This window comes from Python bivittatus, unplaced genomic scaffold, assembly GCF_059951505.1.
Source record: "Python bivittatus isolate LINGU-HERP-01145 unplaced genomic scaffold, Pbiv_v1 ctg000070_np1212, whole genome shotgun sequence".
Lineage (NCBI taxonomy): Eukaryota > Metazoa > Chordata > Lepidosauria > Squamata > Pythonidae > Python > Python bivittatus.
In genome coordinates this window covers 55,155,960-55,227,452 of record NW_028277034.1, presented here as the reverse complement: position 1 = coordinate 55,227,452, position 71,493 = coordinate 55,155,960, and the positions used below count along the sequence as shown (strand labels likewise).

At 45.2% G+C, this 71,493-nt stretch overlaps 1 protein-coding gene across 1 annotated transcript; it reads left to right on the top strand.

The window, feature by feature from the left end:
- The first annotated feature begins 17,028 nt into the window (after positions 1-17,028).
- Positions 17,029-69,813, top strand: LZTS3 (leucine zipper tumor suppressor family member 3). Its single transcript, XM_088133204.1, has 5 exons — positions 17,029-17,302; positions 43,296-43,384; positions 61,244-61,720; positions 62,806-63,636; positions 64,738-69,813. Exons 3-5 carry the CDS (start codon positions 61,268-61,270, stop codon positions 65,452-65,454), a joined length of 2,001 nt encoding a protein of 666 aa, XP_087989330.1. The 5' UTR covers positions 17,029-17,302; positions 43,296-43,384; positions 61,244-61,267; the 3' UTR covers positions 65,455-69,813.
- Positions 69,814-71,493: the final 1,680 nt, after the last annotated feature.

Here is a 71,493-nt window from a genome sequence, read left to right as displayed (position 1 = left end):
TTGCAAACTAAGCACCAAAATGCAAACTAGAATTTATTTCTAGTGCCAAGCCAAAAATTGTTCCTTCATTTTTCCCCCCTCCTGCATCGTCATTCTGTTTGATGAAAGAGGAATTGCTTTTGGAATTCCTTTCAATGGGAAGAATGTTTTGGAAAAATTTTCATGAGAGGAACATGGTATTCTTGGATATACTCAGGAACAAGTGGGCCAAGGGATTTGCACATGTGATGACTGGGGATCAGAGCTGTCAATCAAACCATGGTGTAATGGCCAGTAGGAATAAACTTGAGGGAGAGGAGGAAGAGCTGTAACCAAGACAATGGTCAAATAAAGGAAACCTGAGTCTGGGTCAGAATTGTAACCTGAGAAAGTGTCGCGGACAAGACCCTCCCTAGTTCTCTTGAAGATAAAGGGTGGGAAGGGGGAGGTGCAGTGAGACTTGCAAGGTTCTGTTACTGTAACCTTAAAATAAAAGTAGTATTAGCATTCATAATTTTGGTTTCCTAATCTGGTCCACCTTGAAAGGCTGACCATGGTAAGGCAGAACATTCTTCCCCAATTTATATATCCTGGAAGGAGGGAGGAACTGAAGATAAAGGGATTTGGGGAGGGGGGCAGTGGAGGTGAAAGAATGGGTCTCAGAGAAGCTTGAGAAATACTCTGTTAGAGAGACATCTAAGTATATATTCTAAATATATGTTTTAAGAAGTTAACTTTTGCAATCTTAAGGGAACCTGTTCACACTTTTTATTATGCACTCTAAAAGGTGTGAACCTAATTTGATACTGTCTTCAAACATTTTTTTAAAAATAGGGTCTGTTGTTCAACATCCTCCCCATATTCCACAAGGCACATTTCATTATGAAGACACAAGCAGTTCTCAACACACAGATTGGTTCCCATGTGAACAGGATGAGGTTGTGTTGAATGGAGAAGTACCAAAAGGTGTGAGAAGACCACAAGCTGACACTGCCCAAGCCTTGCTGGAATTAGGATAATAGTTGTGAATGGTGGTTGATTCCTGTAGAACAGTGTTTCTCAACCTTGGCAACTTTAAGAAGGGTGGACTTCAACTCCCAGAATTCCCCAGCCAGCCATGCTAGCTGGGGAATTCTGGGAGTTGAACTCCACCCCTCTTAAAGTTGTCAAGGTTGAGAAACACTCTGTTAAAGAGACAGGTTTATGAATATATATTTAGTGTGAGGGAAGGCAAGGGTTAGTAGTCTTTAAATACTTTACACTATGTAAGTTACTAATACTCTTCTTGCTGTGTGAGCTAGGAGTATATTCTAAGAAGTTAACTTTTGCAATCTTAAGGGAACCTGTTCACATGTTTTATTATGCAGCTCTGAAAGGTGTGAACCTAATTTGATACTGTCTTCAAACATTTTAAAAAATAGGGTCTGTTGTTCAACATCTCCTCCATATTCCTCAAGGCACATTTCATTGTGTGTGTGTGTAAATATAGGAGAGAAGAACCAAAGAATTTCCAAATCGGGGAAAACTTCAGTGATGGGAGCAAAGCCTATAGATCTTTCTAGATGATTATGAATATGCTTTAATTCTAAAGGACAAAATATCTTGTTTTTCACTGTACAATCATATTACCAGTGGCCTATAACTTCCTTAACTTCTCATTTATCTACTAGCCTGCAGCCTCCCTGGCTTCTTGTCACTACACTTTTAACTTTTAGCAACCACAAAAATTGACCTTCTCCAGGATGATCTGCCCCCAACGTGCTGCTTCAGTTACATCTCAACCGAAGGCAGAAAGAGCATTTCACCAGCCTTTTGCAGATTGCAAACGTGTAAGCGTTAAACCCCAGAAAGATGTATTCCAGCAAACAGCACCAACAGGTATCACTGCTCCTCACTCCCAGCTATAAAGTCAGCTCAAAAACACCACGAGAGAAAGATGAAAGCAAATCTCCTGCCTCTTAAAATAAGGTGGAAAAAAGAGAAGTCTCTTTTTAGGGTAAGAAAACATTTCAGAAATTGCAAAGCATATTTTAGCACAGCGGTACAAGAACATTTGATGTCAGCTCTCTGTAAGTGGCAGCCTCAGCTTCTGAGGGAGATGATACTGTTAGCTCCATCTCCATCTATTTATAGAGCCTGGAATTACTTATTTTGAAATCGTCATGCATAGGATCGCACAGGCGGCCCTACGGTCAGGCTAAGTAAGGTGACCGTGACAGATGGCAGATGCTGGCAGTTGAGAACAATGATGAAATGTTGGAGAAGGTCAGAAGGGGGTTCCCATGACCTATGTGGGTCTCAGTTTCATCTGCCACCAGTCTGGCCAAATACGGTGTATAGAGGAGAAGGGTGTGTACACAGCATTCTCATCAGTCGTGTCAAATTCTCTCCAGCAGTTGCTGAGAAGAACGGGTCCAACCAAGGCAGATGTTTCGTGAGGGTCATGGCTCTGAGTCCTTAGTTTCGCCTGGTCTCCATCTTGCTCCTTAATGTTGGGAGTTAGCTGGGGCATTCGCAACAGGGCTCTCAGGGTGGGCAGGATCGGTCACAAAATACCCATTTACCAGAAGGAAAAACTGCTTTCCTTGCTTCTTAACATCTTCTCTAGCCCAGGAATTTCCTACCACACCACCAAACCTTGCTCTTTTTCATTTGAATCTGCAGGCGAGTACTCTCCTATGAAGCCCGCCAGCTTCCCTTAAAATGAAAAGACTCTTAAAGAAACTGAAAATTCAGACAAGGCCAGAAACCTTGTGGGCCTGAAGACATATTGGTCGTTTGAAGGATGCATCTTCCTTTGTTCATCCACCCCCTGTAGCTCACAAACGTCCTTGAACGACCTCCATTCCTGTGCAGATCTGTGCATCTGTTCAGTTCCTGATCTGTGCTATTATTTGCTCCAAGGTCATCGAAGGAGTTTCATGGCTATTTGGAGAACGAAATGTAGGTCACTTGATATATATTCTTAGTCTTCTGTCCCCAGAACGGTTACCATTCCCTCAAAGAGTTCATGGCAAGCAGCTTCTTCCCAGATGAGCATAAACTTCTGCCTCCTTGAGAAGTCTTTTTCTCCTTTGGTGCGATTTCCCCTGGGGTTGGGAATCTCCTTATATCACGTGGTGAAATGAATATCTGGTGAGAATCAGATCAAATGGATACAGGTACTAAACAAACCAGGGTTGAAATATCTGCTAATGCTTGCAAGTGGCTGGTTTGAACTTGCACCGCTTCCTGTGGCTTGCAGATTGCTGAATGCATGAAAGCTGGAAGGTTACCACAGACCATACATTCAATAACTTGCAAGCCCACAGCCCGTCCCATGACTTCAGTCAAGAGCCACCAACTGGAAGAGAAAAATCAGCTATTTTTGTTTAATCTTTCAAGCCAATTTCCAGAAAAGTTAAAATGGACATTTCCCCCACCAGCTAGACGTCTCAGGCAACTAGGTACATATGTTGTTTGGTGGGAGAATTTCACTGCGTATCTTCAGCCCCAAAGGTGTTCCAGAATAACACCTTTGGGGCAAAGGGTTTGTTTATCATAACTGATTTTTAAGGGATTAATTAATTTTAATTATTTATGGGGTATTTTTAATTGTTGTCGGGGTTTTGATTTTAACTGTGAGCCGCCCAGAGTCACCCGTTGGGGGAGATGGGCGGCATACAAATTTAATAATAAATAAATAAATAAATAAATAAATCAGACAAAATGTGTGAAAACTTCAGATCAGACTAGTCTTTGATGTGCCACATGATCCATCCTTCCTTCCTTCCTTCCTTCCTTCCTTCCTTCCTTCCTTCCTTCCTTCCTTCCTTCCTTCCTTCCTTCCTTCCTTCCTTCCTTCCTTCCTTCCTCCCTCCCTCCCTCCCTCCCTCCCTTCCTTCCTTCCTTCCTGAATGTCTATGACCCTTTTAAAATTAAGCTAGTTGAGAAACACAAAGTGGACACAAATTCCCTTCCAACATTTTCCTTCAAATTTGTAGACAGTGTGAGGGATGATTTTTTTCCAGATTTCTCCAGCAGAAGAAGAAATCCTCCAACAGTTTCTCAAAGGCAGCGCTGACAGTCTCAGTGTTGACTATAACTTTGCTCCTAAAAGCTTCAAAGGAGAAGGTCACTCCTGGGGTCATCCCTTGATGTAGCAGGGTAGTTTGGAGAGCCAAGATCATCCAGTGGTGAAGGTGTGGGATTAGGAGTAATGGGAGCAAACAATACCGTATACTAGGGTTGCTCAACCTTGGCGACTTGAAGATGTGTGGACTTCAACTCCCAGAATTCCCCAGCCAGCATGGCTGGCTGGGGAATTCTGGGAGTTGAAGTCCACACATCTTCAAGCCGCCAAGGTTGAGCAACCCTGCCATATACGCTGCTTTGAGCTCGTGATGGAAAGATATGATATAAACCTAACAAATATGAGAAACCAACATGCTGCGGGCTGAAAGAGAAAGAACAGATGGGACATTCATGTATACCCTTGAGCACCTTAAGCGCAAGAACAGTATGCACCACCAATGAGAATTTATCTGCAATTCTCTTCTCCTTTTAAAGAATTTCCAAAGCAAATTCTCTTTTTAGCAGATTGAATGAGAACTGGCAGGAGCGCTTCTCTGCTTGGAATTAAGATGAATGTTTTTCTTCCTTACCGGTCTTAGGTTAGAAGTGTGTTGGTCAGGTACATGAATGTGTATGTATTTGGTAGGTCAACCATAATGGGTTGTTGGCTGAGAACCCCGTTGATTTGCAGCAAATGCTGGATAAATTATACGATGCAACGAGGATGATCTGAACATTTATTACTGAAGCATAAGATAGTTGTGTTTGACAGGGGAAATGAACGTTTATAAATTATACATGAATGGTGAACAACCAGTGTAAGCAGAAGGATTGTGTATCTTTATACAATGTTTTTCTGGAATGTTTCTTTGCCTTCCCTACCCAGCCTACAGCTCATACTTTGCTGATAGTCCCCCCTCCCAAGACCTAGCCAAGCTTGGTCCTTCTTAGCTTCTGAGATCAGCCAAGGTCAGTTCAAGGAAAGCTGTTGGAACCTCAAAATGATTAATATCTTCATCCTCATAGTTTAGGATGAGTTTTAGCCATCCCTGCCTAAACCCCGCTGCTAGGGACCTTCTGAAAAAAGGTCACAGCATTTCAAAAGCTGAGATTGAGCAAAGGGCCTGAGCTTTCCAAAGCGGTGGCATTTGGAGAAAGACATCTGGAGGGTGTCGGAATGGAGTAAAAAAGGTGCTTGTGTGAATACAACTTGGGAGAAGGTTCAGACTCCATCTGAGAGATGGTGGAAGTTTTCACATTTCCTTGTCTCCATGTTAGCTTCTTCAGGCCCCCATCATAATAATGGAACGGACCTATCCCCCCCCCCCCCCACACACACACCTCTTTTATAAGAAAAAGAAAAGGGAAACAACAGAAATGGAGTTACAAAAGATCCTTCTTGTAATAATAACTGAAAGATTGCAGGGAATGGAAAGAACATCCCAGAATTAATAACTGTCAGCGATTATAACTTAGTTCAAAGTGGGCGCTATTTAAAGATAATATGTTAAAAGCGCCTTTGGTAGAAATGGCTTGTTTGCGCAACCGAGAGGCCCTGGGGAGTCTGCTTTCTCTTACTGTTTGCACACCTTGCTTTGGTGCAGTGCGACGTTTTTGACAGGGAATGGTTTGCTCCCGTTATCAACAGGTTTGGGTTGTTCTTTATCCTTTACTCCTTGCACCCGTTTCCCCCAGCAGGAGCACCTTCTTTTTCTGAGTTAAAAAGTGGATAAATGCCATTCTGGCTTCACGAACAGATGGATGATTGGAGAGAAAAGTGTGAATCATGTGGAGGGACCTCTCCCTAATGCAGTGTTTCTCAACCTCAGCAACTTTAAGATGGGTGGACTTCAACTCCCAGGATTCCCCAGCCAGCCATGCTGGCTGGGGAATCCTGGGAGTTGAAGTCTACCCATCTTAAAGTTGCTGAGGTTGAGAAACACTGCCCTAATGTTTCTTCCAAAGAATCCACAGTCCCCTAGGATTACTAACCACAAGGCAGTAAAGGAGGAAGAACAGCACATCCAAAAATGTGAGTGAGCCACCATCTGATTTCTCTGGTCAAACCTTCGCACTCATGGGATTTTCATTATTCTTAATTGAATCAAAGGGTTACTTTATCTTCCAGGTATGAACAGGCAAGCACCAGGAACATTGACTGGAAACCATGGATATTGATCTCCAATCCAGCAGTGGGAGAATCAATTTGGGACATTTTTACCACTGGACCTTGGAAATCTATCTGCAGTAGAGTAGGAAGACTGGTTCTGAACTCCCCACGTTTATAACTGCAGCCTGGAGTTGATTCCTCTTTATTCTTGTTCACTTAATACCAGCTCAGTTTAAAATTACGTTTTGCCTGGAATCCGGCCTTCCAGATGTCTTGTATGGAGCACCTCTGGATGTCCTGGGACTTTAACTCTTTTTAGGGAAGAGAGATGAACTCCTTGCTTTGTCTGCAAGAAGAATTTGAGGAACAATTCCACGGTGGGCCTGGAGGATGCCTTTAGAAATCTTGCCAAAATGTTACCTGTCAGGGTAGAAAACGGGAGGCGTTTGTGTGTGTGAGAGACAAATAATTATATTTGTTCTAACTCAACTTCCTATGCTCTAAGTCAGGGTTCCTCAACCTTGGCCACTTGAAGATGTGTGGACTGCAACTCCCAGAATTCCCCAGCCAGCCCTGAATTCATAGTGGAAATGTGTGTGTGTGTGTGTGCGTGCATCTGTTTACTACAGAGTTTCCAAAGAGAGGGACAAATCTCACTTTCCTTCACAGTGCAAAACGGAGTGACTCATCACCCAATTAAATTTAAAACTTATGTAATTTTTTTTCCTTTTTCTTTTTTACAGAAAACGTTAGCCCCTGAAATGAATCGTGCAAGCCGTGGTATTCCCTGAGACGCTCTATGGAAGAGAAGGTTGGACTCGGAAGAAGCAGGAGAGGAAGAGTATTGACGCTTTTGAACTTCGGTGTTGGAGAAGACTCCTGAGAATGCCGTGGACTGCCAAGAAAACAAACCAAATGGTCATTGAGCGAATCAACCCAGAGTTCTCACTCGATGACCAGGCTCAAGTTATCCTCCTTCAGACACCTTATGTGAAGGCCCAGCTCTCTGGAGAAGGCTCTGATGCTGGGAAAGGTGGAAGAAAAGAGAAGGAGAGGATGACCAGCAACAAGGGGGATGGACTCAGTTGCAGTAGCAATGGGGGCACCTTTGGAAGAACTGCAGGATGGGTTGGGGACAGACTGTCCTGGAGGAAATCTATCTATGTGGTTGCTAAAAGTCAGCAATGACTTGCGGTTACATAATCAATCAAGAAAGCAAGCAGGAAGGGAGCCACTTGGGGTTTGGATGGGAGACCACCAGAAAACCTTAGAGGTATAGACCAGAGAGGGAAATCAAAAAGACATCCAAGTTCTATCACTTGGCCATGGAACCATCCATTACACAAAGGAGACTTTATATTTATTCAAATTGCACTTTACCGTTTTTAGGACAGGTCTTCTCCAGTATGAAAAGTGATAACAGGGGACAATATCTACATTTATTGGTGACTGGAAACCCCTTATGGACTTTTTGCATAACAGTGAAAAAAAAATGAACTTGTGATTTATGCTTTTGATGATTAGACAGGATAGATTATAGAAAGAAGAGAGTCATGATGTAACTTTAGAAAGAGAGGTTAAAATATAATTGTACTTATAACTGCTGTGAAGAATATCAGAAGCTACTTCTTTATATCTTTATATCTTTCTTTATATCTTTCTCTCTTTTTTCTATTTTTTTCTACTTTCTTCTACTTTCTTTTCTTATTGCACTTTTAGATTTTTCTGTTATTTCTCTTTCTTTTTTGTTTTCACTGTTCCAATTTAGATTGTGTTAGTTCTTATTATTGCTCTTAAAACTTTTAATAAAAAATTATATATATAAAAAAATAGGATGAGAGGGAGGGAGCGTCTTCTCTTGTTGACCACCCCCAGGGATGAAAACCCTTCCTAGAGACACATACCTGTTGCTGATATTATATCTGAACAAATATGATTTGTTTGCTCAGCAGTTTTAAGCTGACTTTAGCCCAAGTGCTGTGAACTGTTCCGTGGCTGCACGGTTGGTTATTGAGAACGCTTTTTCTTCTGCTGGCTAGGATTGTTAATTCGCTTTAACCATCTTGTTGCCATCGGGGAAGGGCAGCCTAAAAATATTTCTTCTCAAACAACCAGTGAGAGGAAGAGGGGAGTTAGAAAGGATGGAAGGAGGAAGACATTTCCTTTGGCTGTGCTCCGCGGGGCTGCCTTTGAGTGTGGACGTGGCTCAGGGGGGGGTGCGAATGTCCGACCAGCCTCCCTGGCTTCCACCTCTCCAATGGCCCGGAGCCTCCCTGGCTTCTTGCAAATCCACAACAGAAATGGCAGGAGGGAATTTCTGCTGGGGGGCCTTATTCAGTACTGGAGCTTTTGTCAGTTCTAAAGCAGAGCCCTTGAGAAATTATTGGAGATGCTTTATTTATTTATTTTTATTTATTTTTATTTATTTTTATTTATTTAATTTTTTTATTTAATTGTTTAATTAATATTTTTAATTTATTTATTTATTTATTTATTTGTTTAGCCAATTTATATAGCTGCCTACCTCACCACAGGCAACTCTGGGCAGCATACAACAAAGCTTAAAAACAGTCAATCGATGCATTAAAAATATAAAAAGCAAAATAAAACAGAGAATCAAAGGATGTTTAAAATGAGGGAGCTACCTCACTAATCCCCCTGTGCCCTGGGGTCCCCAGGCCTGCTGGCATGGCCAAGTCTTCAGGGGCCTCCGGAAGCTCAAGGATGGCGAGGCCAACCTCGCCTCGGGGGGGGGGGAGAAGATTCCACAGCACAGGTGCCACAGCAGAAAAGGCCGCCGCCCGGGGCCCGCCAGATGTAGCTCCCTGGGCGACGGAACCCGTACTGTGCCCTCTCTGCTGGATCTGGCAGGACGGGCAGAGGAAATCGGGGAGAGGCGGTCCCTCAGATGGCCCAGCCCATGCCGTGAAGGGCGTTACAGGTCAACAGCAGCGCCTTGAATTGGAGAATTGAAGAAGAAATTCAAAGAGAAAAATCGCCCAGGCCCTCCGCCCACAGATATGCCAGAGGAATCACCCCTCTCTGTGAGATCTTGGCAAAAGTAATCACTCCTCAGCTAAACGAAAAAGAAGATGAGGAGAAATGGCATTTTCTCATTTAAAATGGAGTGAGGCGTAGGAAGGAAGACAATAAGCCAGCGTGGCCCAGGTGTGCACTGTGGCTGCTTGGTTACTCCGGCGTTTGGGTGTTGAAGTCCAGAACATCTGGCAGGACCCATGTTAGGGCATTTGCAGGAGGGAAGAAGGAAGGGAAGAAGGGAGGGAGGGAGGGGTGAAGCACCCTCGCCACACCCATAAATTCTCCATTGCTCATCCCAGTCTGAAATTTTCCTCCGGTTTGACTTACTTTGTGATCGTGGATTCCAGCTAAAGGAAAAGATCCACAAAATAGCTACAGAGACAGTTTGCAGAAACAAACTGAAGGAGAGTGAGAAAACACTCTGAATCATCCCATGGTTAATACTTGGATGGGAGACCACCAGTAAATCCCAAGGTTGAGGGTAGAACACCTGCCATAAATCAGTGGGGTTGTGCGCACTTTCATCTACCTACAATAGGGCCCGGGTGAGCCTTCCTCCGTGGCTTTAATGCACCGTGCAAGATTGGGGTGGGGGGCTGGGGTAGAAAATGGATGGCAAATAAGATGGCGCTACATATGCAGCACGTTATTCAACCCTCTACCATGGCTCAGTGCACTGCGTGAACACAGGTCTGCAGTTCTGCGTGCGGGACCTGTCGGCAGCCTTCTCGTCAACTTGCGCTTCAGCAAGGTTGCCCATCAAAGGCTGTGTGCCAGAGCCTCCTTAACGCCTACAAATGTTCTTGTGCTGGATGATAACAGATCAGATTCCAAAGGCACGGTTGGCAAAATTGCACCAACAAGCAGATTCTCTGTCAAGGGAATGTTCCAAACGGGGAGGTTTGCAAGGATGCCCTCCCCTGGGGTCATATGTCAAATCTGGAGCCTCTTCACTCCAATCTGATGGATGGAGCAGGATAACCTCACCTAGGAGTCCCACACATCTGTCGTTCCAGATTCAGGGGGGTGACGAGATGACGGATTTTTGTGGCTAGGCCGTGTAGGGGGAGAGTTACATTAGTCTATAGTAGCAGAAAATCAGGAGGAGTCTGGTAGAGCCAGCCAATTTCATTCCAGGTAGTCCTTCTTTAGCGACTACCTTGTTTAGCAACCGTTCACAGTTATGACAGTGATGAAAAAGTCACGTTGCAACCGGTCCTTGCACTGACGACCTTTGCAGGTCTGCAGAGCAAAGGAAAGATGAAGTCAGATCAGAAGCACGGCTGTGGTTTCACTTAGCGACCGCTTCACCTAACGACCAAGTTGCTGGTCCCAGTTGTGGTCGCTCAGCGAGGACAACCTATAAAAAGCATCAGCTTTCGTGGGCTGTGAAATGGGTAAAGGGGCATTTTCCAGAGGCGATTTCCACCTCATCTGAGGCTCAATCTTTCTGATTGTTCATTGCTAGCCCATAAGTGTGGGATAAGCAGTGGGGAACAGCAGGGATGGAAAGCCGGATTGAGAGGATGTTAAAAGAGCCGGGTCGCTAAGAGAATGGCTGCATCCAAGTCCAGCGGAGGAATCCATCCAGAATGGGAGCTGATGGAAGGACGATGCTGAGTGAGATCTTGCACCCAGGCAGGCAAATTGGCTGAGGCTGTGGATGATGGTTTGGAGTGGGATTGGAGGGGGAGAGGAGGTTTTGCTTATTGATCTGCTCTCAGTGTTTCTCGAACTTGGCCACTTTAAGCCATGTGGACTTCAACTCCCAGAATTCCCCAGCCAGCCATGCTGGCTGGGGAATTCTGGGAGTTGAAGTCCACATGGCTTAAAGTGGCCAAGTTCGAGAAACACTGTGCTAGATTTTGGAGTTGCTTCCCAATGAATCCCTCTCGAGTGCCGTGCAATAATAAAAGTAAAACCTTCTGCAAGGCAATAATAAAACTACAATTGGTCTATAAAACCTTGGGATGAAAAGGGATGGTGGGGGGACAAAACCTTCTCTTTGTTGCGCAGGTACAGAACAGGGTAATGAAGTAAGTCTCAGTGATGTGACTTGGAATCGAGGAAGAAAAGTAGGGAAGGAAGAGGGAAGGAGAAGAGTAAGTTGCAGTAAATCACTGCCACGGATTAACTACTTGTCCAACAAGCCATAATGGCTTGGTTCACACATATTCCGAAGCCGTAAAACATGGTTTCCAAGCCACTCTAGTATTTATTATATGACATAGATTAGATATATTGATATGTCTTCTAATTAAGTTTTAGTTGTATATCTATTACGCATTTATGTATCCCATCTTTCCTCCGGGAGCTCAAGGCTGCATACATTACAATCTGTCCTCCATTTTTTCCCCAAACAACAACCCTGTGAGGTAGGTCACGCCAAGAGAGAAGGACAGGACCGAAGTCACGCCGGGAGCTTCTGTGGCTATGAACCTGAGACTCCTTTCATCATTACAATTGACAGTAAATTCGGTCTTGCAGAAGTGTTATTTTTTAAAAAATTATACCCTGCCCAGCAGATTTTCAAGAATAAACTCAGTTCCTTCCACGATATATTTGTTAGAATGACTTACAAAATGTAAACATTGTGGAAAGGAAAACTTCCTTTCTTTCTGCCTTCTTCAGCCGCTCTGATCTAAATAAAATTCACCCAGAGATATTTATTAGCGTTTCAATCCCCCACCTTTTAGGACACATCCTAATGTAACCGAGCAAGGGGGAAATCAAATATTTAGCCGTAACAAATTCTTTTTACTATAAAGGCTTGGTGAGAAGACTGGAGTTTTGAATTGCAAGAATGTGCAGATTGTGGTTATTTAACATTAAGGAGTGTTCTTGGCTATGTTGCATTTGCACCATAAATGTTTATTTGTTTATTTATTTATTAAATTTATCCCCGCCTATCTCCCCCTAATGGGGGACTCTGGGCGGCTTACAACTCATTAAAACAATACATAAAAATAACAATAAATAACAATAAATAAAAAAATTTCATGGCATCATGCAAGAAATGCTTGAGTAGATACGATGGGTAATAGTAGTGGTAGTAATAACAACAACAATCTCCAAGTCCTTCCAGTTTGCTAGATTTCAGTAATAAATGCAACTCTGTGGTTGCACTGGGTGGCTATATTAAATCTCAGTGTTTTCTGAGTCTCAGGACTGGGGAGACAATTCTTCTGTGGTTTCATCGGTGCCCAGCATGTTGCAAACGGCCATGCCAAATATCCTGCGAAGAGCAAGGTGAATATTTCATTTGCTTATTTGACTGATCCATGGATGCAGCCGCCCATCTCACATAAGTGCAGTGACCCTATTTTCTTGGAAAAAATAAAAGGACCAAAGGGGCCAATCTGAAAGAGCTTCATCAGGATTAAAAAAAAAAAAAAGAAGTAATTACTTAGGTTTAGAACTTTGCTTGACCAAGGAAAATTCAAGAGCAAAACCAAGAAAATGAATAATTAAATGAAATAAATCTAAAGGACCACTTTCTGAAATAAAGGACAGTTGTTTATCATAAAGGGCGTATGGTCACCATACACATAAGGGACTCCGGGCGGTTTACCATAAAATAGGTAAAAGCAATATAATACATTGTATAAAATAATAATAATAATAATAATAATAATAATAATAATAATAATAATAATAATAGAAACATAGCAGCCAAGCTTCATAAATAACCATCAGCAAAGCCAAGAGACAGGCTCTTTCACACTCCTGGGGCCTGGGGCCTAAACCTGGTTTTTAGGGCCTTACAAAAAGCCAGTTGGGTTTGGTGGAGTCTCAGGTGGAATGATGTAAAGGAGGGCCAGGAGAAACATTTGAAGCAGACGCGTTTGCAGGATCTAGTCAAAAAAGGAGTTAGTGGAAAATCAGTGGAATTTTGACTGTATGAACTTGGTTATCATTTTTTTTTTTTGACTATAGGCTACTGATACCCTGGCATTGAAAAAGGGTTTCCAACAGGTTCAGGACCGTCAAGACTGGATCTCATTCCCCACTAGATGCTCGCTTTAAACCTGAGCTTCACCAGGACATGTGGGATGAACAGGCTGATCCTGGTAAACTAAGATCACTGTGCATTTGGTTTTATTGTCGTGAATGTGGATGTGGTACGTTGTGGCATTTCATAACTTGTATTTTAAATGTTTCGTCTTGGTGCAGCAGTATCCGAGCGAAAGATGCAATAGAGTTCGCTGATTTATTTATTATTTGCTAGATTCACCACCTCCCTCAAGGTAGCATACAGTGTTCCCGTCTCTCATTTCTCCCATAACAACAACCATGTGAGGTAGGCTGGCTGCGGAGAGAATGACTGGCCCAAAGTCACCCTCGGGAGCTTCCATGGCTGATGACAGACTACAATTTGGGTCCCCTGCTCCTTGGCCCACACCTACATCGCTGTGCCACACTGGTTCTTTAGATAATTTCTAGATGGGAGAATTTTCAACCAGTTAATTGAGATAGTTTTAAATGAGGGACTGGGCAAAATGTACACTGGATTTGGAGAATCAATGACTGCTGCTTTTTTCAACTATTTAATGCCTCCTTTGAATCACGATTAGTTTGTTGTTGTTGTTCAGTCGTTAAGTCGTGTCCGACTCTTCGTGACCCCATGAACCATATTGCGCCAGGCCTTCCTCTCCTTCACTGCCTCCCTGAGTTTGCTCAGTTTCATGCTCATTGCTTCAGTGATGCTATCTAACCATCTCATCCTCTGCCGTCCTCTTCTCCTTTTGCCTTCAATCTTTCCCAGCATCAGGGTCTTCTCTAAAGAGTCCTCTCTTCGCATTAGGTGACCAAAATATCTGAGCTTGAGCTTCATTATCGATCCTTCCAATGAGCAATCAGGGTTGATTTCCTTTAAGATTGACTGGTTTGACCTCCTAGCAGTCCAGGGGACTCTCAAGAGTCTTCTCCAGCACCACAGTTCAAAGGCATCCATTCTTCAGCGCTCAGCCTTCTTTATGGTCCAGCTCTCACAGCCATACATTACTACTGGAAAAACCATAGCTTTGACTATGCGGATCTTTGTCGGCAAGGTGACGTCTCTGCTTTTTAATATGCTGTCTAGGTTTGCCATAGCTTTCCTCCCAAGGAGCAAGCGTCTTTTAATTTCATGGCTGCAATCTCCGTCTGCGGTGATCTTGGAGCCCAAATAAATGAAGTCTGTTACTGCTTCCATTTCTACCCCTTCTATTTGCCAGGACATGGTTAGTTTACTTTGATGCCAATTTCTGGGAAGCACCCTTTGTTTCAAAGTTTTGCAAAATAAGGTTACAAAGGAGGAGGAGGAGGAGGAGGAGAAGTAGTTTCCATCCAGTTTCTCATTTATTCTTTTCTGTTTTTGTTGTTTCCAGGTTTTTAAATGTTTTTAACAATTTGTAAACCACCCAGAGTTGCTGGGAGGCATATAAATTTAATTCCTCCTCCTCCTCTTTGCCCACAAATTCCACATGGCAGCCCCTTCTCTGCAGTAGAGAGATAATAATGTTGATCTACCATACAGGACTGCTGTAGGCCAGAATATTTGCGCCCACTCATTGTTCCTCCAATTTGGCCTCACCGAACAGGGACATTCATGTAGGAATTGTACCCAGAACCAACACTCAGAACCTGTTGATTTGATTTTGGATAAACAAATAAACATCTTAAATGTGCAGAAAAATATTTGATTGGCCCAACGTGTTTCGAAATGCACCTCTTCCTCCGAAGAAAGGCACACTCCTGCATTCTGGAATCTGGGAAAAGTGGTAACAGGAGAAACACCGCTGAGCATAGACAGAGTGCATCTTTCGAGGGGTCCATTTTCTTCCTTTCTGTTCCCCTCTGGATTTATTTTCTTTATCATGGTTGTTCTTTTATCTGGTGTTGCTTTTGTGCTTTTTGTATTGCTCTTTGCTTTTAGACGTTTTAACAATTGTAAACCACCCAGAGTCACTGGGAGTTGATACATTTAATAAATTATCACTATTATTATGGTTGGTTGCACAGCCAGACAGATGTTTAGACTGGATCTGGCATTTTTCTCCACCTCTCGAATCCTTCCCAAGGACCTGGGATAGGCAGATGTTGTTTGATGGTGTTAAAGGTATTTGTCGCAGGATGGAAGCTGTTCCAAGTCAAGCTGCCTTTTGCAGTTGACTGATGTTGTCAATGCTGAAGATCAAGTGGTGTTCCAGATGTTTTGGGACTGCATCTAAGGTGCTGCTGCTGCTGCTGCTTCTTCCTCCTCCTCCTTCTCATAACGTGATCGCAGCTGCCATTTCCTTAGCTGGTGTCGGCCTTCATTTGCATCGAGTTCTTCCCCAAAACTTAGGATGTCGCAATGCATCAGTGTGGTATATATGGGGATCCAAGCAGGGTGGCCTTTCGTAATTGACAGATGGAAATTTGGTCAATGCGATGATGATGATGATGATTTCCAATCCTGTATCTTCAGGAACGTGACTCCACGTACCTCTTACCTTACTAAATGAGAATTGTTGCAACTGTCCCCACCCCAGTGAGAAAAGACTGATGTACTGTTAGAATGCAGTTGTATAATTACGTTCACTAGGCGTGCTTAACAAGTTGGAGTTTATTTAAGCCCTGTCTCTATAGCAGCATAATATTCGTGGGAGATGGAAAAAGCTGGTGAAGGCGTGGCAACCAAGGGGGTGCAAGGATGAGAATGGGGGCCTCGCCCCACGCATCGTCCCGCAAGCTTGTGACATTCGGAACCCTGTCGGCAGGAAGGGGACCCCCAGCTCCCCCCCGGACCTGACGGGAGACGGGGCAAGAATCATGACCTGGTGCCTGGAGGCTGGCAGGGCTGGGACGGGGCACAACAGGCCCAAACGCAACCCAGGCAAGACGGAGGGGCTGCGGATTCCCAGGCCAGCCGATTCCAGGATGGCACCATCTTTGGCCATTGATGGCGTTAGCCAAGGTTGGCTCGGAGCCGCCCAGCAGGCGGAAGACGGCAGCCCGGAGGACTTTTGCACAGCTTTGGACCAGCCACGCCTTTGCCTGGGGCAGGAGGCACTGAAGGCTGGTTCCAGCCCTTGTCCGTCTTGATTGCTGCAATTCACTCTACGTGGGGCTGCCCTTGAAGACTAGGTGGAAACTTCGGCTGGTCCGGGCACTGCCCCGCCCACCTCTGCTGCGGGAGCTGCGCCGGTGCAATTCGAGGGCCTGGTTGTAATCTGTAAAGCCCGGCAGGCTTTCAGTTAGAAGGGGGCCAGCCGGACAACAGCCCTGCGAGGTCAAGACCAAACCTTATCCCAGCCAAGCCCTGAAGGAGGCGGCTCCGGCCCGTTCCGCTGCATTTGCACTCGACGAGCCTCTGTGTCTAAGTATAGGTGGGTGAGAGTGTGTGTGTGTGTATGCAAACACACAGGCACACGTGCAGCTATCCCTACTTGCACACGTGCAGGGCCGGCTGCGCTTGCCCGCCCCGCTCAGCCAAGCCGAGGCACATGCAAGCGGGAACGGAGGCGCCTTCACACGACCCGCCGCCTCTCGGTCCAGGCACGGCGAGATCGCCCGACTGCCGGGGTTCGCACAGCGCACTGCGCCACCCACCAGCCAACCACGTTATAGCTGCTCCTCCGCATTCCCGCGCTACGCCCCCTCCCGGCCCCCCGCGCCCCGTGCACGTGGGAACGGGCCGGCCCCGCTCGCTCGCTCGCTCGCTCGCTCGCCCGCCCGCCGCCCCGGGGCAGAGCTCTGCGGGGAGAGAAGAGTTACAAGGCCGGCGATCCACCCTCCTCCTGCATCCCGCCCGCCGATAGGCTGGGGTTGCGGCCGTGGCCGGGGGGCGTGGCCGCCGTTTGCCGCAAGAAAAGGGAGCAAGATGCGTGTCGGCGAGCGCGCGCGTGTGGACGGCTGACTCGGGCTGCGATGCGAGCTCGCCCGCCGCGCGGCTCGCCCTCCTACTGCCGAAGCCCGGCGCGGCGCTGCCCGCCCGCAGCGCTCCGATTCCCGGGCCGGGGGCGCCGTCGCCTGCCCTGCCCTGCCCTGCCCCGCCTGGCGCTGGCGCTGGCGCTGGCTCGGGGCGACCCCTGCGCAGCCCGCGCCTGCCGCCCCTCCCCGGGAGCGCGGCCGGACCCGGGCAGCCGCCCGCGGAGGGTAAGGGCAGCGCGCGGGGCGGGGGCTCCTCGGGCCGCGGGGGGGGCGTGTGGCGGCGGCGGCCCGGATTCCTGCGCCAGGGGTCCGCGGCTGGGCTGTGAGTGCGCGTGTGTGGACGTGCGTGTAAAGCACACCCACCGGGGAGAATATGCCGCACGGCGGAGGATGCTCGTCGGGGCGGGGGGCGAAGCGAATGCCCGGCGTGCCATCTTCGCCTCGCGGTTCCCTTTGCCCGGTCGGGTCGGAGGGGCGAGTTGCGGGGCGCTTTTCGGACTGAATCGCACACGGTGCCTGACCTGCTCCACACGCACGCATCCTTGTGCAGCGTTACATCTGGTGTGTGTGTGTGTGTGTGTACGCGTCTACACGAACCCAGCTCCCACTGATAAGGCGTTGGGTATGTGTGTCGGGTGTTGTGGGTGCATGGGGTGGGGGGGAAGAGGTTCGGTAGTTTGGACTTCTTTAAAAAAAATTGGTAATGATGTCATAAGGAGGGTGCCATCCAGGGCCCCAGGGGAGATTTTGGAGGGGGCGGGGGGGGCGCCTGCCGATTATGTCATCGGCTTCCGTGGGGAGCTGGCTGATCACGCCACCCGCTCTCCTTTTGGGGCTGAGTAATGATGCAGAAGGGGGGCGCAGGGAGAGCAGGAGAATTTTCATCATAATTCCTGCAAATCTGTATTAGGACGAAAAGCGTATTAGGACGGAAAGTGAAGCGAGGCGCGCGGTCGGTCGTTGTGGCAAAGAGGGACTCGAGTTTATTTTTCAAGAGGCTATTTAAAAAGTATCCCTTTTTTGCAAGTCTTTGACTTCCCTGCCTGCCCCGGATCCTGTCCCCCTGCAAACACCTGATACATACCCCGATCTCCTTTTGCTGCAGATTGGTCTCTCCTGCTCATCAGATATCTGGGTTTTAATTTTATTTTTTTTATGGGAGAACGTTTTAAAAGGCAGCTCTTGTTCCCCTCTGGCTTCTCTGGGAAATTGGCCCTGTTTCTTAGACCTGGCGGATGCCGGGGGTGGGTGTGAAAATCTGGTCTGCATAACCCTAACCTTCCCCTTTTGGCTACTGCCCATATTTCTTAAAATTTTGTGTGTGTGTGTGTGTGAGAGAGAGAGAGAGAGAGAGAGATACTATATCTCTTCCAGATCATCCTTCCTGAATTCTTGCTGGAGCAGTTACATTTGCTTGCACTAATGTCAGGAGAGGCATAAATTTTTCTGACTGTCCAGGAGGAGGAGGGGGGAGATAAAGGGATCATCCTGCTGAATCTCCCCCCACCCCCGTCATCTTGTGGGGTGGCCTCAGGGATCCACTTGGGGGCCTGGGACTCCAGACAGGCATATTTCCTGCAGCTTGGCATCTTAATCCAGCTGTTTTGGTGTGTGTCTGCGTGTGCGAGTGCCAGCTTTTTCTAGAAGAGTGAGAGGAACCAATATCTGCAGTGCTGCATCAGGAAAAAGCGAGGGAACGATCTGGGTACTGGGCACTTGGGTTTATTTTCACGGGCACTTGTGTTTATTTTCACGCTGGCTGGGCATGATGTAAACACATGGGCAGGGGCACATACCAAGCACACACTCACACAGAGCTGGGTGAATGCACCCGCGACTAAATTGCACCGGGCCATTCCAGGAACGGCTTCGACTTTTCAGGCATTGCGAGGGAGGGCAAATCTCTCTTACAGCCAAGCTGCTCCCAGAAATTCCCGCGTGGTGCATCTGGAGCGCAGCGGCAGCGGATCCACAGGACAGCTGTGGAGTGAAAGGGCCACGTTGTCCCTGCAAGCAGGACCCGTGTGGTTTGTTTTAGCAAAGACTCTGAGCATGCACGGAATGCTTTCTCGTGCACGGAATAGCGCCGGGTCTATCCGTGTCTGGAGAAGGCCTTGGATTCTGTTTCTTTCTCTCCTGGATACTGATCTCGGGGAGGTGGGGAGGGAGCCAGGACGGGAAGGGGCTGTCTTTATTTAGCTCCTGTCCAAATGACCATGGTCAGTTTGAATAGCGGTCGGTCTGGGTGGTTGGTCGGATGGCTGCTTCCGGAGTGGCCTCTTTTGGGACCTGGAGGCGGCAAAGATGCTTGTGGTCAGTCCCTGGCGTGCGCTGGACGAAAACGTTGGGCCCTCAATTTTTCTGAGTTTATTTTCCCTGCCATTTCTCATGCAATTGAATGGGGGGGGGAAGCGTAATTTTCAACTTCTTTCCAAAGGAGAAGAGAATATTGAAATGGTATTTGTGGGTTTGTAGCACTTAACTGAATGATCAGATGGCCAAGAGGCACAGAGGAACATCTCGTCTTTCATTTATTACGTGCGATGTTCCCAGGGGAAAACGCTCGGATGGATCGCTTCCCATCGGATTCTTTTTCTCAGATTGGGAGGCTTCTAAGGGAACTATCCGAGAAAACAATATCAGCCATTGTCCTTTCTTCCACCTCCAACAATAATGGTAGTTCAAAAACACCACCAAGAGAAATTTGAAAGGAATTCTCAAGCATGCAGAGAATAAGGCGGAAAAACGGAGGCCTCTTTTGTAGGGATGAAAACTTTTGTGAAACGGCGGGGTTGGAGTTTGCACAGCAGGAGAAGACGATAGGATATCTGTTCTCGGCTTGTGAAGGTGGAAGATGTAGCATCCTGATCAGAGATTACAGTATATATCAAATTGTCAGACACAGCTCAGAAATTGTACAAAATTGTACAACATGGGAACCGCCCAGAGTCGCTGGGAGTTGGGTGGTATATAAATGTAATAAGTAAAAATAATGTAATAATAATTAAATAGTTTACTGCAGGGTTTCTCAACCTTGCCCACTTTAAGACATGTGGACTTCAACTCCCAGAATTCCCCAGCCAGCTAAGAATTCTGGGAGTTGAAGTCCACACGTCTTAAAGTAGCCAAGGTTGAGAAACCTTGGTTTACTGTATCTTTTCGTATTTCATGAGACAAATGGATGTGCTTTGGTGAATGCTTTCAAAGGGGATTGACCCTTGGTTGCTAAAACTTTCTCCTCCTGATTGCAGAGCACACCCCTCACTCTTGCAGCCAGGAATGAGTAAAACTTTTCTTTGGGGCAGCGTGTGACAATCGGGGATCAGGGCTGGGAGAGGGTGTGTGTCTGCATTGCTTGCAAAGCCAGGCACTCTGCCACACCCCCTTGTTCAACTGTCCTGAGGGTAAAAGCAATACCTCTACTTATGGGGTTTTCAACAGTGAGTAAACCCCTGCTTGAACACAAAAGAATCCAGACCTAAAGGTTGCATCTCTAGAAAAGGCTGGGGCTCTTTTCCAGAAGTTTCCTTTTAATTCTTGAAAAACTAGATAAGTCTGTGCGTGCAACGTTTGGGATAACATGTGGGTCACTTCCAGGCTGTGGAAAACAAACCAGTTTCCGGTTGAGTTCATTGATGAAAATATCCAACAGAGATAAATCAGCAGAGGTCTATTAAGGCTGAACACAAAACAAAGCAGATATTTTATCTCGTGGGACTGAACGTGGCTCCCTCAACTTATTAGGAAACTTAATCTTAGATTATATTTGCAGGGGGATTCCTTGGGGCTCCACGGTGGGTCTGGTCTTCCCTCTTCCCCAGCTTTTGGAAGACAGATTTTACTCAGTAGGATAGGGTGGGGGCAGCTTCCAAGGAGAGGAACCGAAACCAGGTGATGTGATTCTGTTGGCACTTAGAATAAGGCTGAGTCCTAGGAAAATTGGGCAGGTGAGTGGATTCAGGTAGGTCTTTACCTGGACATACTTGGACGTATCCTTTGCTTAAGGTGGTGTTTCTCAGCCTTGGCCACTTTAAGATGTGTGGACTTCAGTTCCCAGAATTCCCCATCCATCCATTTGACACTGTAGATCAGTGTTTCTCAACCTTGGCCGCTTGAAGATGTATGGACTGGGGAATGTATGGACATGCTGGCTGGGGAATTCTGGGAGTTGAAGTCCACACATCTTCAAGCGGCCAAGGTTGAGAAACTGGCTCAGAGGAATGGTCTTGCAAGGGGGGACCGTGGATCTCTCACACCTTGCATATAAATGCTCGTGACTTTAGCTGTGCTAAAGTGCCACCCATCAGTCTTTGATCCAACAGAAAAATAATTCAGTGGTGATTGCACTGGGCTCATGGATCTGAGCTAGCCAAGGGTAGTGTCATGACCTGTCTATTGTGGGTCAAATTAAGGAGAAGAATCAGTGGGTACTCCCAGCTTTCCTTCCCCTCTTATCTGCTGGTGATGAACAACCACGGGTTGCGTTCCTCGATGTGGGGTAACCTGGAATGGCTGGGTTAGGGGAGTGATTAGTGGGACGGATAAGCCCTGATCTTTTTCTTGGTATAAGCTCTCCTCTGCCCGTCTGACTTGCCATTTGGGCTATTTCTGAACATGGGGCCACCACTCTTCCAAAAGTGTTAGCGCCACGTTCTAAAATAGGCGAAGTGGTTGCAAGTGCAGAGGAGGGCATGGAGTATGCAATAGGGAGGAGGGTTCCCGATGCTCTTGCTCACGGCAGCCCGCCCTGCACGCCTCTGATCTCTCGCTCGGTCTATTTCTGAACGCAGGTCTACCGCTCCTGTGAAAGGGCGCTAAACCCACGCTCAAAACTAGCCCGGCTGACGGGTCCCTGGCATGGAATGACCTGGGGCCAAGCAGGCGTCAAAAACTCCATCCATTAGTACAGCAGAACCAGTGAAAATGCTCTAATGATGGTGTCAGAGCTCACACCTCCCAGCTGGCAGAACCTGGTTCTCTTTTCTGGTTGGCATTGATCTGACACTGCATTGAGAACTCAAAAGGGTGGGCATCAGATTTGCTCTGCCAGAGATGCAAAAAATTGCGCGTTCGTTGACCCTGTCGTAGGGTCCTATGACTCTTTTTCTCTTTTTTGGAATAGTATTTTAATCTTTATAAGTAGATTTGTGGGGAAATCTTTAAATGTTAAAGACGTTAATGTGATGTGGAATGATATGCCAAAGCTCTGGAATCTGACGATGAGGAATTATGATTGTAGTAGGTGGCGGGGAGGAGGAGGCTAAAAGGATAATGTAGAGAAATTGGAAAAGTTATATTATTCCAAATATTAAGGATTGGCTTTTGGAAATGTGTAAGTTATTCATCCTGGAAAAGGCAGTGTTTTCTACTAATCAAAGTATGAAGCAATATGTTCTTCTTTGGCATAGATTTTATGATACTTTACAATAATATTTGGCATTATTGCAATATCACATTACACAGGCAGTCCTCACTGAATCGCCGTTTGTTCAGCAACCATTTGAAGTTATGACGGCGCCGAATGAATGGTAGTTACGGCTGGTCGTCAAAGTTACATCCATTGCGGTGCCTCTGTGGTCACGTGATCAAAACTTGGGTGCTTGGCAAGGGGCCTGCCTCCCACTGCTGATGAGATGTGCCCGGCCATTGGGCAGGTGGGAGGAGTTGAAGCGGAGGCAAATGTGCCAGAGCAGGAGAAGTGTGAGGTCCTCACCTAATGATCACAACTGGGTCTACTGGAGCTGCTGTCGCTAAGCAGTGCGGTCGTGTGATGTTTTGCCTAATGACCGCTTCGTTTAGCGACAGAAATTCCCAGTTCCAATTGGGGTCGCTAAGTGAGGACTACCTGTATGATCTTTTTTTGTAAAACAGTAGCTATACATTTAAAGATAAGGTAGTTCCCCCCCCCCCCCCCATTTTCTCTTTGTTTCTCTTTCTTTTTCCCAGTTTTTCCTTGTTTTTATTTTTATGGACCAATTAGTTCAATGGTTGTGTATTGTGATACTTTGCTTATATTTAGTACTCTTTTAAAATAAAGAATAAAGTTTGAGAGAAAGAAAGAAATGCACAGAATAAAAAAGTGGGAGAGAGAGGGGTGCTTTTACCAGCATTTTAATATCATCGTTAAGCTTCGAGGCTGATGTTGCATGCTGACTCAGCTCTACTTTCTGTCTGAAGTGGAATTTTGGACCTCCTGTACTCAGATGGGAGACCCCGAGCAAATCCCAGGGTTTCCTGGTGGTCTCCCATCCAAGTATTGACTAGATTAGGAAGTCAGAAAAACATCCCAGATGAAAGTGGTGGCAAAGCACTTCTGCCTGGTTGCCAAAAAACGTTCGCGGGGGCGTTCGTGTAGACACCCGGAGTTGAGTGTGCTTGTGCAAATTTGCACAGCGGGTGGCCTCTTGAATCACGGAAGGAATAGCAGAAGAGCCCAGTGGGAGACCCAGATAATCCAGACAGAGGCCTGAGCATCAGAATGTTTTTCCAGGGGCATTTTATGCACTTGTTGGAAACGGTTTCAAAACTGCCCGCTGTCCGGTTGTGCTCCAGGAGAGTCTTCCTCGCAGGCTGCAGCCAGACAGTGCCGTCCATGACCCCCTGAGAGGCAGCAGCGAAACGAAAGCAGGCGAAAGGGAGGTTTGGACGTGGGGGCAGGATCAGGGGGGCTGCAGCCATGCCTGGTCTGGCAAAGGCATTTTAAAGGGGGGGGGTGTGACATGAAGGGCCAGCAGCACTTGGAGCATTTGCAGCAGGAAAGATTCATCCGTCCGCCGAGCGATGGGCTACATCGCTTTGGAGTCCAATTGTTCTGCGCCATAGCCTCGCTCGGGTGGCCTTTCTTATCACTTTTGTTCTTCAAAAATAAAGCATTAAAGCCCATTAAAAATCTATTAAATCTATTAAAGCCCATTAAGAATCTATTGGTCTTACTGTCACCACCGAGCCCTTCCTTGATTTGGATTTGATGATGGGGTTAGGTGGAACGTGGGGGAGATACAGAATAGTAGAACCACTTTGTGGATGTTTAAACAAGGGTTGAATGAACTTTTATTATTTTATTTTGTTTGACTTTCAAAATATATTTTCTTTGTTTCAGTACAGTGATGTTTATATAGTATAATTAAGGATTACAGGTAATCCTTGCTTAATGATGGTAATTGGGACCGGCAACTCTGTCGCTAAGTGATGCGGTCATAAAGGGTGATGTCACGTGGCTGTGCTGACTTACGACGGCACTTCTGGCACTTCTGGCTACTGCTGTTAAGTGAATCACCATGGGTCATTAAGTGCAATGTCATGTGACAGTGACTTGCAACTTCCTGCCAGCTTCTCCATTGACCTTGCTTGTCAGGAGCCAGCTGTAACAGTCGCAAATGGCGATCACATGACCGCAGGATGCTGTGATGTTGTAATTGCGAGCCCGTTGCCAAGCGCCCAAATTGCAGTCATGTGACTGCGGGGATGCTGCATTGGCCACAACATCGAGGACCGGTCATAAGTCCCCCTTGTATAGCGCCATAGTAACTTTGGTCGTTGAATGAATGGTTGTTAAGCTAGGACTACCTGCATTGACATTCTGTTATTTAGCTTACTTAGAATACTTTTTTTTCTCTTCTCTTTTTTTCAATACTCTATCAATATTAATTACAATTTAGGATGTCAGTATTACAAGCATAAAATTATTTATCCAAAGTAGAGTATAACATTGAAAAAAGAATTCTCGTGACTCCAATCCAAGTATTTGTGGTGTGATAAAGGGTTCAATCTTAAGCTGATTACTTAATATTAAAGTCTCCATTGTTTTATTACTCAGTGTATATACAGTATATATTTACATGTCAGTGAAAGAGAAAAACAGATAAACAAAGCAAATTTAACAAGAATTAAAATACCAGAAAGGAGAAAAAAAGGAAAATAAAAAAGAACTGCGGCTTTCTGACTTCCCCTTTGATACATCTACTAATTTGCAGTATTTGTAGACATTTGGGCCCCTTTAGAAGCCAGACTGTAAGTGAGTGTATTTGCCATGCTGTGTGATGTGAGTCGTAGACGTTCTTTAAACGGGATGCAAACAGGTTCCAGTAAACAGTCAATCTATCTTCCTTCCTTCCTTCCTTCCTTCCTTCCTTCCTTCCTTCCTTCCTTCCTTCCTTCCTTCCTTCCTCCCTCCCTCCCTCCCTCCTTCCTTCCTTCCTTCCTTCCTTCCTTCCTTCCTTCCTTCCTTCCTTCCTTCCTCCGCCCATCTCCCCCCAGTGGGGGACTCTGCATGGCTCACAACACATTAAAACAATAAATAAATATACAATTAAAACCTATAACCATACACATTCACAAAAATAAAAGGGGGGGGGGAAAAAGAACAATAACCACATCTGCCTATCCCAGGTTCTTCGGAAGGGCTTGATAGGTGGCTAAAAATGCCAAATCCAGTCTAAACATCTGGCGGACTGTGACCAACCACAATAATAATATTATAATAATACAGTAATAATAACTTATTAAATGTACCTGTCTGCTGACTCCCAGCAACTATTACTTTATTATTTTTATTATTTATTTTATTATTACAATGCATTCATAAAATGCTAATGCCAGTCACTGCCTTTCCTGGCATTAAATATATACTCTTAAACCCATCACTCTGACACACAGATGTTTTTCTAGGGTTCAGATTCTGAGCTGTGCAACCCTTATGTGTCATTTTCACGAACTCATGCAAGCCGTGGTTTTGAGCAAAACCATATGGCGATTTCCCCCCCTGCGTTCTTCCTGAGGAAAAGGTGCCCTTCAGTAATTCACATAGAAAAACAAGGTTAATCTGCTCAGTGCTTTGTTGTGCAAGGCTGGCTTCGTGTTGGATAGAAGACAGGTAGGCTGCAAAAGTCTAGTTGGAGGCAAACCATCTTGTTGTGCAAAACTATAAGTATCTGGTTCAAAATAGCAACTGACCTGGCTTGGATGTGTTGTAAAGAGGACATCGCTCTTAAGTTGTCACTTGGAATATAAAATAAGATTCTGGGGAGACAAATGTCCTTTTATTCACCATTGGAAGATCAGCAGGTTAGCCCAAAGATGATTGAAAGGAAGGACGGACGGATGGTGGGCCTGATGATGTTTCTTTTTCTGTAACCCTGGCGTGTTCTTGCTGTTTCCCACAGCTTTTTCAGCTGAAGGCCATCCAACCAGAGTGGTAGACTGAGAATCTGGTGTCTTTTAATAACATACATAAATAAAATGAAATTCATAAAGTAAAAAATAAAACTGCAAACACCGTATCTGGTTCTGGTCTGCAAATCGTCCAAGTTACTGCTTTGGTCACTATTTAGCATCCTTTCGATTGTGCCTGATGAAAAGCAGTGTGTAAGTTTGAAGTTTACTCCTACCTCGATATAATATCCCACTTTTATCCACCTACTAGGGCTTGTGGCCCTGAGGACACAACAAGAATCAGTTCTGGGTTGTCGTCGTCATCAGCATCATTATTGTAAAAAAAATGGACAGATTTAACAAATTTTCCAAAACCAAATTGGATGGGAGAGGTAGTATATCAGAAGGTAGAGGTAAAATTCAACACAATGTTGATAAGCTGGAGAAACAGGCTGAAAATCACAGAAAGAAAGTCAACAGAAACCAGTGCAGTTAAAAAGCAACAATCAATTTAATTTAACAATCTTTTTTTTTTAAAAAGCAACAATCAAATACCCAGGCATCAGGTGGAATTGGACTGCCTTGGTAACGCTTCCTGCGTAGTAGCTAGTTGCAAATGCGAGCCGGCTGTGTGATGTGGCTGCAGAAAGGGCCAATGCCATCTTAGGCAGCATCAACAGAAGTGTCACTTTGAAAGCACAGGATATAATGCTTTCATTTTATTCTGCTGTAGTTGGCATTGTGTCCAATTCTTGGCATCACATTCCAGGAAGGATCCTGGACAGAGAAACTGGAACAGGTGGAGGGAAGGACAATAAAAATATTTGGGCATGGGAACTAAACTCGGTGCACAGTGAAAGAGCTGGTATATTTAGCCTGGAAAAGAAAAGACCATGGAGGAGGAATATGATAGCATTCTTCAAATACCTCTAAGGGTGTCCCAGAGGCGAAGGGCACAGCCTATTTTGTCTCAATCCCCATTGTCGTGCACCGGATAACAGATTTAAATTGCAGAAAAACAGGTTCTGACTGAACATTAGGAAAAAAACGTCTAAACCCTAAGAGCAGTGGAACCAGTTCTCCAGAAAGGGGACGGGCACCTTCTGTTGAATGTGTTAAAACAGAGGCTGGACAGCACTAAACACTTTATTTAGATCCCTGCACTGGGCGTGGGGTTGGCTGGATGACCTCAAGGGATCCTTTGGGTTCTGCGATTCTGAGAGCCAAAGGAGTCAGGCCAAATAAGGGTCCTGTCCTTTCTGGCCAGGTTCTCTCTCTTTTTTAAAAATAACTTTAATGGATTTTAAGATAAGAACAATAAAAACTAAAAAATATTAAAGGTAAAGAATGAAAAAGGAAAGAAAGGATCAAAAATAATAGAAAGGGCAAGAAGAAAGAAAGGGGAAAAAAAGTATTAAAAAGAATGACTTCAACTTTCCTCACAATAGATCAATTTACACTAAACTCTTACTCTAAGTTTACAACATAACTTTCATTTTTTCTACGGTCCACTATTATTTCTAATCACCAAAGCAAAAAGTCCAAATAAGGCGTCCAATTAGCCTTAAAATGACTCAAAGGCTTTTCTCTAATCAAAGCCCCTTCTGGCCAGGTTCTGCTGTCAGGAGTGATATAACATTTTGGAGAAAAATAAGGATGCTCCTGGGCTGAATTTGGCTTCTGGGCACTGCGTCAGCCAGGCCTTTTCCTTGGCGATGATACAATCATGATTTGCCATCTCTGAGATGGTTTTCAGCCTTCCTCATCTGATTTACAACCCCCAAACCGCCCAGGTCAGCTCGGTGTTGGTTTTACGATTAAAATCAATCAATCAATCAATCAATCAATCAATCAAATCACCATTAGATGAGTTCCATGTTTTACTTTATGGTGAATTTTCTATTGTGGTTTTAACTTTTATGTTGGTTTGGTCTAGGGCAGTGTTGTCCAAACTTGGCCACTTTAAGATGAGTGGACTTCAACTTCCAGAATTCATGGCTGGCTGGGGAATTCTGGGAGTTGAAGTCCACTCATCTTAAAGTGGCCAAGTTTGGACAACACTGGTCTAGGGCATGTATTAGGGCGGGAAGGTGAGCCAACCAATAAATAAAAATTGCTATTCAGGCAAGGAGTGTAAAATGGTCAGGATGACATGAGAAACTGGAGCGTACAGTTGCTCCTGTATAGAAGCCAAAATAGATATGCCCCAAATTCAGTAATGGTTTGTTTTGGGTTGTATGCCACCCAGAATCACATTGTTTAAGTCGGGGTGACCCTATAAATCTAGTTGATGAAGAATAAATAAAACAAATAAATAAAAGAGAGCAAAAGGGAAGACATCTCTGCCCCAGATATTTTGAGCATCTCTGCAACCAGAAGATCTAAGAACATTTCTCCAACTCTTCCTCTTCCTCTTCCTCCTCCTCCTCCTCTTCTTCTTTCTCCTCCTTCAAAAAAAATTCCCAATCTCCACCTGGTTGAACTCTTTTTCTAACAGTTTCATTGTAATTTCTATTTAAATTCTGGTTTTTTTTTAAATTGGTTTTTGTTCCTGAGCAATTTTCTTTTGAACTGTAGCTGCAAAAGGGCCAGAATAAAAGCAATGCTTTAAATGTATTGAATCTTAATTTCCTGGCTCAGATCAGTCTTTGATCTTTTATCATGGGAAGCCAGTCCATAGTTTTGGTTTCTTGGGCAAAAGCTGTTGAAGCGGGAATCTTACTGGATTTTATTTTATTTTATTTTTACTGCTTGATTAAAGTTAGCTGCCAGGAAACACACAGTAGCAGGTCTTAAAGAAGCTTTGGTAGAGGAATTTTAGCAGAAGATTAAAAGATTATTAAGAATCCAGACAGGTTATGGTGCTTCGCACCCAGCCAAGGTTATTCGGAGGATTTTATTTTTATTTTCTAGGTTAGGGTCATCTTTGCCTTGTCGAGGCTGGTCTTAATATTAGCTTGAAAATAAATAACTGGGGGAGACCCAAAGAATTTGTATACTTGCTGTTTCTTTAGTGGGTTTGTTAGAATTTCTGATGCCAGCTTTACCGGGCAGTTGAAAGAAAGGCTGGGAGAGCGAGTAAGATTGATGTCTTTTTCCCTAATGCCTCACCAGGCAGAAATTCAGCAGGTGAAGCTTCATTGTGATAGAAACATTGAAGGGTGAAGGGACCACTATGGAATTTGGGCTCGTTTAAAAGCACAGAGGGAGGGAGGAAACACACCATCTTTCCTGGGTTTGGACTTGAAAGAGCCGTTAAAGATGCTTTGGTTGGGTGGGAATTCTGGAATTGTCCACCATCTGAAGACTCGCAAGGTGGAGAAAGTTCAGATCAGCCACTGAGAACTCCTAAAGACTTGTAAATTGGCTACAGCCCTCATCCTGGTCCTCTGATTGTGATTCCCTTTGGGAAGGAACAGGATGCTGTGATTCTGGAATGTTGGTTTCCCATCCAAGTGCTAACCAGGGCTGAGCCTACTTAGCTTCCAAGATCAGCTAAGGTTAGCTCTTACCTGCTGAGGCTTCTAGTGGAAACTTGGCATTTTTTCCCCATCCTTTCCTTCCTCTGCCATCAGTTTTCAGCCATCCTGGCCAGAAGGAGCTCCAAAGATCTCAAAAAGGAGAACCAGATGCAAGCCTCTGACCATGGGTAGTCTTCTCCAATTTAGCTCAAAAACATTAGATGAATGTGGAAGAATCCTTTGAAGGTGGGGGCCTCCTTGAACCCTATCCTGAAGCAGGACAGAGATCAGGATCACCCATCCACACCCATTTCCTTTCTCAGAACCCCTGGGGAGGGGGACAACTCTTTAATTTCACCCCACTGGTCCCGCCATAAGAAAGATCTCTCTCTTCCCCACCCCATCGTGCCTGATGAACAATATTTCCTCACTGTTAAGGGGTCTAGTGGACAAAGGTAAAGATAGTTTTATTGAAAGATGAGTTCCCTGGTAATTAAACAACATTTAATTGCCTTGCTGTTGTGCAAAATCTTAGTCCAATGTTTCTCAACCTTGGCAACTTTAAGATGGGTGGACTTCAATTCCCAGAATTCCCCAGCCAGCATGCTGGCTGGGGAATTCTGGGAATTGAAGTCCACCCATCTTAAAGTTGCCAAGGTTGAGAAACACTGTCTTAGTCGATCCCCATTGTTTCTGCAGACAGGGAACTTCCATTTTAGGGCAGGTATTGTCTCCAAAGCTGGCAGGTCTCTCCCCGCAAAATCTAAGCTGCCCAGGATTTTGCCAACAGCTGGCCTCTTGTTGATGAACTCCAGTCAATTTCACCCCACTTGCTTTGCCTGGATTCTCCGTGCGCAAGAAGAGTTGCAAGGAACAAAGTCGGGGGCAGTTCCAGAGCACCAGGCTCTCTAAGGCTCTGTGGTGGGGGAACTAGGGGGAACTAGGGTTCAGAGCACAGCTGTCACCCGCATGCAGTCCATGGTTGGCTCTCGGGTGATCGGCGTGCACTTCATGGTTGGCCTGTGGGTGATTTTCACGCCCTTCGTGGTTGGCTCATGGGAATTGATTGGCAACGGATTCAGCCCTTTTCATCTTCTCTTCCTTGTTACTTTGAAGTAGGAGTTAGAGTAGAAGAGCAAAGGAGAAGGAGTGGATGAAGAACAGGGAGGAGCATCCATCCAGAAGTGAAGTCATGAACAAGCCAAGGACATAAGTGCCACCTTGACAGATGAGATCCTCATAGCTTAGCATTTTTCCCCAGTGGCCTGTGCACGCTCCCAAGTGCTAAGCAACCATGAACATTATCTGCTCTTCTTTGTCCTCGTCCCACCTTGTGATAGGCAGGAGCATTTTGTAATAGACACAGAGGCTGAAATCCACAGTACGTCGAACCCTAAACCTGGCTTGGCGAGGTGTTCTTGTGCCTCCATAAGATCCCACTGCCAAGGAAAGAAAGCCTATTATGGCTTCCTATGGTGGCATGGTTTGCACAATATGCTACGCTAAATTAAAATGGGGTCGGGTGGTTGGTGGGAACACAGACAGAGAGATTCCATCTGGAGAAATCTGCCAGCTGGGTAAGACCTGTCTCCCTGTCGCCTTCCAGTTTGATGGTATTAAACCCGTCTCTGCCTGTTGGCTAGGATGATGAGAATTGTAGTACCTCCATCAGGGTCTTGTGGGACTAGTGCAGTAAGCCCTGTCATTTCAACAATGACACAAACTTTCTGATGTGAAAACACTTACACCCCCCCATGCTCTCTCTGGGCTGAGAACTTGCAAAGTCACTTGATGGTGGGACATCCAGAGCATGGAAAAGTTCTACCCCGCATTTATCTCCACTGTGTTGAAAGCGATCCTAGCAGGCCAACAAAATCCTGGAATGAAATTTGGTTCTCTTTCTGCTGTAAGGAATTGAATGTGGCAGAGCTAAGGGTTGGTGCACTGTGCTTAACCATGTTTTTTTTTTGGCCTAGCCAACAATTGGTTGCGTCCACCCATCCCACTGAGCCAATGTAAGTCAATAGATTGCTTAATGTCATGACTCATTGTTAGATTGCTTAGTGCGGTGATATGGCATCATATGGCTTAGTATCGATGCATAGGCCCAGGGGTCTAAAAGTGAAGACACTTCTGGATGCACATACTACATGGCTGAGTGCCTAAGTTATTGTGAGTCCATTCTTTGACATTTTGTATAGCTTACATGCCTTCCTCTCCATTTCATCTCAATGGGCTAATCCAGTGAATTGGGACTGCAAATCCTGAAATTATTGGCCTGAAATCTTCAACCTGAAATCTTCCTTAAGGGCTAGGACTGTTTCAGATGTGTTCTAGTCACAACGCAGGCACTAGGTTGGGGGAAGCTGGACTAGCAACACAGGCTTACTCAGATGCTACTGGCCTTCTAAACTGTCCAGTCTTACAAGTTGCTCTGTGAAAAAAAAAATCTGAAGTCTATAGTTGGGAAACTGGATGAACCAAATTGACGCAGAAGAACTTATCAGCCTTTGAGTTCCTTCAAAACTTCCCATCAGAAAGCTGATATGAAAAATAAGGGGAAGGAAGAGATGCAAAAATTAGGCCTGATGTTTCAACCATGAAGATCTCACAAATGTGTCACTTTGGTTTATTTTTTATTTTCATGTTTCTCTGCATAGAGAATGGTAAGATGTAACAGTGAGTTTGTGGTTGAGGAGACATTTGGACTTAGGTATTCTCCGTGCCTTATCTGCTAAGTTACCTTGGCTCTGTATTCTGAGTTTTATAAACACGCTGCCTTGTCTGTCAAAGCAGAATAACTCCAGCGGACTTGGACTTTTGCTCATTAGCTGGTTGTAGCTATTTGGAACAAATTATCCTAGGAGGAATGCTCCAAGTAAACCTCTTGTGGCCTTGACTCAAGTGAAGGGGTGGAGGAGAGTGGAAAATCCATTTGTGAAGACATTTAGAGAACATTTCTCAAGGGTACGTACATACTTAACCACCACACTGCTCTCTTTAACTAATGTTCTTCAAGGAGCAGAAAGGGATTAAGAGTGAGCCTAGAAATTAAAGGCATGAAATAAGATAAGAAAAGAAAGGAAATATAATTGCCTCTAGTTTATTCCTCTCCGTACCTGTCCATCTTGCAAACCATCCTTGTTTCCACCATATCCATCCACCAATCCATAGATTGCCCTTTGTTCTTTCAGCTTCTCACCTCTCCCTTGTTAAGGGTCTTATGAACTCCATCCAACCACATTTTTTCTCAGTCTTCCCCTTTCTTTCAAGCCATTCACTCTTCCTCCATATACAGTATTTGTTCTATGGTTTGATCCTCATTCAAACCATTTCTTTCATACCGATCACTCAGTTTTTCATTCAGTCCGCCTTCATTCAGCACCCATTCATTCTTCACCCCGTTTCTTGTTCAACCTTACACGCACATGCCCTTTATCATAACCCACCTCTAGTGCGTTCAACTTATTTTTATCTCCCGCTGACAAACCTTACAAGCAGTGGGCAGATACAGGATCTTATAGACATCCATTTTAGCTTCTTTTGACAAATTTTGTTTGTCACAGGAGACCACATACTATTCCCTTTTTACCAGCATTTGCATATCTTAAAGTTTCTCCATCCATTTTTCTGTCTTGAGGAAACATTCTACCAAGGTAGATAAATTTATCTACTTATTCTAATATTTCATCATTTATATATATAACTTCAGGTGTTTGCTTTGTTTTCCATGTCACATAATCAATTAAAATCAATCATATCAATACATAGGATTGACCCCAAATATTCCAAAAATTAAAACGTAATGAATTTATTGTGTGTGTATGTGTGTGTGCGATTTTATGCGTCAACTTTGTTCACTGGGAGAATGAAAAGAGATTCAGCAGCATTTACAACCCCCACATACCCACACAGGCAAATGCACTAATAAAAATCTAGCAAAATCAGCAGGAAGTAGACAAAATAAGGCAAGCATTTCAGACTTATTTTAAAATTACTTCTTATACTTTCTGACTGATCTCTAAAATGAGTTCTTTAGGGAAGTGAAGTCATACAATGTTAAACAAGGTGAGCTCCCTAGAGAAGGTATTCTATGCACTGAAGATGTTACCTAGCCGGGTAATGAAATGTCTGCAAGAAAACAACCAAGCTCAGAGAGCACCAAGGACTCTACAGTTCAACCCTGAGCTACAGATATTCTCTTCTGTTAGAAGATATTCTGCAGAATAGGTACCACCAGTGAGAAGACACTCTCTTATGAAACCACCAGCCTTGGTCTCTTTTGGATGGTGATCTTGAGAAGAACATAAGAATGATCCTGCTGGATCCTAGCATGAGATGGAGACCTAACTCTTTTTCCTCTCTTGTTGACCCCTTCTTGGGAAGCATATTTTCCCTAATCCAGAACTAGCCATGAGGCTTCATCCTCATAACTTTTTTTAAAGCCATCCTTGTTAATGGCCATCACCAGTCTTCTTGGCCTGAGAAACTGCTTGCAAATGAGAATTAGGAAGAGTTTTCTTACTGCGGGAGATATTCACCCTGAATTTAATGCTTTCTAAGATTTGGGGATTAGGGCTCCCATTCTTCCTGATCATTGTTGTGTTGGCTGGAGGCAGATTGAGGGCACCCGGCAGATCGATGGCTGGGAGTCGAAGAGGACCCAGTGGATTGAGGCGTTTAATAGATTTGCTTTCCCATTCATTGCACCAAGATGAAACCATTCCCATCCCCACCAATGCATCAGGATGAAACCAGGTGTTTTTTTTTTTAAATGGAACTTAGGAGAAAAGGACAGCTGATTGCAATTCTTGAAAAATACATGGAAAGGGAAAAAGTAAAAAAAACCAAAAAAACCCCAAGGGTTTCCAGCTCTTTCCAAAGTGGCTCTGTAAATTTGTTTAATAAATAAAAATAAAGTTCCTAAAATTCCTAGCCTACCTCAAAGGGCTGACACCTTGGTGTTGATGCCACTGCTGGCTTCAGTCCAATTTATTATATGGTTTATGTTTTTATGGTGATTCCAATGTTGACATTATCACTATAATTTTCTGTTTTACAACCATCTCATTGGAAACCACAGGGAGCTGTTCAGATTTCTATTTGCCTTTCAACAAGGAGTTTGATGCAACATACTGTAAAGAAATTTAAAGCTGACTTTATTCTACCCTATAACAGCAATAGCATTTCTGGAATTCCTACCTTGTCTCTTTCTTGACCTAGCCTGCCCTGAAGGGCTGACACCAGGTTTCTACACATTACCACATCGTGGAACGTGTGCAATCTAGCAGTTCAGCATTGAATGCCCTAATTTCCTTCTCACACTTCTAATCCCTACATTTGCAGGAAAAAGTGGCTTTCTATTTTAAGGACAGTCTAAAGCAGAGTTTCTCAACCTTGGCAACTTTAAGACGCGTAGGCTTCAACTCCCAGAATTCCCCAGCCAGGGGAATTCTGGGAGTTGAAGTCCATTCGTCTTAAAGTTGCCCAGATTGAGAAACCTGGTCTAAAGTCAGGTCCCTGGAAGTGCCTTTGACTTTAAAACAACAACTTGGGCATTTCTAACAAAAGGTGATCAAGGTGACGACAGAATAGCACCATCTTCACTGAGCATTATAACAAGCATAATTGATAATCTGTTTAGAATTACTGTTAAGCTTGCTTTTTTTTAAAACCATTTTAAAGTTTTTAGGAACTGCTTTTTAAAAACTGAAACATATAGGTGCTTTTTAGAACAGATTTTTACACTGAATTCTCTGATGGACCTTTTGGGTGTATAATGTACAGGCGTGTCTGCCATGACTGAAGGGTTGTCCCGAGGAAATGCAGATGGGTAATTCCAATATTAACCCGTTGGGGATAATAGTAGCAGGAGGGTCGGGATAAACCTCAAGAATAAATTAAAGAAACGACCCCAAAAGAATTCTGAATTGCAAACCGACTTAAGAGACTCCAGGCAGCCTAAAACCCTAACCACAGTTCGGTTGCCCTTGCTTGCATTTCTGTTGAGAAATGCAAGGGAATGTCTCACTTCTCAATTTCTGTCTGGTTGCATCAGCACAGTCAAGCTCCTAAGTTCTTCCTTACCTACTAGGCTTCTGTCGAACATATGGTGGCAATCCCAGAATCTCATCAGACCTCGTCAGAACTCAAGGAGAAAATAACCAAGATACAGACAACTCTCTCTCTCTGTGTTTGCTTGATGAGTTTTTAATATGTAGAACTTGGCTGGGGAACTCTGGGCGTTGAAGTCCACACATCTTAAAGTGGCCGAGAAACACCGAATTAGAGGACTTCCAGGAGGCGTCCCATACTGGACTCGACTTCATGAGCTGCTTGTGTTGACTGTTCCCTAGACTTAAAAATGCAAAAAGAAACTCATCGCGGTGCTTACAAGATCAGCTGTGTTTGTGATAGATTCCCCCCCCCCACTAGACTAGGGAGTTATTGGGGTTAATTTGAAAGGCACCAAGTTGGGGGGTCTCAGCCAGACTCCCTGCTTGTCCATGACGGTGTCAAAAAACAGAGCAAAACTCTTCTTGAGAAGATGCTGTTAAAAGCCTTGTTGGACTAAGACTGCATATTGCATTAGGTCTCGTGTGTATATTCAGCGCCCATTTTTGCTCACTGGCACGCTGTTGTTTATTGCATACCTCCCTTCTTTTTGATAGGTTTTTTAAATGTGTTAGATCGGTGTGAACAGAGGCTGGTTTGCTTAGATCTGTACGTGAGCCCTTTTTAAAAATTACTATAAGTCACAGTGGGTAATCCATAGTCCACCCGTAGCGCCTTTATCCTGTTTGTATGGCCTTTGGAGACTCCCCAGATGGTGCCCCAAAATGTGTCTCATTTAAAAAAAAAATTGTGGGTTTGCATATTTTGCGATGTAACCGCTGCGACATTTTAGGAGAAAAACAGTTATCTTTTAAGGGTTTCTGTTGCTCCTGGACCCATCTTGTCTTCTCTTCTGAACTTCCTTTCCGTGGTCTTTGAAATGAGGTGAAGCGTGAATTCGCCGAGCAAAAGGTTTTATTGCACAATTTTCTTGTTCATGGAAGAATCCAAACAGCATCCTCTTTCATTTATAAATGGGCGCTTTTTAGCTGCTATACCCACCTTGGCAGCTGTTGTCTGAACATACAACTCCTCGCTCCCATGGCAATTTTGAGAGAACACCCACCATCTCCTTCAACAGTTCAAATGCTTCCACTCACACACACACGCACACACACACACCACCCCCAGTAGCATGAAGCAAAGATGCGGCGTTAGAAATGAACACTCTTTCTGTTTGGCCCTTTTGTAAAATTCTGGGCATGGAACAGGTGATTGTGTCACATAACATGCCACCATAACTGGACTTCCTGAAGCCCTCACCTAAGGTATGCTTCCTTGATCCTTGCTCTTCAGAAGAGCAAAAGCAAGAAGGAGTTTCGAAAAGAGCTTATTTTCGGTGTCTCCACAAGAGCTTTTATGGTTTGCAATGTAAAATTAGTCACCGACTTGTGACCTGCATTATGAAAGCACAGGTTTATATTTGTGTCTTCCGTACCCTGCAAAAGACATATGTGGCTTGCAGAAAGGCCAGTGGATATGGTTATGACACGATGGAAGGGGAGGAGAAACACAGACATGGAAAGCATTTGTCTTGTGATAAAACACCATTTTGCAGCAAAAGCCAGACAGTGGGGAATGAGAAGAGCTTTTGATATCACCCCCTCTACAAAACTCTGATTCACAAGTCCTGTTCCGTTTCCCTGAATAGCCATGCTTGGAGATCCAAGTACTCAGTGACTGTCTCATGATTATTACAGTGGGTATGTGCGCTGACCACATGTCTGCTAGAAATCCAAACGTTGACTTTCATCCAAGTTGAATTGCTCATCTTGTATCCTCAGGGTTATTCCACATTTGCAACATAACTCTTCCAGAAGTGAGATCCTTTGCTGCTTGTTCTATATCAAGAACAATGCTTGAAATTCTGGACTGGATATGATGAGCAAATATGGGACATATCTCCAGGTTCACAGTAACTAGGAACTCACTCTGGTTTGTAAGGAAGAACTTTAGTTCAGGGACCGCATATGCGATTTACAGGGCCTAATTCTGTCCGTTAAATCTTCTGATGGAAGATCAAGAAAGACATTTTTCTATCCCGAAATCCTGCTAATTAGGATAGAACATTGTGGTCTAATGGTTAAGATGTTGGACTAAGATTGGAGAGACGTGGGTTCAGTGATACAGCACATGATTCCATCTTATTTTTGCCTGCTCCCATACATGGAATCAAAGCATGTTGGAAGAGATTTTGGAGATCATCATATGCAACCCCTGTCCAGTGCAGGACCTCTACATAGTCATCCAACCTCAGTTAAATGGCTCCTGAGGCAGTTTGTTGAATTGTTTAATAGCTTGTACTCTTCAAAAGTTCTTCCTGATGTCCAGCTGAAATCTATTTCTTGGTCATTTAAAACCCTTGTTTGTTGTTCTGTCTTTGGAACAACTCTGAGCCATTTTGTCCCATCTTCTGTGTGACAGCCCTTCAGATACTTGGAGTCTCTTATCATGTCTCCCCAAAAGTCTCCTCTTCTCCAGCCTAAACATACTCAACTTCTCCAATCCTCAGAGTTTTTCTTTTTCTTTCTCATCCTGGTTGCTCTCCATCCAACTTGTCAATGTCCTTCCTAAAATGTGGTGCCCAGAACTGAATGCAATATTCTAGGTGGTCTCACCAATCCAGACTTAGAGAGGAATTATGAGTTCCTTTGACTTGACACTATAACAGTATACTTATCTTGTAATCAAGGATGGTATCACTTTTTTTCAGCTACATCACATTGTTGAAGTACATTCAGGTTGTGATCCACCAAAGTACCAAGTTCCTCTTTGTACTCCTGCCCAGTATAGCCTCTCCAATCCTATGTTCATGCCTTTGATGTTTCCTACACAAAGGAAAAGCTTTGCGTTCCTCCCTATGGAGAGTCATCTTGTTGATTTCTGCCTAATGTCCCATCTTGGCAAGGTCCTCTTGAATCTTTATACTGTCCTCTAATGTGTTTGCTGCTCTCCACGACCACCACCCCGCACCTTTCTGTGTGCTACCTGAGGATTTTGTAATCAGATTTTCCAATATCTCATCTAAGTCATTGGTGAATATGGCGAACAACAAGGGGCTTAAAATGGGGACCTGTAGTTTGCCATTTGACATGGAACTATTGACGTACACTTGTTGGGTACAGTTCTTCAAGCAACTTCAAAGCTATTTAACAGTAGCATAGTCCAGCCCACATGTTGCCATCTTCTGTACTAGAACTGCATGAGAGAATTTGTCAAATTCTTTGCTGAAGTCAGGTTACTATTTGTCTGCCACATTCCCATGGTCAGCTAAACTGGTTACTCAAAAAGGAAATCAGGTTGGTTTGGCATGGTTTATTCTTGATAAATCGTGCTAGTTCCTACCAGGTAATACATTCTTTTTAAATGGTCACGAACTGTCTGATCTATTACACAGATAGATTTCCTCCAGATAGAGGGTCTGTCCCAGCCTGGTCCTTCAGGTCTTCCAGTGGGGCACCCATCACCACTGTAACTGAGTCCATCCACCTTGCTGTTGGTGGCCCTCTTCTTCTCTTTCTTCCATCTTTCCCAGCATCAGAGCCTTCTCCATAGAGTTAATGATGCCATTAGATGAGTCTTAACCCAGAGTTACATGTGGTGTGCATGAGTTCAGCACAGAGAGCTGGGGGGTGCAAAAATGCAAAATGTTCCCACTGTTTTGGTAGGACTGCGGAGGGAAGAGGATTTTTCTCTGGGCTGATGTTGCTTTTGCAGTGACTTCTCATAAGCAGGGCCACCAGCAGACTGCCAAGAAGTTGCTATGACAGATGTGCCCCACATGTATCCTGAGAAATCCTTTAATGCATCTCCACTTTCATCCTCCTTCCCTGTCGGCCGACACTCACGGCTTTTAAGCGTGGAGTTGAGCACATTGATTAATTTAATGGCAGAATGAATCAGTTGAGCTACAACAATACAATTATTGGAAAAGGCTGGGTATGTCATCGCAAGGACATGTTCTCAACTGCACAGCTTCGTCTGTTGCATGAAGAGTCATGTCAGTCACTCACATCTGGGGCCAACCAGAGCTGGGCTTGGTTTGCTGCAGCTGCTCTTCTGTGCTTCTGGAAGGTGATGTCCACCACAGCTTAGCACTGGGGCTATCTTGCAAAGCATCTGAATGTGCCCCCCCCCCCAAGCTGATCTACAGAAGCCCTGTATTTGCTATCCTATGAATCCTTGAGGCTAAGCAGGAAATAAAACAGAGCCTTCTCTGTGGTAGTGCAGCCACTGATAAAATATTTCTTTGTGTTTATTTATCAGGACCTTCCTTCATTTAATTTGATCTAGTGCATAACTTTATCTCATAGTTTTGATGCTTTGGGTACCGTTTTGTTGGAAAGCCCTTTGATTCTTTTCAGCCGTAAAGCAGAAGACAAATACGGGATACAAATGCTTTGCTTGTAGAACTTAGAACTTGGAAGACTGAGCAGGGAGATTTCGGTTTAGGGGTTATTGGTAATGTTTCCTCTTCCAATTTTGCCTCCTCTCCCGCTGATATTCTGTGACTGCAAATGCAAAAAGTTCCAGTCCAGAACAGCATGGGTTTTTAGCTTATTAAAGACACCTTCCTAATACAGTAAATGTTCAAAAATCAATAAAACAAACAGCAGTTTAAAAAACAGCAAATCCATAAAATCAGCAGGTGAAATCATTATCTGTGGAGTCAGGAAAACATCTGGACCTGGGCAGGACAGTAGACTGAGGTCTAAGTAAGTTGCCTTCTAGGCCAGTGTTTCTCAGCCTTGGCGACTTTAAGATGTGTGGACTTCAACTCTGCTGGCTGGGGAATTCTGGGAGTTGTAGTCCACACATCTTAAAGTCACCATGGTTGAGAAACATGGCTCTAGGCCAAACATTGCATCGGGAGATGTGGCATGAAAAGGGCTGGGTCTTGTTCCCTGTCCAGCTAACTTCTGACCATGTGGAGATATGAAGGCCACTTTCTGATGAAGAACTTGTACATCATGTGGCTCTCCTTCAGAGATCTTGGTCCATCACGCTTCCTACTGTGTCCCAAAGCAGATTGGCAAAAAGTGGAATTGCTTAAATACTGACCAGCTATGCCTATATTCTCAACTCAGTTGGCATCTCAGTTTTAAAATTCTCAAATAGTCTTCAAAGGTGACCCGAAGCCCATGGATTTGCAGTAGCCCAGCTTTCTCCAGCCTGGTGTCCTCCCAAGGAGCTGGATTTCAGGTCCTATAATCCCTAGCAAGTTGACCTTGGCTGATCTCAAAAAACTAAGCAGGATTTGAGCTGGCAAATATTTAGTTAGACATCTATCAGGAGAGCTCAGAATTATATGTCATATTGGGAGGCTGAACAAAATAGCCTACGATAAGACAGTGGCAAACCGTTTTCATATTGTTGCAGGAAAACTACTTGGATGTGTCTGAGCTGAGCGTGACTAGATGTTTTTATTTTCTTAATTAGAATGGCTTATTGATTTGGAGAGCTAAAGTCCAATGCTCCTAGAAGGTGACAGATTGGGAAGGGCTGATTTTGTGGCACCTGATCTGGCAGAATGAAGTCTTCTGCTTGTAGAAGGCAGAAAGCTGTAGACCAGTGTTTGTCAACCTTAACCACTTTAAGATATGGCTGGCTGGGGAATTCTGGGAGTTGAAGTCCACGCATCTTCAAGCTGCCCAGGTTGAGAAACACTGGCTTAGAGGCTGGAGGTGTGCGTGTGCATGGGTGTTCACACCAGCCTACACTGGCCAAGAGGAACCAGGCTGATCCCCAGGAGTCACCTGGCTGTACCACCCATACAGCAGTCAGCAAAGTATGTCAGACTGTACCCAGGTAAAACTGCTGAGCTTTGTGGCCTGCTTAAGGGGGAAAGCACTGTTTTAAAACTGGAACAGCTAAGGACGATCTAAGGCTATCCTGGGGATTGGATGAAAGCAAGGTTGGGAGGACACAGCAGAAAAAAAGAAGTTGCATAGTACAACTTCTGCCACATTTAGGGGCAAGTAGGGAAAGATGTTAAAAGGCTGGCCAGATTCACCCTGTGGGTTTCATGCCAGCCTTCAAATACTGCTACTTTAAACTCTGTGGATTGGGGGGCTTGTGATCCCAAAGTTGCAAATTTTGTACCCAGGGCTCCAAAGACCCAAACTCCCACTGCTCCAAGTATGCCCTTTTATTCATTGTTTTTATTTTGCCTTTTTTTTTTTTTAGCATTCCAAATGGGTTTCAGGATTTTTGCAATGGGAAGCAATGTGCAAATATTTTAAATGAGTAAATTGGTTTCCGGGGAGGGAGGGAGGTTAAGCAGGGTGTGCAAAGATTTCCACATTTCTGTGCAAATATTAAAAATAAATGTTCTATTTGCCTTTGTGTCTGGTCAACAAAGAGTTTGGCAAGCTGGAGATGAATGGGCTGTGATAGGACAAAGCATGTTGGAGCAGATTTCCAAGTTTTCCTCTTTTCAATAAAACGATAATAATTACAGGATTTTAATTTTATTTATTTTAAATACATTTGCTTTAGGAAGCGTGCTACGCCTTAAAATGGAAGAAAGATGGAATGGCAATAGAGCGTAGATCTTATATCCAGTTCGCAGGATTACAGAGTGAATGAAATATATACAGACACAGACCCAAATTATAATTATTTTGTTTATTTATTAAACTTGTATGCCAACGTCTCTGGGCAGCTCCTAACAATATAACTGACATTTTTAAAAATACATTGATAGGCATAGATGATGGGAGAGTTATTTTCTGCTGAAAATACTGGCGATCAGCTTTCTTCTGCAGTCTAGCTTTCTTCAGCCTGATGTCCCCCATCGTGGATGGGAATTTTAGAAGTTCTCTTCCAACATCCGTGGAAGGCACCAAGCTAAGGAAAGTTAGAATAAAGAAATCTGATTTGATTTAAGGCAGTTCTCCCTTTTCTGAAATCTCTTAGAGCAGGGTTCGTCAACCTTGGCAACTTTAAGACGGGTGGACTTCAACTCCCAGAATTCCCCAGCCAGCCTTGCTGGCTGGGGAATTCTGGGAGTTGAAGTCCACCCGTCTTAAAGTTGCCAAGGTTGATGAACCCTGTCTTAGAGTAGTTAATTTCCTGAAATAGGTTGCTCTGTTGGCAAGTCCTGCATCATTCTAGCACTGTCCCCCACTCAGAATGGAAAAGGAAACTTTATTTAAAGAAGAAAAAGATTATTCAAAGAATCTTGGGGGAATTTTATGGCATACCGTTCACGGCAGAAGGATTATCTGCCCTTCGTGGTGCCCCCAAACTCTTTGGCTCTGTGGAAATCAAACTCCCCTCTCCTTGCCTGGCTCCCTTCTCCTGCAGTTTCGGAAAGTTGCCTGCTTGCCACGGAAGAGTTAATAGGACTCATGGCTTGGCAGGCGCGAGCTTCCTGGTTGGTTCCAGCCATCCCCAGGAACAAGGCGCACTCCAGCTTCAGTTCAGGTCACAGGTGATGGACGGTCTTCCTCCAGCTATTAGTTCCTGCTTTTCTTTTGCTCTTTCCCCAGAGTGCCTACGAGGCGAGGAGGCAGCTTAAACCCAAGGCGGGCCAGGCTTCGGGTGGAGTTATGTGAACCAGATCTCCTGGAGCATCGAGGTAAACATCTGGAGAAAGTCTTGGTGGGGTTTCAGAAGAGCTCTGCGTCGTTCTTTGCTTTCGCTCTTGCCCGGAGAATGGGAACCCCTTGGGGAGAGCGAGGGCTGTCTTGCACGGGCAGGCAAATCTCTTCTAAAGAAGGTTTTGGGAGCAGGGGGCTTTCAAGGAACGAGGGGAGGAGATGGGGTCCTTCTTCCCCTTCTCCTTGTTTGAAAGTGTCCTTTCTTTGCTGCGGTCTTGATCTTCTCCAGCAATTCTGGCTTTCCTTGGTGCTTTCTGGCCGGTTTGTAAGAGTGCTGGGTTGTTTCTGAGCCTTGCCTGGGACTGCAACCCCCATGTGAGTCGAAGGATCAAAGCCAGGGTTGCGTTCCCACAACCCGTTCAGCCAAAGACTAGCAAACCGTGTTTTAACTTAGTGGGCTGTCTGCATAACCCTTGTGGTTAGTTTATGATTCGGGGGTGTGCAACTGAAGAATCCGGATTAATTGAATCAACCGTAGTTTGTTGGACCCGTGTGCTGGGCGAACACAGCTGTGGAATGTCAAGTATGAAGGCACCAGGGGAGTCCTCTTGAAATAAAGAATTATTGAACGTTCAAGTTTGAACGATGAGCTAAGTGAAGCTTAAAAATAACTTAACTTGTGTTCTTAAAGCCACCCTTTACCCTCCCTTAGCGAGAACAAAGTTTGGGAGGGACAGGGGACCAAATCCGTTCGGTAGCCCAGGAAGAAGGGGTCAGTTTCCCCTTGCAACTGTGGGTCATTATTAAAAATGGCTCCCCAACTTGCTGTTTATATCAGAGGTATCTGGGATGCTTACAATCAGCTTGGTTGGCACTCTGCGTATGCTTTGAGCAACTCTTGTCTTTGTTCATGAGCTCCGACGTTCCGAAGAGTTTCAGCTGTTTTGGATTGCATGAGGACCACAATCTCTGGGTGCGGTATGAGGTGGGACAATAATGGCTTCTCGTTAGTGGGTTTATTTACAAGAAGCACTCTAGTGGCTTTGCCGAGCAGAGGGAGCTTAAACGAGTGAAGGATTTTTCTCTTAAATTTGAGCTCTCTGTTCCGAGTTCAAGTCCAGACTTGGTCAAGGGGATCACTGCTTGGCTTCGGACCAGTCGTGGTCTTGCAGCTGCCCTACCTCGTAGGGTTGTTGTGTGGGTCAAATTGGGAGAGGAGAAGGAGGAATGTATTTGCAACTTGGTGGAAAGAGGAGATGTGCATTTAATGCAGTGTTTCTCCACCTTGGCCACTTTAAGACGTGTGGACTTCAACTCCCAGAATTCCCCAGCCAGCCCTGCTGGCTGGGGAATTCTGGGAGTTGAAGTCCACACGTCTTAAAGTGGCCAAGGTGGAGAAACACTGATCTAACGAATGAATGAATGCATAAAATTGCCATTCACCTGTTGAATTTCTGCTTCTCAAAGGATAGGAGGTGGCAACCCAAACCTGGGTTATATTATAGACACTCCTTTGTCCCCCAGAACGTGGTGTTTACAGATTGCAAGCCTTGAAGTTGACTTGAGTGAGCTGTCGGAGGGGCTGGGCTGGCAAAGGATCAACCCGTCTGGCACCAGGGCTGTGCAATGAAACCACTGGCGAGGGACCTCCATTGCAGGGTACAGTGTTGACCCGACAGGAGCGACCACTGGATCCCAAAGGAAAGTTGAAATAAGACAATAAACAATTGCAACAGTTCCCGTGACGGGGTGTGCACAACGCAGACGGAAAGTCATTTGCAGGAGCGAGGAAGAGAAGGGGTTGGTGCCCAATGATGGATGGGAGGAAATCAAACTCTTTGCAGCTCCTGGAGCCCCAGGGCTGGTCTGCAGAAGGCTTGAGGGATAGAGCGGCTGGGTTCAAACGCTGCCACGGCTGGGGTCTGTTGGCCAGTTTATTTTTTTACCACATTTGTCATCTTGTTAAAAACGACACTGGGCAGTTTACACAGCCATCAAAATCAATCAAAAATTCAACACAAAAAGGCCCTGAATAAATAGAAAATAAAGAAAATCCAAGAACAGATGTTAAATTGGCAGTAACTCGGGGAGCGTCTGCAGGGTGCCAGCCACCCCCAGGGTTGGGTAAAATGCTTCTTGCCCCGCACAAGCTGGCAGAGCCAGGGCTTTAATCCTTTCTGGAAAGCTGGGGGGGGGGGGCAGGTCCCTGCCGCACCTCTGGGGGTTTGGGCTTAGCATCCTAGGTGAAGCGAGCCACCGTTGTTGTGGCTAAGGGAAGCCACTATGGCTCGCTCAACAAACCCTGATAAAGGAATTGGTTTAGCAAGGTGGTACAGACCGGGCCGTAGCTTGAACGAACGTGTACTAGTCGTTTTCGTGAGCCCCCCGTTTGATTCTTTGAGAGAAGGGCTGAACGTGTGTGGGCAGGTAGAAAAACCCTTGACGGCTCCGGCCAATCAAAGGCCCGATAGCCGCATTTTGTGGAATCGGTGTTCTGAGATGGAGCATGTGATGTGCTAAGTCCTGGATCCCCAGTACAGCCACATTAAGTTCCTGGGATCCATTCCTGATTTTACGATTTTAGCTTTGTTTAATTAAAAGAAAGGGAAGCTAACTTGTTTCATAGCAACCCTAATCATCATCACCATCCTTATTATTATTATTATGGACAGTCCCAGACCGATAAAACCTAATCTTTATTTCCAAGAATATCTCTAGATGAGGGGCATCTGTGGGGGTGGAAGTCAAGACGGCACCTGTGATCACGCAATCATGTCGTGCCCTTTTCCACATGCACAGCTTCAGTCATAGCTGCCATCTTGACTTGTTTGACCCCACCTGCACAAGCCCCCTCGCTCTGCACCCCTAGTCTATAGATGTTTTGTGATCGGCTTTAACTCCCAGTGTGATCTCAAAATTCTCAATTTGCCCACTAGTCCCCAAACATCGCCACGCTCTGATTTACTTGCATTTGACTTAACAGATTTTGTTTTAACTCAGCTGTTAGAGCTGAAAACTCTGGCTTTTTCGACTAAAAAACAATGGTGGTTTATTCAGGAAACCCTAGCTGAACAAGCCATAGTTGAGCACAATTAGATTAACACTAGTTGTGTTATTTCAGTGATATGCCGCAGACCTGGCTTTTCTTTACAACCCCAGAGTTAATTGAAATGGATGCAAATTCTGGCCAAAATGAAATGCTTGTACGGATAGAAATATCTTCAGTCCTGATTTAAGAGCAGGGAGTCGATGCATTTGTGACTCTAGCAGGCAAGCAGGAATAAAGGCTAAAATTCCTGGGAAAATTCGCAATTGTCGTAATATATGACGTTTATTTACAGACCCCCTCTCTTCATCCGAGAGGAGATTTATGGAAACAGAATAAAAACAACAGGAAGATACTGCAAACGGTTGGCTTCCAATAAAAGTGGTGCTGAGAGTCAGGAAAAGGATTGCAAATAAGGGGGCTTGCTTGATGTGGGCGTGCTTCCCAATCTTGGCCATGTTAAGATGCATGGACTTCAACTCCCAGAATTCCCCAGGCACCCATGCTGGCTGGGGAATTCTGGGAGTTGAAGTCCATGCGTCTTATAAATGCCAGGGTCGAGAAACACTGTTCCAGAGTGTCAGGGACTGTCAGAAAATGCGTTGCTTTGAGTCGAACCACGTTCTGACTCTTGTGTTCGATTTGGAAGAGCCGCGATGCCAACAGAGCTGGAGGGCACCCAGCTGTGGAATTATACACCGATGCACCCAGACCCACACGCAGAGAGTGTCCCTATCTCTGTGTGGCTGCAAAGCTTATGTTTAGATGCAGGCCAGATGCAGAAGGGGAGACAGAGTCAAGGTGGAAAGAACATTCACCTTTGCAAGGCTACCAGTATCTGAAAAAAAGTTGGAATAAAAGGCCATAATTACTCAGCCAGGGGCTACCTTTAATGCACAGTTTCTAGTTTCAGGTTCTCCTCCTTTCTGGCTCTCGCTCAGCCCCCGCCCCCCATAAATAACAGCATTTTCCCCTCCCCGCCCCCCTTTTGCTGGTGGCATAGCAGGAGGCTGTGGGTGGGAACTGGATTGCTGCCCTTGAAATTCTTTCTACCTAGTTAATGACAAATCTGCTCTGGATTCCCAGCACAGGGGAGCTAAAGCCGTTGGAGAAGTCTGCAATTCTTAAGGAGGGCACAATTGGCACATTCATGCAGGTGCAACGTTTCTTTCCTTTCTTACCCAGGACCTGTGGCTTGGGAAATCCACACATTTTTGCTTGGCAGCCTCAGTTTCCCTTTGCTGGACCCACCGTCGGATAGCAGCCACTCTTGCATTGCACAGGATGGGCTAGAACTGAAGAACTAGAACTGAGTCACTTTTTGTGAGATGGGTGGTATCTAAATTTGAAATATAAATAAATAAAAATAAGTAAACTAAATGTCGGCTGCAGGCAAGAGATTGGAGGTTCTCAGCTGCGTGGTCAGCATGATGGAGGTCCTGGGTTCAACTCCTGATATCTCCAAGTGGGCTGGGAAAACTCCCTCTCTGAAACTGGGCAGTCAAACCAACAATGGCCAACTTCTTGATGGCTGGGATAGGCATAAACCTTTCACCTTTTCTTTTCCTTCTTATTTACTTCTTAGTTAGCCTATTTTAGGATTACACACCAGGTTCTGTGTGGTTCCCATCCTCTTTCAGCAACTCCGGTCAGAGGGTCCTCTCTGGAGAGTCACGTTGCTCATCCGTAGTATAGGTAGACCTGGGCACAAATATTCCTTCCATATTCTCCCCTCCCATCCCCAATTTTTAGGCCAAGAAATTGGGCAGATGATTTCTCCAAATTTCTGCAAGGGAAGGAGAGGTTCTTTAAGATTTTCTCAAGGGTGGGGCTCACCTTACAAGGAACCGTAGACCCCAACTGAGAAAGTCCCTTTTGATAAATGTCATTCTGGTGTCTGTCTTTGGGATGGAACTGAACTGCAGGGGGGCTGCAGACTGCAAGAGGATAAGACAGGGAAAAAGAAGATGTTCGCATCACCCCACAATCACTACGTAAGGGCAAGAACGTCACACTGTCCCCATCATATTTTCCCCAGAATTCCCTTCATTTCTGGAGGAGCTTGGAAAGCACATTTGCTTTCCTCAAATGGATGAGAATTAACAGCAAAAATTGCATGAGACTCTCTCTGCCCAAGAGTGGGAAAAAGCCGGGCTATTGTCCACCCTTCTAGGTGGCCAGAACTGGAAACGATTAATCCAAAGAATCCGTGAGCTCCAATTAAAAGTCTTTCTTAAATGGAAGGTAAAGTTATAACACGGGTATTCTGCTTTCACCTCTATATAGGCCAGTCCTATAAGGCAGTGTTTACTGCAGTGTTTTTCAACTTTAAGATGGATGGACTTCAGCTCCCATCCAACTTTAAGATGGATGGACTTCAGCTCTCATCTTAAAACAGCCAAGGTTGAGAAACACTGCCCTAAGCTATAAATGTTTACTAGCTTGCTGTTTTTTATTTATGAAAGGGGACCCTTTTAGGAGAAAAAGGATATAGGTGAATTTTTTTTGTAAGGTTAGTAGCTTCTGGGGGCTACATCAAATATGGTACATGTACAATGCTTCCTTTATCTTCCCATGGCATCCCCAGCTTTGCTAAACCAGCCGGAGCTCAACCCAAGCTTTCTTGCACGAAGCGATCAAACAACCTTGTGCTTTGATGGCTTTGATGCTGAAATATTTCTCCCAAGCCCTCTGGCTCTCGGCCATATCTGCTTTTGTTCCCGGTTCAGGCACAGCGGAGGAGAGAAGGAATGCTGTGAAATAGAGAGAGGAGCAGACGGAGCATTGCACTGTGAACTGGGCATTCCCCAATTCAGGATGACCTGTTCGGAGACGGTCAGTGGGCTCAGCCATTGGCCTGTCTCATCCCCACCAGCGCAGAGGAGAGTGACTTCCGCTTGTCCTGAAAAGACCAGGGATTAAAAACAAAAATCTACTTTGTTTGGTGGCCCGTGGAGATAGCCACGACTCGGAAATCCTAGGATGGAGGCTAGATGGGGATGTCAACATATAACGAAGAAGAAGGCAGTGCTAAGTCACTTCCACGTTGTGGTTGCACAAACCACCCTGATCGTTGAGCTCCACCTTTCAAGGAAGAGTAAAATGCTGTTCTGGATATAACTTGGATGAAGCCAGTCCCTGTTGACCTATTGAGCAAGGAGGTTATGCTTTTGATGTTAACCAACTGGTGCCACCCTTCACGTGCCAGCGCCCTCTTAAAGAGAGAGACGTTCTCGCTTTGGTGGAATTATTCTCATCTTGGAAAGAGTCCCCCCAGCCTCACCAGAAATATCTGGCCTTGAACCGGGCCCTTCCAGTTGTGGACTGGGGTTGTTGCTCCCCATTCTGAGGTCTGGAAAGTGGCAGATTAGAGAATATTATGATTCACACGTAGGGTGTCTACCATGATCTGGCACCGCTGTTGTAAGCTGGCAATGTTTTTCTCGGACAGCTCGGCTGGTTTCCCCCCAGTTTAGCAGTGGGGCATCCGAAATTCCCAATGTTTTATTTATTTATTTGCTTGCTTATTTGTTTATGCCATTTCTCAATCCAAGTGACTCTGGGCGGCAAACAATTTCCGACATTAAAACCATTACAAATTATACATAGAGGCAGCCGAGAATTATCATAATAATTATAGAAAAGTTCCATTTTGCACATAATGTGCATACCTTCCAACCCCAATTCGTGGGACCTCTTGCTTTACCCAGCCTCCCACACCCTGTGCTTGGAGCTTTTTCATACATTTCCAGGGCAACCTGATCAGGGAACCTGATCTTAATCCTTCTACTCTTTTTTCACACTTCTTGAAAAAACCGTCTGGCTTGTTTTTCTGTGGCTGCTTAAGCAGCTACATCAAACGCTTCCCTCACCTCCCTTCCGGGCTTTGTATTCCTCACCTCTCCCCCCTTGCACTCTCATGCACAAGGATTCTGCACTATATACCCCGTCGGGAAAGGATGTCGCTGCAAAGCTAGGTGGCCACGCCATCCCTGCAGCTTTCGCTAGGAATTTATGTGCAAGAAGAACAGTGTCACGAAGGCCTGGTAGCCTTTCCCTCCTGCCAGCAATTCAGGTCTTTTGTAAAACAATCTGGCAGGGCATTGCATCTTCTGAGAAAAGGAGCCGTTCCTTTGAACCCCCTTCTGCACGGATTTTTGTTGCTCCAGGAACAAGGGTAGTTCAGGAGGCGGGCCCTGGCTGACCTTTTTGCACGTCCCTATTGGTCAGCCAAAGGGAATTCTGATTGGCTAATGGGGCACCCTGCCCATTCTCAGCTTTCCAAGATCAGCTGAGGATCTGCCCCACGTTCGGATTAGCTCAATCGATCGGATGTTCTTAAAATGGGCATGTTCTGATCTCAGTTTTTTTCCCCCATGATTTCCATGATAAATCTTAGCATGCATGGCTGAGTAAGGACAGGGGAAGAATGTTCCAGCCCTGTTCTGCTTTTCTGTTGTTATTTTGGTCGTATAGCCGTTGGTTTCAATCACTGTCGGTCTTAACTGTCCTTTGTCTTGGGACGGCTTCCACCAGTGGACAATGCAGACCAGTAACGGAATATCGTTCTGCAGAAGAGAAAAGCCTACAATTATCTTATTATTGGCTTTGGAAGGGACAAAAGCAAGTCTCTGTGTTTCGTTCCCCTCCTTTTCTTTCTGTAGAAATCAGAGGGTTTACATGCTCCCAACCTCACTGTTGCATTTTAAAAAATAAGTTTGCATTCTTGGAGAGCTGCGACTCCTCCAAAGTGACTCAAGTCAGGCCTTGGGGTGGGGATGGGGGTGAGAAAAACACAAGCTAAACCCTTCCTCTTCCCCTCTGAAATTCGGCAGAAGGGGTAGTAGACTTGCTTGCCAATAATGTTGAGAAATATTCTTTTTCTGGAAATGTTGAAACCATGGGGAGAAAAATTCTTTCTGGCCCCCTTAGCATTTTTTTCCCCCTGTGAGTAAAAAAATTAAAAGCTGGAAGGAATATCTATCTATCTATCTACAATTCTGTCTAAAAATTTGGCCTGTTTTGCGCAGGGTCACTTAGAAATCAGCATGAAGCTGTTTAACGGAATTCATTCCTAGGAATGAGATCTCAACCTTTTTAAGATCCTAGATTTGCACAAACGAAATTAAAACATGCTGAATCTTGAAACCACACCATCGGAACCAGCGTTTGCCTCTGAGAAATAATAGAAGTTGCAGAGAGAACCGGTGGATTTTTACAGAAAAGTTAAGCCCTGACATTTTGTCCTCTAGGTGCAAAGTTGCCCTGGGAACTGAAAGTCTTCACCTTCATGTGTTGGAAAACACCTCAAGGATGGTGGGCACTTCAGCACACCTGGAGAGCCCCAGGTTGGGGATGATGGTCCTGTGATACAAATGGGAATTTTTACTCTCTAAGGCAGGGTTTCTCAACCTTGGCAACTTTAAGACGTGTGGACTTCAACTCCCAGAATTCCCCAGCCAGCATTGCTGGCTGGGGAATTCTGGGAGTTGAAATCCACACGTCTTAAAGTTGCCAAGGTTGAGAAACCCTGCCTTAGGGGCATGCAGTTCCATAGGAAGGGAGACACCCCCCAGAGAATGGCCACTTTCAGGCCTCCTCCTATCTTACCTCTTGATAGGTGGGGACCATCAGCCGGCATCCTCTGTTCATTCGGATGGAGTAGGCAAGATCTCCCTGGCATAGGTTGTCTTATGGATAGGCAGATCTTGAGCTGGTAAGGACCCCGAGTTGGACTTAGAAACACACTAACAGAGATATTGCTTGGCAGTAACAATGTGCACCATCGAAATGTCCAAGTGGTCTTCAAGGGCAGCCCCACGTAAAGCAAATGGCAGTAGTCCATATAGAGGATGATAAGGGCACGAATGACTGTCTGTTCTAGATGAAGCCACAATTTGTGTATGAGAGGCCTTCTGGATGTTTTTTAAAGCTATGCATCAGGGGTGGGGATCTGTGACAGTCCATGGCTACGTTCACAGCTTAGCAGATGCGTCCATACCATGTGCTGAATTTGATTCGGGTTAACTATGGTTAGGGGGTTTTTTTCCTGGTGTGTTGTACAAACCCAGCTGATTCAGTTACTTTTCGTTCAACGTTGTGTTCACAGAGCTGATGGCTTAATTCAATAACCTGGTTAAGTGTGTTGTGTGAAAGCAAATCACCCATTGCTGGGGGAGATGGGCTGAGCCAGAAGTTCCTGCCCCCCTCCCTCTAGAGATCTGCAGAAAGATTTCTTTCTCTTTTGTAAATTGCAGAGCATCTTAAGATTTTGCCAGTTTAAAAATCTGATCAATCGATGCACCAGGTTGAACAGTTGCCAAGGTCCTGGCTGGAGGTGCCCTTAGCCCTTGCAGAAGCCATGATGCGAGTCTTCTTGGGTTCTGCATCTGCTCAGGTTGGCTTTTCTGTCGCTTCCCATGATTAATCCCGTGGGTGGAGTTGTCTCTCCCTTCCAAAAGGCGAGACGTGGAAGAAGAGGATGGCAAGCAACCAAACCGAGCACTGGAAGATTTTTTCATGGGCTGTGCTTGGTCTGGGTGCTTGTAAGAACTTTGAAGCTGACCATCAGTGGTGAGCATTTGGACAGCACAGTGGGCGACAGTCTCACCAGCCCTGCATCATAATCCTCCCCATTAAGCTGAAATGCACTGTATTTCTCCTTAAAGTATCTGTACCTATTCCCAGGGTGCTGGGTTTCAGTTGATCCCAAGTGAACCTGGGTGGTAGATGGCTGAGCTAAGAAAAACTAACCAGGTTTGGATGGGAGACTATCAGGAAATCCCAAGAGCGTAGGCTAGACGAGGAAGTTAAAAGCACATACGGACAACAGGCAGAGACCAACCACTTCTGCAGTGTTGCTGAGAAAACTCTGTCCGTGTGCTCACCGGAATGGACCTCAACTGGAAGGAAAGGTGACTTTTTTAACCTGTACCTGTACATCAGCATTTGCAACCTTGGTTGCAACCCTCACGGGCGGTGCCTGTTCTCAGCTGACATGCATGTCATTTCCCAAGAATTGGGTCTTTCGATCTGAGAAGCGGGGGGCAGGAAGATCTCTTTAGGTTAGCTGGTGAACGTTGCACCAACGCGCATTTCTGCAAAGCAGGAAGGACCGTGGACTATAATCTGGCCCAAACAAAAAGGGAGTTTTGAGTTTCGTTTGAACATTTGAAGGGGTGGGTTGGACATGGAATTAGGGAAGCAAATGACTCCGATTCAGCCCCCCCCCACTCCGGAAGCAGCCGCTGAGATTAGCATCAGTAAAAGAAAAGCTCTTTTTGTCTTTTCTTTCGTGGCTGGGTGAAATCTCTTAAGGTATGTTTTCAGCTGCGGAAACTAAATGCCTTTGGAGTAAGGAGGGAGGAGCTGGTTAAATATTGACTGTTGGCTTAGTGGAGTTTTGTCGAGTAAATCCTTCCCGGGTTCAGCCAAACAAAACACATGCATTCCGGATAGAGGTGGTAATAAAGATGGAAAGTTTCTGTTGCTCTGGGAGGACGTAGGAAGAATTGGGCTTCCAGATGGCTTCGCTGGAGTGATCCAACCCCCGGTCCTGTTCACACGATCTCAGATTCAGAAGGTGATCATTGTCCAGCCGAGTTCATGAAGGCTGTTCCTGTTTTCGTAAAACGCAGCAAAAAAAGCAAGCAAGAGGCTAGTCCTCTGTGACTGTAAGGAATCACCTTCAAGCAGTGTTTTTCAAACTTGGGCACTTTAAGATGTGTGGACTTCAACTCCCAGAATTCCACACTTCTTAAAGTGCCCAAGTTTGAAAAACACTGTTCAAGCATGCCAAGCATTTGGCTATTTGGGTTTCAAACTTGGATGCTAAAGGTTTATTTATTTATATATCAAATAAATATCCAAGTTTTATACCTGGATACTAAAGATTGGACTTTGAATAGCCAGAAAATACTAGGAGTTCTTTATTTGTTTTTGCATTCATCCCTATTTTTTCCAGTTGCTCCTGAATGATTCTCCTATCCAGTTCTCCAGGAACTTAGTGAATTGGGTGGTTTGATTATTTATTTATTTGTTTGTTTGTTTGTTTGTTTATTTTTAAACACAGGCAGTAGTCGTTGGCATATTAATGGGCAAGGAGGGAGCTTCCTTCCAGCCACTCCCATCTCAGCCTACTTCAGAAGTTCACCTGCACTTCCCTTGGTCAGCAAGGTGCCCTGATTGAGTCCTGTCTGCCCATCCGACTTTTTTAGGAACTTTTTAAGGAACATTTTAAGGAACTTTTAAAGGAACATTCCAGATCCAGACTATTCTTAGCTGCAGTAGCAATGCTTGCTTAGTGACCAGGCAGCTGGTAGAATTTTCCAATCCTTTTATGGGATCAACCCTCTGCTAAATTCTAACGCAGATAGCAACCGAAGGCATGCTTATATTCAGGTGGTTTTCGGGGTGGGGGGACAATCCAAATCTCACATTTTCCAGTTTAAAAAAAAAGGACCATGGGGTTGTGGAACTTAGTGTCATTTAATGAAGCCAGTTTCTTTACATGGTGTGTAGGTGGCCTTCAGGACGATATGCCACAGGTGATGGCCACCAACGTACAAAATTTGAGAAAAAGAGTAGACAAGTTTGTAAAGTGGAAAGTTGGTTGATACCATCCGATTATAAACTGTGGTGGATGCCAGTATGGTTCTAGGCTCAAGATTTTCTTGGTGAAGGGCTTGGTGCTACATCATCTCAAGAAACATCTCACCCTCTAGGTACCCACCCAGGCTCTTCCATTCTGTTTTGAAGGCCTTCTGTGGTTGCTCCACAAAGTGAAGTGGGGCAGTGGCCTCCATGGAGCAGGATTTCAGAATTTGGTGGCCTGTTTATGGAACACCTTCCCCGAAGAGGCCTGCCTGGCACTGACACCATTGTCCTTCCAGCTCTGGGCAAAACTTCCTCTTCTCCCAGGCACTTCTCAAATGTTGGGCTGCCTCAGCTGTCCCATCCAGTGTTTCTCAGCCTTGAGAACTTGAAGATGGGTGGACTTCACCTCCCAGGATTCCCATGCTGGTTGGGGAATTCTGGGAGTTGAAGTCCACACATCTTCAAGCTGCCAAGGCTGAGGAACACTGGTCCCATTCATGAAGACCTTCCCCATCACTTATGCCATTTCGTGAGAAGGGTGCTTTGCTTTTTCTGAAAGGACTGCTCCATGATGTATTAGCATGCAAAACACAGGGACAAATTTCTTGCTAGTTTTTGCTGCCTTGCTTGGAAAGCAGAATGAAAAAGATGATCCGTGGCCCTGGTCACCCTGTCAGGACTATCTCCAACAAACGTGTTAGGACAAGTTTCTATTGCCCTACATTTTAGATTGCCAGGATGAGGGATGATGTCCAGACAGCCTTCTCTTCTGTTTTTTCCCCCGTTTTTATTTTTTCTACCCTTTTTCCCTCCTCCTCCTCGTCCCCGTCCTCCCCCTTTTTTTATTTTGGCCTTTCCTCCCGACATCAGTTAAGGAAAGAGAATAACTGGACTGAGCCTCTTGGAAACTCTGTCAGCCTTCTCTGCTGAGTCTGCAGCATTATCTCTGGTCAGTGAGGAGTTAAGGCCTTGCAAAGCCCGGCCTCTTCTTTCTATAGGAAAGATGGGGCTATTCAGATTGTTCCTCGCTCTGCAGCGGGCAGTAGCTGCCAATGAAATGAAATGGGGGATGGATGAAATCAAGGAGGTGGTACCCCCGGCCCTGCAGATGCAGCCTGGGCTATAACTCTCAGCAACCCCAGCCAGAATGGCCAGAAGATTAGGATCCAACCACATTTGGTGCACCACGTTCCTCTTTCCAAGATCAGAACGTGCAAATTAGTCAAAAAAAGCTATCCCTCGTCAACCGAGCAACACATTCCGATGTTACTTTAGAAGACCCAGAAGGGCTAAGCGTTGTCTTGGAAGAGGCGTTCCTGTCTTTGGGAAGAGGAGAAGGGAATATCTGCAAATGAAGGAAGAGCCGTTTTGGTTCTTGAAGGCAGCTGCTTATTTTCTTGTGTACGGAAAAATCGTTGATGGACGCAGGGGCATCTTTTCACATCTGGGGAGAGCTACGATTGCAACCGACAAATCGGCTGGGTATTTTCTGATGATTCAGGTTCTAACCCAGAGCCTGGGAATCATGATTATGATTTAATTATTCTTACATAATGTTATGTAATCCTAGAGTCTGTGCATTATACAGTTTGCTGCACTTTGATAATGCGGCTAATTATTTCCGTCATGCAGATCAGTGAGTTTTATTCATTGCCTCCAAGAGACCTACAAGGGACCCAAGCCGCTGTGGGGGCTTTGAGAAGAGGTTTGAGCTGAGCGCTGCCAACCTCCCCATTAAACGCTTTCTCCACTTCGGTCCAATGTGCCTTGTTTCTGCTTCTGCAAAAATGTGGGCATTTTCGACTGTGCCCCCAAGCAGACCCGGCAAATGATTGCATTCTCAGTTTTGCTGAGTGGAGTTGGCAGCAGGAACTTCACTCATGCCAGCTCTGGGTTGGTGAGGAAGGTGGCATTCTTCTGTCCATTTCCTGTTCTGTGTTTGGGCATGAATAGGCAATGCTCCCAAGGAAAAGCATAATGGAATTGAGGGAAGGCAATTGAGGAGGACCACCATGAGATCTCTGGGGTCAGCAGCGGCCTCTTCACAGGAGTGAGAGTCCTGGATAGATGCACGTTGGGGCAAACCATGGTCCCCAGTCCAGGGTTCAGTCCTCCCCCTTGCAGAGTGGCAGGTGGAATATCTGAGAACGGGTGGGCTATAATTTCTTTGGGCTTTTTGCACCAGTGGCAGCAACCAGATGTTATGGTCTGTGGGAATGACCTTGGGAGACAGGAGGAAGAGATGCAGACTGGGCAACGGTCAGATAAGCGTCAGCTGAACCCACAGAAGGAATGGGGACGTGGCAAACGTCTCAGAAGGAACGCTCCCTAGTTTCTTGGACTGTAAAGGTGAGGGGGGAGAGATGTACTTTCAGACTTGCAAGATTTGGTCAATGTAACCTCACAATGAAGGTAGAACTAGGACTTCTGGGTAGGCTTCTTGTCTCGCAAGGCTGACCCCAGGAAGAGCCAATTAGTCTGGGCAAGGATGCTTTTTCCATGAGAGTCTAACACCTAGCTGCTTCTCCCTGAAACCCACCAGATCACAGAGATTCAGAAGGAGCTTGGCCATTGGAATATCTTAGGAGTCACCCTCCCTCTGATCCATTTCCCTGTATTAGGTATCGGATTTAGAGCCTGCCTTTTGTTCAGGAGCTCAAAGCAGCATAAATGCCATTCCTGCTTCCCAGTTTACCCCCCCCCCGAGTGAGCAACTGGCCCCAAATCACCCCATGAGCTTCCAGCCCAGTGTTTCTCAACCTTGGCTGCTTTAAGATGGGGGAAGGGGAAGAAGAGGAGGAGGAGGAACAGGAACAGGAAAAGGAAAAGGAAGGAGATGAAGGAGAAGAGGAAGGGGACTATGAGTTTTAATTCTGCTAGGTATGAGGCCAGCTGGGTGACTTTGGGCCGGTCACTCTCGCTCAGCCCAACCCACCTCACGGGGTTATTGTTGTGGGGAAAATAGGAGGCAGCAGCATTAAAATAAAAGTGGGGAATAAATCTAATACAATAAAATATTGTTTCTCAGCCTCAGCAGCTTTAAGACGGGTAGACTTCAACTCCCAGAACGCTGGCTGGGGATGGTGGGAGTTGAAGTTGGAGTCCACCATCTTTCAGTTGCTGAGGTTCAGAAAGACTGATATATTGGAATAGTTCTAATAATGTACTTTTGTGGCATTTTAGACTTTATTTACTAGGTACCTTTCTTGCGTGATTTAGAAATGGCCAGATTTCACTTCCGATGCGCACCCTGCAGGGAGGACGTGAGATGCAGATGTCACGGAAGGACCAAGGAAAATGGCCTTTGGGGCCAGCTCTGTTATTAGACAGAGGGAAGCAATATCTTTGGGCAGCAGGCTAGGGAATTCTAGGAGTTGAAATCCACATGTCTTCAAGTTGCCAAGGTTGAGAAACACTGATCTAGCGGGACACCTTGAGATGTGGGTCTTGCTCATCACTAATACCAAAGGAAGATTCAGTTGCCAACAAATCGTGGAATTGTAGAGTTGGAAGAATCATCTCATCCAACCCTCCGCAATGTGCAGGAAAATCCATTAAACCACCCTCCAAGCTTGGCTGTCCAGCCTCTCAGAGTCACTAGCGTTGGACAAGCCACGCCCTACATGGGCAGACTCTCCACCGATGTCCCAATCTCACCATCAGGAAGTTTTCCTTATATGGTATGGAAGGGAAATCTTGTTGGCTGCCAAGCTACACATTGCTGGTGCTACCTTCTGTGGTGGTGGTTCTTGACTTTTATGGATCTGAACACGGGTAGTGCCCACTGTGTGCCCCATTGGGCTGGACACGTCTTGGGCAAGGTGGCCCTTCCTGTAGAATCTGTAAGGGTTTTATGTCTCCAGCACAGAGCGAAGGGTGGACTCGGTGGCTGAAATGTCCCCCTTGCCGTTCAGCCGTTCTATGATTTTCAGAGAAATTTTGGCCTAACCCTTAGAACACCCTCCCTCTACAAATGGCTGGATTCCTTTGTGGCTCCCGTTTATTGGAATCTGTCCCAAGAGCCCAGCCCAATCTTGTATTTGCAACGTAAGCCGGATTCGGGCGGCAATCTATGAGACGCTTCGTGTGGTTTTCTCGCAGAAGCACACCTTCATAGGTGAACACAACACCCTCTTTGCAGGCCCATAAATTTGCAGAGATCATTCTGAGAACACGCTGTACTTCTTGCTATTAATAGGAAGAGTTTGCCCGTGGGTTTTCGTAGAGAACTTGCACACCCCTTTAAAGACACTTAATCCATTAGGCGTGAGATCCAGGATCCAAGACACAGAATCGTAAATAAGCTGTAATACAAGGAGCCGATCAAGAATACGTCCCTTCCCCGATGAGGGCTTGTCAAGAGATCCTGGTTACTGAACAGGAGGAATTCTTATAGGAGAAGCCTTAAATCTTTTTGGATCTCTGTCACCTTGTAGTATCTTCCTGCACGTAAGGTGTGTTATTTGCCTTTCATCATTGCTGTCCCAGCAACCCTGCGAGGTAGTTTTTATTTTTCCCCTTTTTCCAGTGAGTTTTCATGGTGAAGCTAGAAACCCGATCCAGTTCAGATCAGTAACCATGAGCATGAAATCAGTGCTCCTTGTCTTGGCTTAGAGTCACCAGCGTTTATCTGGGACAAAATGCCACTGCTCTGAAAAACTCTTTGGTGGGGCAGTTTTCTTCTAATCCCTGGCAACGGTGTGGTAGGAGAGATTGTGCTAGGGGGATATCTGGTTTTGGATCAGAATAGAGCTGTATCTGATGGCTCTGTTATTGCAGGTAGTTCAGGTTAAGGTGGAAGTTAGTTAAATATCTCCACGCTGGCAATAAGTAAAGGAGGAGGAGATTTTCTTCCCCTCCTGGAGTCCTGTCCAGCGATGCTCCTGTCCTAGATGAGATGTCTACAAAGGCTTTTGAGTAAATTGAGCCCTGAAAGTGAAGCTTTACTTAATGGAAAGGCACAGATGGTTTTGAGTTCGAGCCAGCCACATCAAAGGTGCCATGTCCATTCCCGTCTTCCCATTGATTCTCTTCCCTGAAGTTGCACAAAACGTATATTCAGTTTGTGTAATTCATACCCAAATCTGAGCTGGAAGCAAATCTGGATCACCATCAGATGACAGCAAAGAAAGACTGAAAGGTATTCACCCTGTCCTGCTCTCTTGTGGCTGGCTGGATTTTTGCAACCCAGATTCAGTTGTGGGTTGTTTGGGTTTTGTTTTAATGTGCCTGAAGGTAGAAGGCTAGGATGATTTTTCTTTCAGTCTGACACAACTCCTGGGCTTTTCGCAGCTAAATGACAGGCAGCGCAGAACGAAGGGTTTTTTTTTCTGATCTGGAGGTGGAACGTCTGCCTTCCAGGCAGTTCTCACGGTTTAAAAAGTGGGCGAAGGAACAGCTCTCTAGCTAGATATTACAGCGGCCCGTGGCCTTCCGTAACATGGGTTTATGTGGCTGCTGTTTCTGTTGAGCTATGGCAAAAGGTTTTTAAAGTGCGCATACAGTTTCTGGAACGTATCTCTTGCTTGCCATGTGTTGCTGGTGGGTGCCTGAACGTTGGAAGCAAAAACACGAGTCATTTTGTTCAGCTGCGTGTGCAACACTCACTGTCTTTTTTTTTTCTGCCTTTCTTTTGTACAAGGCTGATTGTTCTGTGGCTTTTTTCTGGCTTGCATGGGGAGGTTCTGGAACGGCATTAGCTTGAAGCGGTGTCTGTAACCTGGTCTCTCTCTGAATGGTGGCTTGTGGCTTAGGAGTACTCCAAATAGTAAGGGGGTGGTATCTTGGGCTAAGTGCAGAGTTCTCCGTTCTTCCTCTCTGTCTTCAGGCATCTGATGTTGGAAGTGGGATATCTTAGGCCTTGGGCAAAGAGCAAAGTGGAACAGGTAGAGATTAACAGCATCCAAAGTCAAGGCTAAACCCCTCTTTGTCCAGCATCTGGTTTTTCACGGTAGCCACACACATGTTTCTGGGGTGTGCCAAATCAGGGAGTGTAGATGCACTCTTCTGTTACCTGCAAGTAGTGTGTGGAGCCATGATGCCTCCAATCCAAAATGTAGAGCAGTGTTTCTCAACCTTGGGAACTTTAAGATGTGTGGACTTCAACTCCCAGAATGCCTCAGCCAGCCATGCTGGCTGGGGCATTCTGGGAGTTGAAGTCCACACATCTTAAAGTTCCCAAGGTTGAGAAACACAGGCTAGAAAATGTTGATTTTTTTTTCAATGCTCTTTCTTGCTTTTTCTGTCTTTCTTCCAGCACCACTGACTTCCCTATTTTGCCATGGCTAAATTAGAGACCCTCTCTGTCCTTAGTGACCCCAGCTATCACAGCCAGGAAACGTTCCATGCTTTCCACCCCAGAACCTCTGAATCCACCTCTCAGAGCAGTATGGGAAGTGTGGGCAGCGGTGCCCCGCATGAACAAGAATTTGCCATGAAGAGCGTGGGCACCAGGACTCAGAACAGTAGCCAGCAGCTTGATGGAACCCGGAATAGCTACTCTACACGGGAGATCTCAACCCGTTATTCTGGGGAGGAGAAGACCTGTAAGTCGGAAAAGATCTCCAATTCCATCTACATCAACGGGGACTTACGCAAGAGTGAGAAGGGAAAGACTGACCTTTGTGGGAATGTGGCAGCAAACAATGAGAAGAATATGCCTCCACCACCACCCCAGTACAGAGAACCCAATAACCCACCAAAGATATTGCCAGTCTCTGGTAAACTAGACCAGGTGAGTTTCCATTCTCAGATGGTAGTTCGTTCTCTGTCCAATCACAGAGAAGCAAGGATGTTACTATATTTACAATGGTACTTGTCTTCCATGCCTCTCCCATAATATTTCATTCCACTTTCTTCTTTACATGGACATTTCCATATTCATGATGCCTCCTAGCCAACGCAGGTTAGCTTAAATCAGCGGTACACAATCAGTGGTCGCAGAACTACATAAAGCCCCCCAATGCCTTGGGTGGGTTTCTTAGAACTTCTTCCAAAGTTGCAGCCAAAGTGTAATTTGCAATGGGATAGGAAGAGAAAATTACAAAATATGTAAAGGATGTGTGATTAATTTAAATGAAAGCAAGTTTTAGGTTTTATTCTAGCCCAGCTCATTTCTTGATCCTGATCCTCTCATCTGAACAGGGAAAGCGGTCTCCTCTTGTATGGCTCATATATGGCTGGCAAAGGGTTCTGACAGTCGCTAGAGACTCCTGAACCTTTGGGGGCAGAAAATGCAAGTTGGGGCAAAGTTGAGGCTGGTTCTGCAGCTCTTAGCTGAGACAGGCAACAGTATGATTTGAGGGGACATCAGCTCTCCTGAAAGGCACAGAAAGAAAGATACAGTAATTGGGACAGAAGGTCTTCAAGAGAGGGAAGATATAGACTGGACACATAGTAGTTCCTGCCTCCCAAAGATCTGTTAGTGTCCTGTATACTGTACGAGTAGGAAATATCAATAAATATTATTGGGTCTATTATGGGACTGAGAGAAATAGGGATAGAGAACATACAACCCTTGGTCAACCCTTTTGAGATCTTTCACTGCACTTAGGACTGGAGATATGTGGAGATATGCAAGGGTGTAGGGGTAGATAGGTAGGTAGATATGGAGACCCAGTCCTCCGTAGATTCCCTCCTAAGTACATGGGAAAATGGTCTCAGGGTAAGAATCTCAAGCTACTTTGTATAGTGAGGATTAGAGAAATTTGAACAGTATGGCTTTGAATGAAAATCAGATCTTATGGATAGAAGTTCTGAATGGTCCAGAAGCTGTTCTTCTGTTTTATTTGACATCCTCTTTTTTCTTTCCCCTTTCAGAATACTGAGCCCTTAGTTAGACCTTCAGCCTTTAAACCAGTAGTTCCTAAAAACTTCCATTCCATGCAGAATCTGTGCCCACCACAGAACAATGGAATCACAGAGAACCGAAAGACTATGAACCACACTAACAGCAATAGTCCCTCCACTGTCAAAAGTGGTCTTGAGAAGCCCAGCCTTAACAGGACTACCAACCAAGGAGGTGGCCTTTCTGATTCTGGCCGCAACTCTTTAACCAGCTTGCCCACCTATGGCACAGGCTATAGCCAGCATGTTGGTCCAATGAGTGCTTCAACTAGTCACATCAACCGCATTGGGACAACCTATGCTGACAAGAACATTGTGGGATACAATGGGATATCTACCTCAGACAGTGGACGGTCTTCCAGTAAGAGCACTTCTTCGTTTAGTAGACTCAACCATCTCAATGAAACAATGCCTTTCCACTCTCCTTCCACGGACGACATTATTCAAGACTTGGAGAACAGATTGTGGGAAAAGGAACAGGAAGTTCTCCAAATGAGGAGAAACCTTGACAAGAGTGAGGCAGCTATTTACCAGGTCTTCGAGGAGAAACAAAAGATCTGGGAGCGTGAGATGGAAGAACTTCGGCAAAACTATGCCAATAAGCTGCAGCAAGTCTCCAAGAAAGCCCAAAGGGCTCAACAGGCTCTTCAGCTCCAGATCTTTAAGCTCCAGCAAGAGAAGAAGAAGCTCCAAGATGATGTAGCTCAACTTCTTCAACAACGGGAAGAGCTGGAGAAGAAGTTTGTTGCTTTCAAAAAAGAGCAGGCTGAGTTTCTTCCCAAAATTGAAGAGACCAGATGGGAGGTGAGAGTCAAGTGGGGTCAATATCATGCAAGGAATGCAACCAATGTTGTTAGTAGTCTAATAGTGTGTTCTACAGCCTGTAATGGTTTTGATAAAAAGGAGTTTCCTCCTTCTCCTTCCTCTTCCAACTATGCATGGAGATGATTAAAATGCACATGTTGTTATTTTAGAGTGCTATGCATACACTGTCTCTACAGCAAGCAGTCTGGAGATAAAGCCACCCATGTTGGGTGTGATAAAGTAGGAGATATGACATACAAGCCCTGGATGTTTTGTTAGGGTCACCATCTTAGGCCATTACCAGACAGCTTCAGCCTGCATGGTAATGAGTTGAACTTTCTGCTGATCAGCTAATGGTGTTGCTGGTTGCTTGTAGAGTGCCAGGGAGGTGACCTTGAGGAGAATAGGCAAGAACTGTTATATAAAAACAAAGCGGGTGAAGCATTCCTTAAGTCCTGGGAGGCAAGATAGTATTCAGAAGAAACTCAGGGTGTAATGAGTAAGGACAATGATCTTGCTGGAAATAATGCAGGAACCAATGCATAGGCAAAAGAGGCTGAAGCTTTTTTTAGGTCCAGAACAACAAGATAACATTTGGAAGTGACTCAGGAAGATACTTCCCTGATTCACCAGGGTATAAGAGGTGACACACAATCAGGCTTGCAACAATCTGTTACTATAGCCCAGTGTTCTCAACTTTTGCAACTTTAAGATGTGTGGACATCAACTCCCAGAGTTCCCCATCCAGCTATGCTCGCTGGGGAACTCTGGGAGTTGCAGTCCCCACATCTTAAAGTTGCCAAGGTTGAAAAACACTGCTATAGCTCTATTTCTAACATACCTGTGGAGTTGGTTTCCTGATATGGTCTACCTCATGGGGCTGACAGTGCTTTCCATCATACTAGTTCTCAGCTTTCTCTGCTGTGACTGCTTCAGTATCACAGCAGGAGGAAGCTGGGCCTAGCATGGTGAAAAGAGCCTAGTGATCACCTACCACAAGGAGCTCAGTTTGTCTCCTGTGCAGATCTGAAGCCACATTTGGTCATACCCATAAATTGGCATTGTTTAAGAGGTGATCTCATGACAATATCTCTTTTCCAGGTGTGCCAAAAGGCAGGTGAGATATCCCTGCTGAAGCAACAGTTGAAGGATTCTCAAGCTGATGTCTCCCAGAAGCTGAATGAGATTGTTGGGCTACGTACCCAACTCAAAGAAGGCAAGAGCTTCCTAAGGGAGAAGGAAGAACAGATCTTGACTTTGAAAGACTCCTACAGCACCAAAAGTGTCAGCCTGGACATCTGTGAGAACGAGCTGCAGCGTAAGATGGCTGAGGTGCAGATGTTGAGGGAGAAGCTTAGCCAGTGTGAGCTGGAGGTCTCCAATCTGAAGCAGACCTTGACACATCTGGGAGGTCACCAGAACCACGTAACTACTGAACTCCCTGAGAAGCTTGCGAGGGACGCCTTGGCCTGTGAGAGTGATGAGGCCAAGATGAAACGACAAAGTGAGGAGAGTCTCAATGCCCTGAAAAGAGAAGTGGAGAGGGTCCAGGCAGAGTTGAAAGCAGAGCGCCAGTTACGGGAGCAACAAGTTTTGGACTTTGAGGGGGAACGTTGCACGTGGCAAGAGGAGAAAGAGAAAGTCATTAAGTACCAGAAGCAACTGCAGTTGAACTATGTAGAGATGTATCAGAAGAACCAACTTCTGGAGCACAAGGTGAATGAAATGACCAGCAAGGCCACCAGTCTGTCCCACACGGATGAGAAGAAAACATGGACTCCGTCCAGATTGGAAAGGATAGAGTCCACAGAAATCTGAGGAAAGAATCAAGGCATTTAAAGTACATTTTTCTAATTACGGTGCCTGTATTTCAGCCGGAGATCTTCCCAAGGAGAAAATGCTACATAACCAGCAGCATAAGTCTTTGCACTTGGCCCCTCAAACATACTTTGGTGCTCTACAGATTACTTTTAGGGGGGTGGGGAAAGCCACAGGTGTGCTTTTGTATTCTGGGGATGATTTGACATCAGGAGTACTTGTATGTTGTTGTGTGCACTTTTCTTTGATGTGGTTTCTGTTATTACTCCATTAACAAACGTACTACAATCTCTGCTCCCTTCTCCCTCCTCAACAGTCTTCCTATGGCATTTTCAGCTCTGTTGGAGAGCAGAGTTGAACCTCTGAAGTCACGGCACGTGGGATTTTTCCTCCCTGTTGCATCTCCTACGGCTTTTCTGCCCCACCCACCCCTTTATCCTTTCCTCCCCCCTGTGAAACTCTAACTTCCATCATTCCAGGAGGAGGCTGTGAGTGTCTCTCCCAAAGAATGCCTTGGTGCTCTGAGGAAACTACAATCCCCAAGGTTTGTTGAGAGGAACCATACCTGTTGAACAGTTTAAAAGTGGTATAAAACTGTAGTGTGCCTCAAAAGCCATTTTTCCACATGTCAGAAAATCAGGAACACCATTTGGACCCCATTCAGAGTGATCTTGGGTATGTTTATTTGGAAGTAACTCTGACTCAACCGTCAATGGAGCTTGAAATAAATAAGTTGTGCTCAGTCAACCTGGCACTATCACATAGCTGTGGGTTTTGCTAGGGTCCTGTAGACAAAAGGGGGAGCTAGTGAGAAGTCTGTGAGTACAGGGGGTATCGTGGTATCCTAAAGGTTGTAGCTGTTGTGTAATCAGCTCTCTTCAGTATCAAGCTCCTAATTTCCTGATGGGAAGATCTTCATTGCAGGTGAAGGGTGTTGATCAGACTTGGTGTCCCCGTGGCCCACTTTCAGACTGAGGAGCCTTTAAGATTCTCCACTGCACTCTTATTTTTCTTTTCTTGAGGTCCACCAAGCGTGGAACAGAACTATGGAAGGAAGATTTTGGGGTAAGCAAGAAGAAAGAGGGGATAAAAGAAACAGAGGCTCTGTGATTCAGCTAATGAGGTGGGCAACATTTAGGTCTAATTGATAACAGGTTGACAGATGTTCTTGGAGTCCAATACTGGCTAGTGGGTGATAGGCTGAGCATCTAGGTGGAGAAGATAAACTAGATTGTTGCACAGTTTTTCTCAGATATCATGGTTGAGCAGAGAGATGCTGGAATTAGAGATGACAACTTTATAGAGAAGGCTGGTTTTTATCACGTGTTTTCTCTGTTTGTATAGAAAGCAGGAGGAGGTGTCTGTTTTTTGCACCAAAATGAGATCACTTCTGTCTCCCTGCCTTATCTTCTGTGGCTTTCTAAGCCCTTTCCTTCCCAATCCGGATTATTTTTAATGCCAACGCACAGCCGGGAGAAGAGTGGAAAAGTTAAGGGGAGGTAAAATGAAGAGGCTTCTGGCTTGTGTCAAAAATAAGTAAGTACCAGCTTTAACCTATCAAAAGACTCGGCCAGGCAGGGGGATCTCAGACTTAAGAAAGGCAGCCCACCCAGTCAACCAGGTAGAGGAGTTGTAGCAGGACCCATGACTTCAACTTGATGGTATGGATCAAGACATACTCAGGGCCAAGATTAGAGTTGTGGCCATCTTGGGATCCCTTTGCAGCAGGTCCAGGGATTCAGGCATGGGTCTTCCCCGACCTCCCTTTTTCAAACTCAAGTCTTTTTCGATGCAAAGCCAATCTCAGTTCTGAGCCATGATCCTTTTCTAGATCAACATTTTTCTGCTCTGAAGGGTGCCTTTGGCCTAACTCAGAGCAGAACCCCCCCAAAGCACTGGATGATTTTAATTTAATTTGCATTTAAATTTGTCTAAATTTAAAGACAACTGTTATCCCATGTGACTCTCCTGTCGTGTGTTTATTAATTTCCCCCTTTTATCAGATTAAAACTTATAACTGTGCCCCAACTTTGGAGGTCTCTGTGCACTACTGCCATCTATCCATCCTGTTATTACCATTTAATGCTTCTCACCTTTTACAACCAAGACCTTTCCATCCAACATCCCAGAAGTCACCGATCTGTGGCAGTTTTAGATTTCCTGTTCTTAAGCCTGAGGTTTTCTTTGGTTAGCAAGTCAGTGAGATTTTCTCAGTTTTTCTACAGGCCCCCCATGGACCTTCACATCTATCCAACGTTATGGAAGGAATGCATGCTACATGAGTCCTATAGATATGAGATGAAACTCAGATTACTTACAAGTTGCTAGGGCAGCTGGTTGAGGCTAATGTGCTGGCTTGCTAGCCTTGTGTTCTGTAAGAAGGAAGGGAGGGAATGAGAATGATAGTTCTCCAGTAGTTTTGCTAGATTACAGAAGGCAAGGTAGGTGTACTATTAAGCTAATTACATTTGCTTCCCAACTTGCCAAGGAGAGCCCATAGAAACATCAAAACTGTGGTACAGGCCATCTGCTTGCAGCCTTCTGACAGGATTCAGAAGACGTTTCCAGGAGAAGCAGAATCTGAAGGCAACAGCCTCCTTGTATTTCTGCAGATTCCAATCAGTATTCAAGTTCCATCAGCAATTAGAACTAATAGATCTTTGGTTCACACCCCCTTCGTAACCTATTTAAACCAAGGCTATCATATCTATTGACTCAGGCATTGCGTGAGGAAGTCTTTCCATGTTAACTGCCCTGCCTCCAATGCCAGTCAGATTTCCTAGGACTTAAAAAGTTAGGTTCAGACTTCTAGTGTTATGGGGGAAGGAGAAATGCTTCTCTCTTCATCCCTCGGAGAAATGATTTTTAACATAAAACTCTTGACAAAATCACAGCGTCTTGTTCCCACGTTCTGTGTGTACTTGGATCAACAAAGTTTTTTTTGGTGACTCTAAAGGCCCTGTCAGGTCTTTTCGTAAACTGTGACTTGTCTTGCTCGAGGGAAGACATTTATTAGATTTTTTTTTAATGGCACTTTTTTTGTACCTCGCCTGGTAAGAGAAAACAAAGAATATATAATATATATACTGTCTTAGATTTAAAACAGATGATTTACCAATCTTTAATTGAGTGCAGAACCTACTATCTGAGACCATGGCAAGCCAATTGTCAGCTTGCCTGTAAGTGAAAGTGATTATTAACGGAAATGCGAAGAAAATAATTTACTGATATGCTGCTAAATTATACAGAAGCAAGTGTACTTGGATGTAAATACTTTCTGTATCTGTTTATGTGATGATTAAAGCAAAACACGTGTACAAAGAGGGAGAAAAAAAATCTCTGTTAGTAACTAAGTTTTGCAGTAAGAGCAGACTTCTTTGTCTAGAATGGAGTTTTGGGCTGTAAGAGAACATCTTGGAGAGTTCTCAACAAGCGGTTCATACGGTACCGAAGTCATTCTGGATTTCTCCAGGATTACAACAAGCTGTCTTATTTTGTGTACGTTTTGTCTCTGGGTTCATGATCTCGTTGGGGTTTAAACTCTTTGGAAATGTTGGGATATGACAGGCTTCCCAACAGGGCACCTTTGAGGTGTGTTGGGAGGCCAGCTCCCAGAATTCATAGCTTCTGTGGGATTTGGGGAGTTGTAGGCCAGCTCCATCTGGAAGAAGCCAGGTGAGGTCAGCTGGTGAACTTTGGTTGGATTTTGACTTGAATCAGAGCTCATTCAAAGAGGCCCGGCCAGCCTGGTCATCTCTACCTTTGAGGCAGCCATGCCTTGATAAAAGTTCTTGAGAAGGTAGAACTTCTCGTAGGGGTGTTGCTAACTGGCACAGCCAAAAAGAAATTACTCTTCTGTTGAAACAGCACTTTATGATGTTTGCTTCCAATCCCTGATCATTGTGACCAGAGAACTGATGGGAGAACGCTTTGGCATGCATTCAAAACCGTGGTCTTTTTTTAAATAGGGCATTAGAGACTGGGCAGTTCTAAAATGTAACTGTGGTACAAAGAGCAGGTGCAATTGCTCTCTCACTCTCTGAATAAGAAGAACTTATGAATAGAGGGCAGAGTTTCTAACCTACGTGTCCTGGGGAAAAATATAGCTCACTTCATTTTGGGTTGCGTGTGTTTTCTCCTGTGTTCTCTGTGATTTTGGCAGAAGCGGCTGCACATTTTCATCTTTGTATACATGAGGACTAGTCACATGCTCTTTTTCAAAGAAAAACCTGAGATTCTCAGGTAGCAGATGCCACCCTGGATCAGTCAGCATCACTTGTCAACAGCCACCCATCCAATCAGATGTTGTAACCCAGTGTTGTCCAAACTTGGCCACGTTAAGATGAGTGGACTTCAACTCCCAGAATTCCCAGAATGCTGGCTGGGGAATTCTGGGAGTTGAAGTCCACTCATCTTAACATGGCCAAGTTTGGACAACACTGTTGTAACCGAATTATGATTGGCTTTAAAACAAGTGGCTCATTCACCTGGCTTATTTTAGCACACACACACACACAACGTTACCTGGAATTACATCCTTGTGTGCGCACACCTTTGCATAGATGCTGTAAGAATTAGCCCAAATTGCAACTGATGCTCTCTTGAAGTGGCAAGGGGAAAGAAAACCTGGTAGATGTGGTTGTTCTAAGTATGGTGCTTTTTTTTTTAAGCACCTGGTCGGTGGAAGGGCCCGTGGGATTTAGTTAAAATAAAACCAGACGGCAGAACACCCGTTCAAGATGTGGCTGGGAGGATTTGCCGTGTTGTAGCTCTGCTGAGCTGGTGGGATCCCCCGTCCTATTTGCGGGTCCTCTTCTTCAGCACCGTAGCTGGCTCCAGAGTTACAGCTGCCTCAGCAGGTCTTCCAAGATGCTTTGACGGGTGGGAAGATCCCCCTCATAGGAACCACCTTGATTTTTTTGCAAGGGGGAATACGAACCTGAAATAAAGATGCAGGTGAAGGACAGGGTGCAAGTTATTTATTTCCCTCTTGCACAGAGCAAGGATGAGAGCATTTCTGATACCAGGTCCTACAGCAGTTTGAGGCAGATACAGGAAGGGATTAAATGATGTTTTTGCTCCTCAGTTGCAGCGTTTCCAGACTGGCAGAAATGAGGGTTCGAGGTTTTGGTTTGGGGGTTTCCCCCCAGCTTGCAACCTGCAGCTTGGTTTTGCGATCCGATGCTGTAGGATTGCTGAGAGTGCATCCTACAAAAACAATTGCCCAATTTCTTTTGAGGGACTGGGGGGTGGAAGGGGTTGTGAAGAATTCATCGCGTTTAGTCCCATGTTAGCAGAAATCTGGGGTGTCTCTACATCTGCGCTAAACTTCTCCCAGCGGAGTTCCTCCACCAAACAGACCGAACATGCGGTTGTATTTATATTTCCCCTTGCGCTATGAAGACCGGTCTTCACGCCCGGCTTTTCACCTACGCTTGCCCAGTTCCTGATCACAATGACTAGTAATTAAGGGGTTCAGCCTCATCACACGTTGTCCACTTGTAACCAAAGAGGAGAAAAGAACAAGAACGTCCGTTGTACGATAGGGGTTTCTTTGCACAGGAAAGCTGATGTGCAGAGCAGCCCTTTGCAGAGATCAGACGCTGCCTTGCCAAAACAACCTTTGCTCCAGGTTGCACTCGCACGTGTGCCACCGGTGGGAATTGCAGCGCCCATCGAGTGCAATGAGGGCAGCCAGAGAACACAAGCCTTCAGCGGAACTAGGTCTGGCTTGGCTCTTTTTAGAAAAACAGATCAAGGAAAACACATGTGAAGTTGCCAGGTTTGTAATGAGAAAATGGGATAATCTAAGGCAGTGTTTCTCAGCCTTGGCGACTTTAAGACGGGTGGACTCCAACTCCCAGAATTCTGGAGCTGTGCTGGCTGGCTGGGGAATTCTGGGAGTTGGAGTCCACCCGTCTTAAAGTCGCTAAGGTTGAGAAACACTGACCTAGGGTAGTGTTTAATTTCACTAGCAATAACTCTGCCAGTCTATAGACTTCAGATTTTGCAAAATGCGCTCTCTTAAAAAATAGCGCT

What these genes read in the sequence shown, in the direction of transcription:
- LZTS3 (XM_088133204.1), top strand. Translation starts at nt 61,268, where the DNA reads ATGGCTAAATTAGAGACCCTCTCTGTCCTTAGTGACCCCAGCTATCAC. An exon ending in TCTCTGGTAAACTAGACCAG is followed by an intron (nt 61,721 to 62,805) that starts GTGAGTTTCCAT and finishes TTCCCCTTTCAG; the next exon opens with AATACTGAGCCCTTAGTTAG. An exon ending in TTGAAGAGACCAGATGGGAG is followed by an intron (nt 63,637 to 64,737) that starts GTGAGAGTCAAG and finishes TCTCTTTTCCAG; the next exon opens with GTGTGCCAAAAGGCAGGTGA.